This window comes from Capra hircus (genome assembly GCF_001704415.2).
Source record: "Capra hircus breed San Clemente chromosome X unlocalized genomic scaffold, ASM170441v1, whole genome shotgun sequence".
In the NCBI taxonomy this organism is placed as follows: domain Eukaryota; kingdom Metazoa; phylum Chordata; class Mammalia; order Artiodactyla; family Bovidae; genus Capra; species Capra hircus.
In genome coordinates this window covers 32,650,119-32,704,625 of record NW_017189517.1, presented here as the reverse complement: position 1 = coordinate 32,704,625, position 54,507 = coordinate 32,650,119, and the positions used below count along the sequence as shown (strand labels likewise).

At 41.1% G+C, this 54,507-nt stretch overlaps 1 non-coding gene across 1 annotated transcript; it reads right to left on the bottom strand.

Annotated features, from left to right (window-relative positions):
- Window positions 1-38,990: 38,990 nt before the first annotated feature.
- On the bottom strand, window positions 38,991-39,062 carry TRNAE-UUC. Its single transcript has one exon. It is a non-coding gene; the product is annotated as a tRNA-Glu (tRNA).
- Between the last annotated feature and the right edge of the window lie 15,445 nt (window positions 39,063-54,507).

Sequence of the window (54,507 nt, the reverse complement as noted above, 5' to 3'; positions counted from 1 at the left end):
ACGGCAAACATGAGCATAAAAATGAAATTAGTGATGACCAAGCCAACTGCTTTATCTACGTCTTGAGTTTAAGGGATTAGCAATGGTCTCCCTGGAAATCTCTGGGTTTTATGAAAAAGAGGTATTCCAGTCAGTAGCCAACCATGGAGGTGCTGCGGTAAAAACATTCATGATTTCAGCTTGCTCTTCATTTCTGTATCAGGGTCCTGGGTCATATGGGAAAGGCTAGGGATTCAGTTAGAATCTTCTTTTTTCTGTCAATGGACAGAAACATAAGAAAGGCCTTGCAAGAATTCACAGTAATAGATAAGAGGTCAAGAAAAGGATTGTGGAAAAAGAGCAGGGTTTGAAGAGGTAAAATGGAATGGTTGAGAAGAGGTGGAAAAAGCATCACTACTTCATAAGAATTCTCTAGAATCAAAGTTTGAGTCAAAGTTTGTTCAAAATGCCATCTTTGTTCCATTTCCAGCATCTGCATTACCTTTCACCCTTTTCTCCTTCTAAGTCAATTCTCTTTGAGAGACACTGAGTGATATTTTGGCAGATTTTAGGAACAATTATGATACAAGAAATGTACTGGTATGCCCTTGCTTCAATTTTAATGTAAATATAGTTCCCTGGGGTATTCAGTCCCTACCTTCACTGGCCATCTCAGCTATACAACTTGCAGGCACAATTTTACCCTTAGGCCCCAAGGAGCAAGATAGGCTTGTGCCTGCTAATGAGCATTTGTTGTGGAGAAGACAGTGGCGTTGAGATCACAGGAAAATAGTAAACTATCAAAGGTAGGCTTCATTCAAGATCACTCACAACCTTCCTAGATGAAAGCACTATTGACAAGTTAGGGGATGACTGTGGCAAGTGCGTACGTGCTTAGTCACATCAGTTGTGTCCGATTCTCTGAGACCCCATGGACCACGGCCCTCCAGGCTCCTCTGTCCACGGGATTTTCCAGGCAAGAATACTGGAGTGGATTGCTATTTCCTTCTCCAGTGATAAAGTATGAAGTGAGTGAAGTGAAGTTGCTCGGTCATGTCCAACTCTTTGCAACCTCATGGACTGTAGCCTACTAGGCTCCTCCATCCATGGGATTTTCCAGGCAAGAGTACTGAAGTGGGTTGCCATTTCCTTCTCCAGACTGTGGCAAGGGACAACCTTATACAAAGGCAGACTCACAGGGTGAGATGTCTCCCTGGGATGAGAGTAGAGAGATGGTAAGATGCCCTACCTTTGAAAAATGCCTCTTCCCACGTATGTGTGCATGTTTAGTTCCTCAGTCATGTCTGACTTTTTGTGACTCCATGGATTGTAGCCCACCAGGCTCCTTTGTCCATGGGATTTTCCAGGCAAGAATACTGGACTGGGTAGCTATTCCCTTCTCCAGGGGGTCTTCCTGACTCAGGGATCAAACCCAGGTCTCCCAATTTACAGGCGGATTCTTTACTATCTGGGCCACCAGGGAAGCCCCTGCCTCTTCATATACTCCTGCCTGAATACCTGGCTTTTCTTCATTTTAAAAACATCTGAATCACAACTTTTTGGCTTTTTAAGTCAAAAAATTGTCTTTAGCACCTATGTGGTAGATGCCTGCCAAGTGCCGGGGTACACTGATGAACAAAAACAGACATGGGTTTGGGCACTCATGTTACTTACATGCTGGGAGGGCAAACATATTGATTAAATGGCCACCCAAACAAATGGAAAATTACAACTGTGGTAAGGCTACCAAGGTGAGCTACATGACGCCTATACAAAGGAACATAATTTACACTACTTGTCTACCTATCTACCTTCTTATCTGACTCCCCCATCCCCTGCCACTGACTTAGAAAAGAAGACCATCGCCATAGTAGTTGACGGTAAGGAAGAACTTAACCTGCCTAAACTCAGACAAAGGTGCAGAAGTCCTTCCTCTTCCCCTAATACCTCTTTGGAACTGGTGAGAACATCTGCGTCATCACAGATACAAGCCAACTGGGAGACTGATAAGGCAGAAGATGTCATGTACATGTGAGACAGAAGGATGGCAGCCAAGCAACATGTTGGTAGTGGTGATTTGAAATGGTTTGTATTCACAGTCCCCTGGCAAAGATCAGGACCCCAGTGGACAGAGTAGGAGGGTGTATGGGATAGAGCAACCAAAAGAGCAAAGAGGACCACTCAAGAGCCAGTTTTGGCTGAGACTCTGGAACCCTCATTTGGTGATCTTGAAATTCACTAGGACTAATCATTCATCTTCTTCGCCACAAGGGCCATAGCTTACAAGCACTCTGGTTTCAAATAATATTCAAGAGTTTTGAAGATGCTGTACATCTAATTTTATTCCTTAGTCAGTATATATCAGATGTTATACTTTTCCTGCTTTTCCTTGCCACATTTCTTTCAGATTATGCCTGAGGGTGGGCAGGAAACTCGTTGATACAACTACTTATTGGGAGTGGTCACAATCACCCCACCCCATCTTTGGTTTTCTCATGTGGGCTAGACAACAGATGTTCTTAATGAAGATTAACTGAAATTTAATGGTCCTAATTGCCATTTGCACGGGCAGCAGATAACATTCAGTTCACACGCTGCCTTTCATGCTCCTTTATGCTTCATCACATATCAGATTTGTATTTGACTGGAGCGAATCTGACTGGCAGTACCTGCTGGCTATTCAGTGTCAAGATGCTGGCATAGCAAAGGCTCACAGTCCAGGGAAACACAGAACTGGGGTGAGAATGGGCTTTGCTAATTTGTTTCCTAATATAGCTATGCTCTTGAGTTCTCAGTAATGGCAAAAAGGGGTCATTTTGGTCTGGATCTGTGTTAGGGAGAAAGGATAGACAAGACACTCGGTAGACTGATTTCTGTGTTTTTGTGCAACTTGATCCTGCTCTCTTCTGTTTTTTTAAAAAAAACTATTGGAAAGGTCTTATAAAAGTGAGAAAGGGATGTGAACATCACTGAGGAGAATATATGATAGATTCAACAAATACATGAGGAAGATGCTCCATCTCAGCAGTAACCAAGGAAATGCAAATTAAAACTAAAACAAAAGAATTACACTATTTCTCAACTATCTGATTGGCAAACATGAAAAACAAACTGTCGGGTTGGCCAAAAGTTTCATTCAGGTTTGAACCCAAAAAATATCAAGTGTTAGTGAGGTTTTCAAGAAATTAAATTTGTTGGCTCTCTGAAAGGCAATTGCTTGTAACTGATAAAATTTTAAATGTGTGTTTTTTCCATAACCCAGCAATTTTTATACCCTTTTGGAAACCCTGGCAAGCACGTTCAAGGAAGCATGTACAATGCAGCATTTGTCATAATAACCCCAGACTGGAAGCAAACTAAATGTTATTTAGTAGGGAAATGGATAAACTATAGAATACTATGAATCTGTAAAAACCAATGACACAGTAGATATATTTCCATAGTTACACACAATATATGTATAAAAGTATAGATAAAGCTCTGAAAAGTTGTAGCCACAAAACTGGTGATCTCTGGGAAAGGGTCTGAGGTGGAAGAAACCAGATTGGTCAAAGGCATCTTCACAGTTTTATCTTTAATACTGTAATATTTTACAAGCACAATGTGTCCAGATATTATTTATGTAATTAAAAATCAATTTAAAATTTAAAAGCAACATAGTTATGTTAAAGAATTTACAGACCAGAGAAAAGAAAAAAATATGCATTATTGTGCCACCTAAACACTCCCCTATGATAACTATGATGTGTATCCTTCCAGTATCTTTTTTTTTATTTCCAGGAGATATGGGAGGAGCTTGGACAACAGAGAAAAGATGGGTGTGAGGCATGAGAAATGAGGATGGAGCTTGATGAGACTGACCCTGATAGTTCAGACCTGAGTGTCAGGGCTTCAAAAATCCAGTTCCCTGCGAGTTTAGAACAGCACTTTCATTCAGACTGGCAGTTTTGTCCCCGGAGAGGATGCACCATTCCTGGAAGTACTGAAATGCCAGGCCGATGCTTGGAGTGGATGGAGCAAGCTCCTATTCCAATTCCCTGCTCCAAAAATCCATTTAATATACTGTCCTCAGATAGAGGACATATCAGGTATTAAACTGATAAGAGCAGATACTACTCTTGATCTTATTCAAAAGACTGATAAGCGATCCAGTATCTTTTTAATATTTCATATAGTTGTGATCTATAATCTGTATCCTGTGCCTCTAATACAGTCACCTGAGTTGGATAATTTTCTGCTGTGCAGGGCTGTCTTGTGCATTGTAGGATGTCTAGCAGCATCCTCAACCACTATCTACTAAATGATAGCAGCACTCCCACAGTTGTGACAATCAAAAATATGTCTAGACATTATTAAATGGCCCCTAGCAAAATTGTCCCAGGGTTGAGAACCATTGATTGAATACATCATTAGCATAATGTCATGAAATGAATCTTCATAACCTATCCTACGTTTCCAAACTTAAATCCAGTGAGTTGTCTCTATTCTGTTCTCAGTTCCCTGGCCTGTGGATTTCAACCCTGGCCTTTAGAACTTGACCTTGCTCTCTGACTGCTCCTTTTCTAGGTAAGTTGACTTGGGACTTCTTAAGCCAGAACTGTACTCTAACTTATCACCACTAAAGCAATTAGACAGTAAAAGCCAAGTCTCTTCCCCTGACATCTGTGGACTAATGTTCAGCTCATGGGACAGGGAACAGGGAGAGCAATCAGGAAACCCAATAAGACTGTAGAAAGTAATCAGTCCAGAGACACAGCTGTGGGTCAAAACCACTGGGCTAAGGGCCAAGGCTGAGAAGAGGAAGCCAACTAGATTTTACCCCAGAATCAGCTCTCAGAACAATCAGAAGCATGGTTCCCTGGCTAACAATGCTTGACTCTTCCTGTCTGTTTTATTTAGATATTTTCCAGGCCCCCAGGGCATAATCAATTCAGAGACCATAGAAGGGATGGCATCTGTGCTTATATTCCAAATCGATAAGGAGAGGTTAATGCCAGAAGTCAGGCTTACTCTATAAAGACACATTTACTAAGCACCACGTATCAAACATTGCTAGGCGTTGAGGATGCCAAAATGACTCTGAATTGCTTTTGTCTAAAATCTGTTTGCCACGTGATCCCCAGAAAAAAAAAAAAACATCTCTCAGGAATCAAAATGTAAATCTAGTGAGAGCTCCCTTCAGTTTGAGCCCTTAATTAGACCACGTATCACCAGTATTTCACTTTGCCTCTTACAAGGGCCTGGGGAGTGAAAATTGCATTATGAGGTTCTGTGGCTCCGAGACCCCAATTCAAAGAGAGGACTGAGTTCATTTCCAGAGCATAGGGAGGGTGGTATCAGATTTCATGCTGTTAGCTCACAACATGGAAATTGGAATTTCCTGCTCCCTACACTCCAAAAGTGCTCATGTGGCCCAGGTTTCTGCAGCTCTGAGTGAAGTTGGAGGAACCTCCTCTTGTGTCCCTGTCTGTCTGGCCCCTCTCTCCTGTGCCCCAAGGGAGTGCAGACAGGTTGAGCACTTTATTTCCTCAGGGGCTGGATCACTTCCCTGTCTGCCCATCTGGCCTTTTCCTGACAAGATGTTCCCTGACAATTTGAGATCTGCAGACACAAAGGAAACAGAGCCAAGTGAGACTGACCCTGGTGTGAAATCTGGAGAGATGATAAAATATCCTTGTAGCAGGAAAGGGAACGTGGCAGGATACGCCTTGTAAATAACCCACTGTCTTCTACAGAGTGAGATGAGTTCAATCAGGGGAGTTTCCACAATGCTTTCTTGAAATTTGGGGTTTTATTGTACCCAGGGTCAGTCGCAGGCCAAATGCTGGACTGCCTCCTGTTGGAGTCCAATAGAGATAATTCCTTGCTGTGAAATACATATTTAGTAACTGTACTGGATGCCTATTTCCTTTGTCTTCTTGTAGTCTTTCCTTTGTCCTAGGTTTCTCTTGCACTAATGGGGCCTAAGGGAGTCACAAATAACAATGTGCTGTGTAGTAGATTACTCAGTGGCTGCTGGCAGCAGGTTCACGATACTGGGTCCTAGGAATACCCCCTTCTCAATTTATATTTCCAAGTCCAAGAATTACTGGTCACAGTAATCAGGGGAAGCTTAGACCAAAACTTAGAAAAAGACCAATTTGTTTTGTTAGCCCCCAAACTCCTAGTTGTCATTCCTTTCCTAGGACAGCCATTCTTTTCCTGACTTGAACAAGCCATCCTGTCTTACTCCTAAGACCCTTTATTTATAGCAAGATGTAAACATAATCTTGCTAAATAGCTAAATACATTATTTTTCCTTCCAAGGCATTTCCAAGACATAAGTTGGAGGGTGAGAGAGCTCTTTATTACATTCAAAACCATACTATTGATACTTGCGTGTTCAACTCGCACGAGCTCAGCCGTAGGAATAGGGGATCTAGGTTCCACGCCCTGTCATTTCTGTTTTCTCAAACACATTTATTGAAGTCATTTATTGAAGTGACCCTGCCATTTATGCTTTATCTGTGACATGCCAAACTATTAAAATTACAGTGGGTTCATGGAAAGCCACATGCGGAGAGACAGGGGTTCTCCCTCTGTGGTTTTGGAACCTTTAGCCACAAGGCTATATTAGATAAGTGTGGTTTTAACTTTGCCTCTTCCAAAACCATAGTCTCCATTTCAATGAAAAAAATATCCATTTTTCTTAGGCTTCAGGTCTTGCAGCTCTCTGTGGAAAACAACAATGGTCCAAGTGGCCTGACTGAATTTAAAGACCTTCCAGAACCACAGGGTAGTGCCAAACCCTATGCTTTATTAATTATGCCATGATTATTTTATCTTAGGGGACCTGACTCTTTTTGTTCGCTACATTTGAATATTTCCTGGCTCCTATCAGTCTAATGTTGGAACACGTCGATAACAGTTGGGGTTACTGGCAACTGGATTCAAGAGAGTAGATATGAATTTATGGAGAATTGAAAATTGAAGAATCCCAATTACTACCCTGTATCTCTTGTTTCCATGTTTCCATCCCTGTGGATGGAACCATCTTTTCTCCCTTACATGAGGTTCTCCAAGGTTCCCTTGAAAGTGAAAAGCAAAAGTGAATTTGCTCAGTTGTGTCCGACTCTTTGCGACTCCATGGACTGTAGCCTACCAGGCTCCTTCATTCGTCCATGGGATTTTCCAGGCAAGAGTACTGGAGTGGGTTGCCATTTCCTTCTCCAGGGGGATATTCCCAACCCAGGGATCAAACCCGGGTCTCCCACATTGGAGGCAGACCCTTTTACCGTCTGAACCACCAGGGAAGTCCACTAAGGTTCCCCTGGTTATCTCTTAATCTGTATCTCCTAATGTAATTCATATATTTATATATTTTTATAACAGCTTTATTGAGAGATAATCCACATGCTATTCAATTACCCATCTAAAGTATACAATTCAGTGGGTTTAACATAGTCACAAAGCTGTGCAACCATGACCACAATCAACTTTAGGATACTTCCATCACTCCAAAAAGAAACCTTAGGGATTTCCCTGGTGGTTCAGTGGCTAAGACTCTACACTCCTATTGCAGGGAGCCCAGGTTCAATCCCTAGTCAGGGAACTAGATCCTACATGCTGCAACTAAGACCCAGTGCAGCCAAAAAAATAAATGATAAAAATATTTAAAACCAAACAAAAGAAACCTTGTACCTATTAGCAGTCACTCTCAAAATCCCTCCAACTTCCCCAGCCCTAGGCAACCAATCTATTCTTTCTGTATACTAGTTCCATATATTTTAACAAGAACTTTTAGAAAACCTGTATTATCCAAGGGAATGACTCCCAAAGGGGTACTTTCTGGTGTGTGGCAGGTCCACAAAAGGAAGCATGTGGCACAGTGGTGGCCCTATGGTTGGCACATGTCAAATCGCACCCATTTCCAAGAGTCAAAGGTAGTGGGAAAAGGTACCCTGACAGCTCAAGCCAGCACAGCTGGAGGATCCCCCTCTTTGGCCCAGTTTCTTCTTGTAGGTCCTGGGTCTTCAATCCTTTACCACAAAGCTTCCTTTCTGACAAAGGAACAGGTAAAGTGCCCCCCAAACGCCCACCACATACACACTCACCCTGCTCCAAAGATTTCTAACAAGAAACATTTTAAGTGATCCTACTGCCATCCAAGGGGTAAGAAGTATATTTTGGGAAGATGCATCCAGTTTAATGATACCCATTCACATAAAAAGATGCCAAAGGACATTCCTTTTTGACCTTAAAGAGGTTCATGACAGTGTTCTGCCCCAGTAGATACTTTCCTCTGTTGTTCTAATAGCCAACAGTTTTTCAGAGGTGCAGAATCTCAGACCTCACCTCAGACTTCCTGAATCAAAAGCTGCACTTTCACAAGATTCCTATTTGACTCATAGGCACTTCTGAGAAGCACGGGTCTACAGCAGAGTTTTTCAGCCTTAGCACTACTAACGTTTGAGACCAGATAATTATTTCTTGCAGGGGGTGGGGGAACTGTCCTATGCATTAGAGAGTTTATTAGTATCCCTATACCTACTGGATGCCAGTAGCACCCCTCCCACCACGTTGTGACAAACAAAACTATCTCCAGACATTGCCAAATATCCCATTGTTGGGTGGGGAGGGGGGAATAGATTACCTCAGATTGAAAACCACTGGTCTATAGCATGCTTTATTAATTTTCAGTCATTCAAGTATAACCTTCAGAATTTTTTCCATCTCCACATATACTTTTTTAAAAACTGACTATTTTTTGTCCATAGAAATTAGCCTCATCCTAAATAGTAATAGTGATGAAATAATAGGACAGATGTGCCATTTTTTCTAGTACATCTAAAGCCAAATATAGCTGTTAGAATTTGAAATGCTTATCTAGGAAACCCATAAATAAATCATGCATCATGGGTGGAGTGTCTACCAACTTTTAGAAACCCTGGCCCTGAGTATAGTTGTGGAGTAGGGCAGGTCCAAGGCATTGGACAAATTTGGGTTGCCAGGAATGTTAACAGGGTACATAGTGCTTGGAAGTAGAGAGAAGCCATTAAAAGCAAATTTATTTCTCTACTCAACTTTGTTTCTGGCCAGGCCAAAGTAGTAGGTTTAGCTATTAGAACATTACACCTACCTAGATTATTTTAGAGACTCCAGGAGTAGCCGTTTTCACTTGATCTAGCATATGGCTAATTTCATTTCCCTCCAAACTACTGGTGACTACACTGGTTCCCCAAATGACTCCACTATAGTCTGACACAAATTTCACACAATGCTTCTTTGGCCATATGTCAGTCTAATTAAAGAGTCTTTGCTTCTCCTGGCAGAACTGCCTTTCATATTCAGGGGAGATAATAATCCCATCTTTGAGTTACATCAATGATAAAATGACCTGGTTCACTGCTTCTCAGCTGAATCAGCAGCCTGTGACCCCTGGCACATTGATTGCAGAAGGAAATATTTTTATGTGACTTTAACGTATGGGTCATTTACAACATGAGTTTCTTCCCACATAAAAGCCATTATAGATCCATGGAACTTGAACAGGGGGAAGGGAGAGAGGGGCGAGGTGACAGAAAGGGAAAGAAAGGGGAGGTGAGACACAGAGAGAAAGAGAGAGAGAGAGAAATTCTATGTAGGGTTGGCAGCAAATATATGCTCAGTGCACTTAGGAAAGCCCACAGGCTGAAACTCTGGGATCCTGGGGTTTCTGCTCCTGCTCCTCTAGAAGAGACCTAAATGATGCTTGTTGATAACACAATCTCCCACCAGCTCCTTAAAAATAAGAGGCGGCAAGACAAGAGCTAAAATCCAAGCAACTTTGGGCTCACTTTTCTATGATCCCACAACCTGTGTTCAGCTCTAAGTGTCTGGTCTACCACTTAGCCAGAAGTTGAGTGTCTGCCTCTCCAGCAGCTGCAAAGTAGAGGCCTTGTTGTTGCTGTTCAGTTGCTCAGTTATGTCTGACTCTTTGCGACTCCATGGACTGTAGCTTGCCAGGCTCCTCTGTCCATCCCCAACTCCCAGAGCTTCTCAAACTCATGTCCATCAAGTCGATGATGCCATCCAACCATATAATCCTCTGTCGTCCTCTTCTCCTTCTGCCCTCAGTCTTTCCCAGCATCGAGATCTTTTACAATGAGTCAGCTCTCTGCATCAGGGCAGAACCTGGGGCTATGATCTAGTGGATGGGAGTGCATGGGAGAGGAAGGTGGCTTCTACCTATAATTTACCTGATGCTCTTCATTATAGTTCTTCCCAGTGCTGCTTTCAGTTAGAGGAAATGTTTGCAGTTAGGGATAGAGGGTACAGAGTGGAGATATACAAGAGAGAAGGAGGGATGGACTATCACTGACTGACGTTATCAGGACGCTTTCAGTTTTGAACCCAGGGACACTTATTGTGAGTTGGCTTTGAGAGTCCAGAGTACACTGTTTGTTTTAAAGGCCCTTGAGATTCACCTTGAGAGTTTTTTTTAAAAACCTACACTTGGGCTCCCTACTCCAGACTAACTTACTTCTGAAACTGAGGGGATCCTATTCATCAGCATTTTAAAAAAGCTGATTCTAATTTATTTTTCCAACATTTTATAATGAACATATTCAAACACATAATAGTCTGTGTCTCCTAGATCCTATAATCAGCATTTGCTATATTATTTTAACATATACCTGTCCCTCTATCAACCCATCTTATTTCTGGATATGTTTCAAAATAGGCTGTAGACACTTCACCCTTAAATACTTCTGTAAGCATATAATTAATTAGAGTTCAATATTTGTTTCATTCAGTGAAATGTACAGATTGTAAATGTACCATTTGATGAGTTTTGACAAATGCATGTACCTTTTATCAAGATAAAAAAAAAAAAAAAACATGAATCTTCCCAGTGAACACTCACCCCCACACCTGAGGGGCCATCAGTGTTCTGTTCTGATTTTTTCCAGATGATTTCAATTTGTAGCTGAGGTGGAGAACCCCTTAAGGAGAGACACAAATTCCAGCTCCCCAGCCCTTTGTAATTGCATCAGTAGAGCTTATTAGCTAATAGCGCTGGAGTCAGCTAGCTTGAGGGCAAGTCTGGCTCAACCAATTGCTATTTGTGAGATTTCAGGCAAGTTAACCTGTATGAACCCCTGTTTGCTCACCTATAAAATAGGGATCATAATAGTGGCTATCACACCAGGTTGATTGGAAGACCTAAGTGAGATAACATAAATAAATTAGCAATAAAGTTAATGTTAATTAAGTTAACATGCTTACAATTGGCTAGGCACTGAGCTAATTGCATGGATTATCTCATCTAATCCTCCCTACTGTTAGGATCCCCATGATAGATAGGAAAAGAGGCTTATAATGGGGAAGTACCCTGCCCAGAATCACACAGCTAATACTTGGAAGAGCCGGAATATAATCCCAAAGTGCTTTGATCTCAAGGATCAGACTCCCACACCGTTAACTAGTACACTTCTGCCTCTATGCCTCACACACATAGTAAGAGCTCAAAAGTGCTGTATATTGTATTGCACATCATATCATATAGATTTACCATTTATATTGTGTTCAGTTACAGAGTCCAAATGAAGGAATGGAAGCTTTGACCCAAGCACAGAAAAAGCTTAAATATCTCATCAGCCCAACGTTGCTGGTCCACACCTTGGCATGATCATCTGTATCTATTGTGGTCCTAATAATGTCCTTTCCATGGTGACACCGAGAATCATCAGCAATAAGACCAGCCCCTGTACTGAACAACACACAAAGGTCCTTGTGAAAACATCCCTCTGGAAGAAAGAACTAGGGGAAGCGCTTTTTTCCCATTAACACATTCAGCTCCCTGGCGCTCTGTTCTGCAGCTGTCTGAGTGCTGCAGTCGCTCAGACAAAGAGCTTGCTGGAATATCAGTGACATCATCCACTTCAGCTCTGACAGACTTGCCAGGAGCTGCGTGATTAACATCTCCACGGTACCAGAGAATAGGCAGGGCTCACTCAAGCTACACTATGCTACTCTTCCTCCTAATGAGAACCCCATTAAATTGGACAATTATCCACACCCTATTCAAGGTGGCTTTTTATGTGCAAACAGAGCCCATTTTCTTCCAAAGTAAGGCAGCATCACACAGAGCCATCTTACTCCTCAGTCTTCCTTATTGGGCCACTCCTTTCTAACAGGCTGGATGATACTGGTTGGTTGGCAAAGGGAAGAGAGTGGCATGCTCTGGGCAGGGAGCAGATGGGTGTCTAGTAGTCAGCTCTGTAGCCTAGCCTTAAGAGGAAGCACAGTGACAGCTGAAAACAGAACAGTACTTCTTTTATCACCATCAGAAACCCTATGAATGGCTATTAAATCTATTTCAAAGCTTTGGAAGCTCTGTTCAGCAGGCAGGCAGCAAAGGGAGGGGGAACAAGATGAGAAAGGGTGCTAAAACTTCAGGTTTGGTGCTCCTTTGGAATCTCAGATTGCCAGGCTTCTTTTAATTATGTGATGGCTATGAGGGACCCTTCCACCACGGAAGGGAAATAGCTGGCAATTTAGTTAAACAAGTGCCTGGGGTTATGATGAAGTCAGCAATTAAGAGGTTCTTTCCAATAGAGGAAAGCTGATAACAATGCAACGAAGTAAGATTCTCTGTTAGGAAGGTCAGTGTTCCATTATCACAACACCCACGGAGTTAATGTCCCCAGAGAATCATTACTGTGTATTTGATACAAGTTATTAAACTTGTGGAGAAAACACACCAAGGCTGGCCTTTCTAGCCAGTATCCTATTATCCTTCTAGTCCCAAAGCGGCTGAGCATTCCATTTAATTATAGAGCTGTAGGAATACAGGAAACAAGTTCAAGACACCAGAAATACCTCCCCTGGTTCCTAGTTGCATGTGCTGCCTGCTCAATCACTCTGTTGTGTCTGACTCTTTGTGACCCTAAAGACTGCAGCCTGCCAGGCTCCTCTGTCCATGGGATTTCCCAGGCAAGAACACTGGAGTGGGTTGCCATTTCCTTCTCTAGGGGATCTCCCCGACCTAGGGATCGAACCCATGTCTCCTGCATTGGTAGGCAGATTCTCTACCACTGAACCATCTGGAAAGCCCTCCTGATTCCACAGAAGGGGAAAAAAAAATATTTGTGTGAATTTTGACGAACAAAACTGACTCAGTCCTTTAGGAAATTTTGCCTTTGTGGATACTCTGACCTTCAATCCAAGGAGTCACATATCTTAGGGAGTGCTCTAGTCCTCTCTCAAGGTTATTAGTACACAACAATGGTGTGTGCTGAGCCAAGAAATAGGAAAAACTAGTTGTATTTACTCTTGTTTCTAGGAAAAATTGTGGTTTCTGGGACAAATATCTCAGACTTGCTAAGAGCTAACATTAGGCAGCATCAACTCCTGGCTGAAAAGAGAGTCCAAACTACCATGCATGGCCTAATTGGATCCAGGACCCTCAGAAGTAAAACAAATTTTAAAAATCAATAATAATATTAATAGATGCCAATTTTGAGTGCCTACTATACACCATGGACTCTATGACAGCTATGTTTAATTATCACAAGAGACTTCTGAAGTAGGAATAGTGTCTGGGATATTGTAATTACTCAATAAATACTACCTAGTATTATTGTACCCATTTTACAGATGATAAGACTAAGGCTCAAAGAGGCTTAGTAACTTTCTTAGGGTGACAATCTATAATTGACTGTGACACTTTAAAGAGATTTGGAATTGGATACATCCTGTCTTATTCTCTCCTAAACAAACCCAGGCTCATTAGAGTAACAGCCATGGGCTCCTTGCATCTGCCCTTTTCCTACTTTGATCTCTGATTTTAGAGTCCATAAAATTACACTGAAATTTGAGAGTAGATGCCTATGTGGGATATATCACTACTATGGACACAAAGGAGTTCTCTCTCAAAGTTATTAAAGTAGAGCCTATGCCATAATGAGAATCCCAAAGGAGGCAAAGAAACCAAGGCCCATTGGGCAGGCTGGGAAAGAGTGTTAGGGTTAGGCTAATCCCCTCTACAGTCATTATGTGATTCCTACTATCCACCCACTCAAGCATAGCCCAGAGTAGATTTAAGAAGCTTTCTGTGAATAGCCTACGCAACACTAAGGCAGCATTCTTGAGTTTCCTTACTCTTCAAGTTGATTGATGGTTAAAATGATTTGTGAGTCCTACTCTTGATTGCTAATTTCATATCTTAGGGTCCCTCCACTCATTTATATTTACAGTGCAGCACCTGGAAAATGATCTGTTGCTCTTAAGTAAACACACACTTTACACAGAGTCCTCTCATAAAATATAGCTACCCAAGCTAGGAACACCTTTTTCTGCTCCTCCTGGAAAAACACCAGGGAAAGGCACTGGCCTATAAAACAATATAATTGCCTTGGTCATCTTGACTAAGTGGCATGATGTGATTATCAAATTCATTAGGTTGTCTCCAGTGGGAAATGAAACAAATGACAGACTACTACAACAATCCAATTTCCCCTACTTTGCCATACCCTTGCCACAAAGATTTCCAAAGTTAGAATTGACAACAATATTCAGCACCATGGACAACACCACTAGATGTTAACTGTGAGAAACAGGGTATGGGACACATTTTAGCTCCCTGAGTTTCTCTTTATTCTGCTTGTTTCCCTTAGCAATCAGGTATTTAGAAAGATAGTGGAGTGGGTTTGATACTGTTCTATAGGAAGAACCAGGAATGAAACAGGGGAGGGCTTTAGAAAACAGAGTTTTAAGGAAAACATCAGAATTGAAGGCAGCCAAGGCTCAAAGGACCAAGTGGATTGAAATGTGTTCTTAGCTAGTTATTCCTGCATTATCAACAGTCCCACAGACATAGCCTTTAATCTAGTGATGAGATGGAGCGTGCAAACAGCAACTGGTAGCCTTGCTGATCCTTCCAGAAACCTTCACCTTGACACTGGTCTTTTGGCAAAATGGTCCTTAGAAGTCCCTGCCTAAGAAGGAAAGGGAATGTAAGAAAATAAGAGAGGCTATATAGATTTCTGTACTATGAAATACAGCCCAGACAAACTAATTTGGAATAAACCTCTATGGATGGTGGGAATGAGGAGAACACGCCATTTCAAATAATCAGCTGACCACTGGGTCTTGCCAAACAGTGAACTGAACTAATGAAAGTGAGAGCTGAAAGGACCTTTATACATTCTCCAGCTCAGTGGTTCTCAAATGTGAGCTTGCATCAGAATCACCCACAGGGCTTTTTAATCCAGATTGAGGGCCCCACCCCTAGAGTTTCTGATTCAGAAGGTATCATGTGATCTGGTAATCTGCACTTCTACAAATTCCCAAGTGGTGCTGATGCTGCTGATGGAGGAGGAGCACACTATGAAAACCATGTTCTAGTCCAACCTCTTTCAGAGCATAGGAAAGTCAACAGAAGCCCTAAAGTAGCAGTGACTTGTCCAAGGTCACACAGCTGGTTACAGTCCATCTACTGAGTCCTACATCCTGGGCCTCCTGATTATCAATCATGTGTTTTTATTTCAGAGCATGACAATCATATTTAGTCACTATAGTAGCATCTAAGGGAAAACTATAAAGGAAGGTGATCACAAGAGAAATGGATTCAGCCTTTTCTTTGCTTCAGTTTCTAGCATACTTGTCAAAGCAGTGCCAAGCCAGGTGTGGGGCTTGACCCTCCATAACAGCATCAGAATGGCTCTCTCTACTTCGATTACTCTTTTGGTATCAACCCCATGCAAAATTCACACCAAATTGATTGCATACTAGGTAGGATTCCAGATTTAGCAAATAAAAAGACAGTTACATTTGAGTTTTTCAATGTTTATCTTTAACTCAGATTGTAACTGGGTGTTCTGTATTTAATCTGGCAACCTGAATCCTGAAATATGAAACTTCCAGGCAGTTTGAAAAAGGGAATTACCTTCTCAGCTCATGGTTCAACTATGTCCTCCCCCACCCAGACGCTAAGAGGGTAAGAAACACCTGACCCCTCCACCTCCTGCCTCCACCTGCTGCCTGCCAAGCTTGTTGGGGCTCTATTGAGACACAGTAGAAAGGCTGTGATTTGATGAACAGCAAAAAAAGAAAAAAGCAGCAGCAGCTGAACTGGTATCCTCCAGCATTTTTCATTTCTATGAAAAGTTTGATTCTGGTTTCATGCCCTGTGATTAACCAAAACAAGAGGAAGACAAATAAAAATTCTGTACAGCTGTTTCACACTGACAGACCTGACCTTCCCAGCTGAGGGTTCTTTGTGCTGGGAAATTGTTACCTAGCAACCATGCCTTGCAGCTGCCAGACTCCAAACACTGAAAGCATGACTTACAGAAAAGAAGCAAGGAGAAAAAGGGTGGGGTGGGGACTGCTTCAATCTGAGCTTTGTCTTAGGGTCTAATACTATATTCCAGTAAGAGAAGACAAGCAGGAAACGAAACCCCCTCCTGCTGTGATTCAGTTGCCAACCAGGCTGCTTGAGCTCAGCTTCCTGTCACCTCCACCTGCTCTAGCAGTTAACTCTGGTAGGTTTGAGGGAGGAATGGGAATGAAGATGCTTCCCAGAGATGTCAAATATTCTGTGTGGTACACATGGTTCTTACTCTTTGGCAATGGAGCACATCTTCAATGCACATTTTTAATAATTAGCCATTTCGTTCTCCTTCCTCATCCTCCTTCCTTCTCCTCCTTCTGTCTCTCTCTCTCCCCCTCACCCTCCCTCCTTCTCTTTCTTTTAAAATTACAAATAGAGGGGACCTCCATCTTTAATTTTTCTAACTGCAGAAGGTGAAGGATTACTAGTTCAATGGATTTCAAATATTAGCATTTATGTGAGTCACCTAGTCAGCATCTTAAAATGCAGAGTTCTGAATCCCATCCTCTAGCAAATCTGATTTAGTAGATTTGGGTGGGGTTCAGGAAATCTGCATTTTTAACAAGTTCCCCACATGGATCGAGACTATGAACAACAAAATATTGGTTAGTGGTGTCTTTGACATACAGGTTTTTCAAAAAAATTCTTGCATTCAAACAGTATTCTTCACAACACCCAACAATCTCCTATAAGAGATAACCATCTTCCAACTTCACATGTCCAATGAGGTAGTGGCTTAGTTTCTGTCTTTAGGCATGGAGGCCTCTTTAGGAGGCTTCACTAGTTTGCCCCTAATACATGCCCAGTTGTCTGTCTCTAAACATCCATTTTGTCTCTGTTGACTGCACTGCCCATTTGAAGACTTCCCGCTGATTACATTGTTCTTCGGTTATTCAGCTCACAGTCCTTTAGCAACAGCAAAAGCAGAAATTCAGATGCAAACATAGACCCCACATGCTAACTCCATCTCAGCTGTTCCATCTCACTCCCATAGATGTTCATGTAGTAGATTTCTATTGCTGTATAAGAAATTTAGCAGCTTTAAACAACACCTACTCATTATCTCACATTTTCCCAGGGATCTGGAGTCCCTGCACAGCTTAATTGGGACCTCTGCTCAAGAGTTGCACAAGGCTGCAATCAAGGTATCTTCTGTATTGCAGCTCTCAGCTGGGTTCTGGGTTCTCTTCCAAGCTCACTCAGGTTGTCATTAGAACAGTTGCTTCTAATTATAAGACTGATGTCCTGATTTTCTTGCTGACTGTCAGCCAGGGAGCACTCTCAGCTTCTAAAAGCCACGTGCTCAATGGGCACTGTCACATGAAATTGGTTTACTTCTTCACAAGCAAAAGAAAAGCTTTCTGACTTCTCCCATCTGTGACCTCCAGGCCCTCTAATATTTCTACTTCAACTCTGTCATTCTGTGTGACCACTAGGAGCTACTGTGTTTCAAATTTAAAAGAGTGAAGCATTGTATATTGTAATATATAATATTTTAGTTTATAAGAGTACATTGTAATTCATACATGAACTATATTACTGAATTTGAATATTGTAAAAATAGAAACTTATTTTTAAAACTGACAGCTTTAAAGAGAGAAAATTTACATACCATATAACTCACCCATTTAAAGGGTACAATTCACTGGTTTTTAGCATATTCACAGAGTTGTGCAAATACCATCACATCAATTTTAGAATATTCTCATTACCCCCCAAAAGAAACCCCATACCTATTAGCAGGCACTCCTCATTTCTCCCCAAACATCCAACCCTAGGCAACCACTTACCTACATTCTGTTACTATGGATTTGCCCATTATGGACATTTTACAAAAATGGAACCATGTAGTTTTGTGCCTAGCTTCCTGAACTTGCCATAATATTTTCACAGTTCATTCATGTTATGGTATGTATAAGTACTTCATTTCTTTTTATGACTGAATAGTATTCCAGTTCATAGATAGAGCATATTTTGTTTATCTTTTCATTCATTGATGGGCATCTGAGTTGTTTCCACCTTTTGGCTATTATGAATAATGCTGCTATGAACATTTGTGTCCAAGTTTTTCTGTAAACATGTATTTTCATTTCTCTGGGGGTATTCCCCCTAAGAGTAGAATTACTGGGTCATATGATAACTCTATGTTTCCAGATCATTTCCAAAGTGGATGTGTCATTTTACATTCCCACAAGCAGCTTTTGAGGGCTCTAATTTCTCCATATTCTTGCCAACACTTTTTATTATCTGTCGTTTTGATTATTGCCATCCTAATGGGTATGAAGTGGTATCTCATTATGGTTTTAATTTTCATTTCCCTGATGGTTAACGATGTTGAGCATCTTTTCATAGGCTTATTGGTCATTTGTATATCTTCTTGGGAGAAATGACTAGTCAAACCCTTAGCACATTTTAATCAGAGTATTTGTCTTCTTTTTTTTGTTTGTTTTTACCATTGATTTGTAAGAGTTCTCTCTATATATTCTAGGTGCAAGTCCCTAATCAAATATATTATTTCCAAATATTTTTCCCATTTTATGAATTATCTTTCCATTTTCTTGATAGTATCATTTATAGCACAGGTTCTTAATTGTGATAAAGCCAAACTTTTCTTTGGTTGCTTATATTCATGGTGTCATAGCTAAGAAACCATTGCCTAATCTAAATTCAAGATTTATATATGTTTTTTACAAAAAGTTTTATATTTTTTACTCTTATATTTAGGCCTTTGATTCATTTTGGTGAATTTTTTGTATATGGTATTAGATGGGGTCTAACTTTTAATATGTTTATGTTTTGCATGGATGCATATCCATCTAGTTCTCCAAGCATCATTTGTTGGAAAGAGTATTCTTTGCTCATTGAATTGTCTTGGTGCTCTTTTTGAAAGCAACTGACTGTTAAGTGTGAGGGTTAATTTCTAGACTCTCCATTCTATTCCATTGATCTACATGTCAATCTTTATGCCAGTACCACACTGTTTTGATTAATGTAACCTTGTGGTAAGCTTTGAAATTAGGAAATGTAAGTCCTTTCATTTTGTTGTTCTTTTTCAAGATTTTTGGCTACTCTGAATCCATTGAATTTCCAAATAAATTCTAGTATTGGATTATTAATTTCTGCAAAGAAGCCGGCTAGGGCTTCCCTGGTGACTCAGATGGTAAAGAATCCATCTGCAATGCAGGAGACCTGGGTTTGATCCCTGGGTTGGGAAAATCCCCTGGAGAAGGAAGTGGCAATCTACTCCAGTATTCTTGCCGGGGAAATCCCATGGACAGAGGAGTCCATGGGATCACAAAGAGTTGGACACGACTGAGTGACTAAGCAGCACAGGATTTTGATAGGGATTTTATTGAATCTGTAGATCAGTTTAAGAATGTCATCTTAAAATTATGCTGTCTTTCTCTTTTGAACTGGTTTATAATATCTGGCTCATTCACTGATTATACATTAAATAAATAAAATAGTTAACACGTGTTCATTTCTTTATCTGTGCAAGAGTCCTGACTTTACCCCTTTTTGAAAAATATCTTTGAACACCTGTAGTTTAGAGTAAGTGTATTTCTTCCATTTCATAGATGTGGGAACTGATATCCTGATAGGTTAAGCATCTGACTTACAGCTGGAACCACAGCCTAAAGATAGAACTGCTTCTGAAACCCAGGTTTTCTGACTCCCAGTCAAAGATGATTTCACCAGACCACACTCTCTTCCTTTGTTTCTTAATTTAAAAAAATTAAAATGGCATAAATTATGTTGTTGAAATAATTCTGTTAAGTTTCTGCTTGGAACATAAGTTCTCTTCCCCTGTTTCCCCTTCTCCAAACTCTTTATTAACAATAAGATTTTACTATGCCAATTTTGTGTCCTTATGCTTTATCTGTATATTTATTATAGACAAATTTATCAGGTTTGAAATATTTGTGTAGCATTTGTTTCCTAAATCAAAGGTATCTGGAGATTACAACATTTGGTGCTAAGTATTAGACAGAAGACAGTGTTAAATGAAAGTACCAGTGAAGCATAGTCCATGGCACAGGAAACCCCAAAGGAACATACCTCATAGGAGAACTTTAAACATAATTTGGGTGGTGGAGAATTATCTGTGTATAGTGATATGGTGAAAGGTTCTTGTGGTGGTGGGTAGGGAAGCTGTCATGGAAGACTGTAGAATTGTTCTCAAGACTCAAGCAGGAGGCCATTTGTTCTGTTACATGAAGAAAACAACTCTGTCCAGAACATTTCAAAACCATCCTCTTTAGAAAACAAGCTTATCTTATCCTTCAGTTTTGTCTGTTCAAGCAAAATATTTCATTGTCTAGCATTTACTTGCAATAAAAAATGTCTGTGTTGAGATGTAAGTCCCAGTAACTGCTTGTCCAAAGCTGTAAGTCCTCAGTATCCACTTACTCTGAAAATCAGGCTCTGTGTCAAGAAAAACAAAATTCAACAAAGAAGAGGCCTCCAGTTTCAGCTTGTATGAGAAAAGATATAAAGTTCTTATTTATAATCCATTCCAAAGGGTTTTTGATGATGAAAGAATATTATTATGTTTTCCTCATGTAGCCTTTGATTCTTGAAATGTGCATGTAATCCAACTGCCTGCCAGCAGTTGATAAGGCTTCTGATATATATATATATAAATTCAAAACAGAGGAGTTTAGCTATGTCTCTCTGACAGTCACTGTATGCTTTAATTCAAGCAGATGAATAAAACCTGGACAGGTTTAAGATTTTTAAAGAAGGCTTCAGCTTGTTTCACATCTGTGCTTACAGTACCCTAACTAGCATGTAGTGAATATCTGAGATGACTTTTGCTTGATCAGTCAACATGATATGGGGAAAGAGTACTGACCTAGGTGTCAAGAGATCTGGATTCTAGTTATGGCCCTGCCATTAATCAGTTCTGTGACCTTGGGTGAGTCACTTCACCTCACTGAATATTGGAGCCTGTGTCTATCAGAGATAATCCATCTGATAATCCTTGTACACTATCTCACAGAGTTGTTGTGATGATTAAAACAAATAACAGAAGTGAAAGAACCTCTAAAGTATGACGCACCGGACACATTTAAAATGTTTTTATTACTATTAAACTCACATCTTTCATCTTTGGATTTTTCATTATCTGCAAGTCAATCAGTGTGATACACCACATCAATAAACTGAAGAACATCTTTCATCTTTTATCAGTGGAATATCTACTAAAGCTTAAAGACTTAGGTGAACTACTTCAGAATGCAAGATCTAAGAAAAAGGGGCAGGATTTGCTCAGAACCATAAATTTTCAACATACGTGATAGTTTGCAGAGCACTTTCACATACACTATCTCATTTAAGACACACAAAGCCTTATTCATTAGGCAAGGCAACGGAACTCTTCAAGGGCAGAGGATTTATCTTACTCATCCTAATATATTCCCAACATCCAATGGAATGCCTGGAAAAATCAGTGTTGAATTCATGTTATTATTTCTATCCCCATTTTATAGTTCCAGGAAGAGTTGGGGACACAGCTGACATGTGAACTCAAGTTTTCCAAACCCATTGTGTCACTCCCTTGTACCTTGGATGCATGCATGCTAAGTCGCTTCAGTTATGTACTAATCTGTGTGATGCTATGGACTGTAGCCTGCCAGGCTCCTCTGTCCATGGGATTCTCCAGGCAGGAATACTGAAGTGGGTAGCTGTGCCCTCCTCCAGGGGATCTTCCCAACCCAGGGATCGAACCCTCATCTCTTATGTCTCCTGCATTGGTAGGTGAGTTCTTTACCACTAGCGCCACCTGGGAAGCCCCCCGCCCCCTGTACCTTACTACTAGTATTATTTATAGTAGCAGTTGTCAGACTTTGGGGAAGATCAGAATCACCCACAAAAATTGTTGGAACTCAGATTGCTGGGCCTCACCCCAGAGTTTTGGATTCAGTAGATCCAGAGTGGGAACTGAGAATGTGTTTTCAAACAAGTTCCCAGATGATTCTGACGTTGCTGGTCCAGGAACCACATGCTGAGAACCACTACCCGACAGCCTTGTTTGTTCTTCTGATCAGCAGCATCAGCACCACCTGGGAACTTGTCAGAAGTGCACAATCTTGCCTATAAGTTCAAGTTGGACAAGCACTAGAGAACAATGAGGTCAGTGCCGGCTGCACATCAGAATCATTTGAGGAAACAGAATCATTTGAGAATACAGATTCTCAAGCTCCTCCCTGGAGGGGAGGTGTCTGGGTGACTCTGATGCACAGCCACTTGGGGAAACATTGCTCTGGACTAGTGATATCCCAATATATTTTTATCACAACTCCCTCACTTTCCCCACCCCCCCTCCCCACATCTTATCCTCCCAGAAGCTTCCCTGGGTGATAAAAGAGCCTGGCAGAGAAACATTTTACTGAGGTACTGGAGCGGCTTTAGCAACTGGTACTTGCCCAGATAAATGGCCTAAGCACTGATTTTTGTAAAAACAATAATCTAAACACTGAGGTACACTAAGGGGTAAAGTAAGTGCAAGGTGGGATCTGCAGTGGAGATAGACTTATCACACCTTTAAAAAATTACAAAACAATGAATGATTAACTCCCTGACATTCTCAGTATGATTTATATTGAAATAGGATATGTGAATTGAAATAGTCAAGAAAGTTTCACAAAAGAGGTAGGCAGTGAGACTGCTTAAAATTTATCTTACATTTGAATCGTTTTTTCCCCTACGAAATCATTCAACCAATAGTGTCTCAGACAAATAATATAACTCAACAACAAAATATAACTCAATATAACTCAACAACAGGAGCTAAACAGGGGAAGTAGAAAATGCACTTAATACCCGGCCTCACACTCTGGTATAGAAGGATGAATTACAAAGAGTGGATATGATGGAATAAAGAAAGGGTGGGAATGGGAAAATGTATCTTGAAAGGAAATTACCCTGACTTTTCATCCTCTGCAAAGTGAAGCATCTTCAAGCTCAGTGCAACCCGAAGTCTCCCAAACCAGGAGCAAGCGAAGGCCCTTCTAAGAAAAAAAAGGGCCTGATATCATGCTAAAACCTCATTCCAAATCTCTTCCTCTGCCTCTAGGGATGACTGTGCCCCAAACAGATGATATAAGATGGAAATAAGCTATAACTAGGCTAAACAGCTCTTCCTGCTATGGATCTATGAACTCCTACATTTACACTATGCTTATGCTTCTTCTTGAAAAACTGTGACTTTTTAGGGCAATGTTTGCCATCATTGGAAGGACTGATGTTGAAGCTGAAACTCCAATCCTTTGGCCACCTGATGCAAAGAGCTGACTCATTTGAAAAGACCCTGATGCTGGGAAAGATTGAAAGCAGGATGAGAAGGGGACGACAGAGAATGAGATGGTTGGATGGCATCACCAACTTGATGGACATGAGTTTGAGCAAGCTCTGGGGGTTAGTAATGGACAAGGAGGCCTGGCGTGCTGCAGTCCATGAGGTCTCAAAGAGTCAGACATGATTGAGCAACTGAACTGACGGATGCCATCTTTGGGCTTTTGTGGTGGCTCAGCTATAAAGAAACTGCCTATAGTGCTGGAGATGCAGGAGACATGTGTTCGATCCCTGGGTTAGAAAGATGCCCCGGAGAAGGGCATGGCATCCCATTCCAGTATTCTTGCCTGGAGAATCCCATGGACAGAGGAGCCTGGTGGGCTACAGTCCATGGTGTCGCAGAGTCAAACACGACTGAACACAGACACAAGCATGTGTGCCATCTTTATTTACCAATGATTTAATTTAATAACTGGAATGGAACGTTTACTCATTTGCTAATTTAGGGAGACCTGGAAAATAAAAGAGAATGTCCTTCTAATGTAATTTAATGACAGAGGGGATGTTTGGCCTGCTTGGCAATGAACATTTTCTGATTCTGTTGATAAAATAAACACATGAATAATGTGTTATGTTATTAGGAGCACTTTCACAGTTATATTGATATCCAAGGTCCCTTTTACCTCTAAAGTTTTATGATCTAATATTATCCTTCTAATGACCATATGAGGTAGGTTGAACAAGTTCCCTAACCTGCCCTGGGCCTCAGTTTATTCATCTATAAAATGAGAGGGTTGGACTAGAACAATGGTTTGCAATCTTGGCTGAACATCGTCTTACCTGGGGAGATTTAAAAGATACTGATACTGTTACCTGGGCCCACTTCCAAGGATTCTGATATGATTGATGTGCAGCCAGGCCTGAGCACTTGAACTTCCAAAAGTTCTCCAAGTGTTTCTAAGGGGCAGCCAGGACTGAAACCCCCTGAACCAGATGCGGTCTAGGCCTTCTTCCATTTGACATTCTGAGTCTGAATGTTATTTGCATTTTTTTTTTTTGGATGAGGATACCGAGGCACAGAGAGGTTAAATGACTGCCAATAGTTAAAAAATTAAGTCAGTTCTAAGATGGGAGGTAGAACTTACATCTTTCTACTTCAAAGCTTAGACCTCTATTTCAGGCTGGCTTCAGTTTACCTAATGTCCAAACATGTATGGTCCTTAAATTAACCCTTCTACCTTTATGTATAAAAATCCAGCATTTCAGAAATATTACCCTTGGGCCATTTGGCTTTCTCTGTTGAGTTCACTATGAAAGTGAAAGTTGTGTCTGACTCTTTGCAGCCCCATGCAATAGTCCATGGAATTATCCAGGCCAGAATACTGGAGTGGGTAGCCTTTCCCTCCTCCAGGGGATCATCCCAACCCAGGGATCAAACCGAGGTCTCCCGCATTGCAGGCAGATTTTTTACCAGCTGAGCCATCAGGGAAGCCCAAGAATACTGGAGTGGGTAGTCTATGCTTTCTCCAGCAGAGCTTCCGGACCCAGGAATCTAACCGGAGTCTCCTGCAGTGCAGGTAGATTCTTTACCGGTTGAACTACCAGGGAAGTCAGCTGAGTTCACTATACCCTCTTCTCTATTAGACCGCCTGCCCAAATTTTCTTCCACCTGTCCCTCATCTAAGTGTGCATTCATTCCTTTAGTATGTCTCAGTTGATAAAGAGTCTGCCTGCAATGCAGGAAACCCAGGTTCAAATCCTGGGTCGGGAAGAGCCCCTGGAGAAGGAAATGGCAACCCACTCCAGTATTCTTGCCAGGGAAATCCCATGGACAGAGGAGCCTGGCGTACTACAGTCCACAGGGTTGCAAGAGTCAGACATGACTGTGTGACCAAACCTACCTACCTACTCACTAAGTCATTCTCTACTCTCTCATTCATTCAACAAACATATTAAGCGAGTACCATGGTCAAGATACTGTTCTAGGCCCTGAGGATATATCTATGAACAAGACAAGGCCGTGCCCTCAACAAGTGTTTGTATTTTATTCTACAGGATTTAAGGCTTTATTCTAGGTATGGAGTATGTCTGCCTAACTAGATTGTATCTTATTGGTTCTGTTTCTCTGAAGACTCCTGGCTAACACAGACCGTACAATAAATATATTGGGCTTTATGATCCCAACCAGTCTCCACCATGTATTTTTCTTCTTTTTAATTTTTAAACCTATAGTTTGCAGACCCTTGACCTATTGTATTGTAAGTAATGGAAAATCACATTCTCCTTTGTTTTCCAAAGGGAAGTTTCCTAGAGACTGCAAGTGCTGTCTCTAGGAAATCCTATGGATGGAGGAGCCTGGTGGGCTATAGCCCACAGTTCACAAAAGAGTCGGATATGACTTAGCAAATAAAGTGAAGTCGCTCAGTCGTGTCCGACTCTTTGTGACCCCGTGGACTGTAGCCCATCAGGCTCCTCCGTCCATGGGATTCTCCACGCAAGAATACTGGAGTGGGTTGCCATTTCCTTCTCCAGGGGATCTTCCCAACCCAGGGATCAAATCCAGGTCTCCTGCATTGTAGGTAGAAGCTTTAACCTCTGAGCCACCAGGGAACTTCACTTCTTTCTGATTCTATTTCACTCTGATTACTTTTGTTTTGTATCCCCACCAGTTCTGCCTTTTGTGTGAAGATTCCCAGGGTCTGTATCTTTGCATTTATGCTGTATGTGCTAACATATACAAACCCAGCTACCCCACACCATTCTGTTCTATTTCAGGTCAGGACTTGACAAGGGCAAGGGCAGTATGGAGTTGATGCTGTCATCCTCGAAAGCCACATTCAGCTCGGGGGATGGAAACATATTGATTTAAACAGAATTTTTGCTTTACAAGAAGGGAGGGAGAGAGATTGCTCAATCTGAACTCAAGGTCTCAGCAAGGTCCCTGTGGAGTAGCCAAACTCCATACCACTCAGTGAACTGAACCAGAGCCAGGACTATTAAGCCAAGTGGGGCTAGGAGTTTTTAGCCTGCTCAGTAACAACTATTTATTTCCTCTACAGTGTGAGTCCCAGCCTAGTCCCAGTTGGAGGAAAATCCAAAAGCAAGAGTGGCTATGTAAAGTACACCCCATGGGTGGGGGACCCCTCCAAGTTCTCATCTTCTATATCAGTTCTACCCAGTTCCAGCCACCATCAGTTTTCAGGTGGAGCTCATTAATAAACTCTTCAGCAGCCCATGTGACAGCAGTGGTAGCATTCTGAACCCCATTCCAGGCTGTTGCTATGGAAGATTACGATTGGGGTTGAAAAAGAGGTGTCTATATCGATTACCACTAAAAACAGACATGGGTTAAAGCCAGCCCCAAGCCTGTTTTCTCCAGTTGAGCTGCAGTAATCTATCTCATTGTTAATCAACTTCCACAGCCCCTTTCACTCAGCTGCCTTCTGCGGTGCTGCAGGCTAAATGACAGAAGCAGTTCCAGCCTGGAAATGAATGATGCCATTCATCAATCCCAGAAGTCTCTCTGTAAAGATGCTGAAGAAGCAGATTCCTATTCCCAACACTTATCCACCAGGCCAGAGAAAATGCTGACTAAGGATGAAATTTTATCATGCTTTGTAACAGTGGGTAAAATATGTTAGAACTGAACTAGGAGAAGAGCTCTGCTTGGTACTTAGTTATTCACTGGGAGGTCTAAGAAGCTACCGCTCTTTAGTCACTGCTTAGCTCATGTGAGCTCACAGTGGCCAGCCTAGAAAACAGCCCATTGTATCTAGAGCTGATTAGGTGGGCTTCCCTGGTGGCTCAGTGATAAAGAATCACCTGCCAATGCAGGAGACGTGGGTTCGATCCCTGGGTCGGGAAGATCCCCTCGAGAAGGAAATGGCAACCCACTTCAGTAATCTCGCCTGGGAAATCCTATGGACAGAGGAGCCTGGTGGGCTATAGTCCATGGCTCACAAAAGAGTCGGATATGACTTAGCAAATAAAGTGAAGTCGCTCAGTCGTGTCCAACTCTTTGTGACCCCGTGGACTGTAGCTCACCAGGCTCCTCTGTCCATGGGATCTCCAGGCAAGAATACTGGAGTGGGTTGCCATTTCCTTCTCTAGGGGATCTTCCCGACCCAGGGATCGAACCCAGGTCTCCTGCATTGCAGGCAGACACTTTAACCTCTGAGTCACCAGGAAAAGCCCTAGCAAATAAACAACAACAATTCATTAGGTACACTAGGCACAGTGCCTAGGACTCACCATATGTTTATGAACCCCTGTTTCCCTGGTGGCTCTGTGATAAAGGAATCTGCCTGCAACGCAGAAGCCGCAGGAGTTGTGGGTTTGATCCCTGGGTCAGAAAGATCTCCTGGAGGAAAAAATGGCTACCCACTCCAGTATTCTTGCTTAGAGAATCCCATGGACAGAGAAGTCTGGCAGGCTATAGTCCATAGGCTCACAAAGAGCCAGACACAACTGAAGTGACTTAGCACACATGCACGAGCATTATTTAATTTCTTTTAAAATCAGAAAAATATTAGATTATACAAAATATTGAAATATATAATATTAATATATTCATACCAGTGTAGTGGCAATTATTTTTTAAGTGGAGAAAGGGGTCTAGTAAGACAAAAGTTGCCTGGGGCCCACCAGTCATCATGCATCTGTAAGTTTACCAACTAGTACTGGAGATCTGAAACCTAAAAGGTAGGATGGCCCACTGGAGAACCCACACTTCTCTTAATCAGAGGAGTCCCTGGGAAAGCACAAACATCAATTCCCAGCAGGCCACAAGCCAAACACTTGAAACTTCAAGCAAGGCAAGGCCCCATCCTCTTTGCAAACAGCAAGAGGAAGTTCACCTATCAACTGCCATATTAAATAAACTGTGGAGGCAAAGACTGCCAGAGGGAAGCTTTTTATCAAGGCTGTAATGTCTCTGGTGAGTAAGACCAGAAATGTCCTGACATATAAATATTTATATACGACTTCATCAGATGAGACAGCCCGTACTTAAAAGAAACAGGGCACAGCCATGCATAGGCAGACATAAAGAGACTTCAGGAGGTACTGGTCTCTGCCCCCAAACCTCTTTTAAGGGTTATTATCATGCTGAGCGAGCTGTTCAGACCCCTAGGGTCTGCCAAATTGTTGCCAGTTGGAGAAGCCCAGACTTGGTGCAATAGGAAGTATGCAGCCTACATAAATGGCAAGCACCACTTATGGCAGTTAAGTCTCATCAGTGAACCTGTCTCTGATTCCTTACTCTGCAGCATGGGCTAGTGGAAGGAGTACTGCTTTATTCAGGACTAAATCTACTGTGAAGGTTCTAAACCTGGCAATGGAATTGACGTTGCTGACTCTTTATCACTCTTGTTAGCGAAGCTGAACCTGAATTCCTATGACCAAAAGGATACTCCTAATCACTTACAACTCTGGGGGACTCTTGAAACATCTAGACAAATCTCCCTTTTGGTCAAGTCTATATCAGAGAGAAGTGTGCTCAAGCCCTACACTGAACACGGGTAAAAAGGTGTTGCCTTCGTGGTGATTGTTGATACTCTATCTACAAAGGCTCCCATGCTCCAGTTTACCACCCCTGTCAAAATGTAATGGTGCCTGTTTTCTCTCCATTTAATTACTCCTTTGGGCCTTGGAGGTTTTTTTTTTTTCTTTTTAAGCTTCTCTAATTAAAATGCAAATAAATACCCAAGGCAGAGGCCATTGATTCCCAAAGTGCATTCTACCATATGGTCATAGTTTTTTATTTTTTTTTTTAATAATACGTTTGGTGTTCAAACAAGTTTGGGGAACACTGGTCTAAACAAAATCAAGCAGGTTTCTCTATAGAGGGCTTATTGGAGCCTTTTTTCAAGAGGGGAATATACTGTACAATGTTACTAAACTTATTTGATCAAAGAACTTCTGATCAGACTCAGTCCAGTTCAGTCGCTCAGTCGTGTCCGACTCTTTGCGAGCCCATGAATCACAGCACACCAGGCCTCCTTGTCTTAGTATTACATATAACACAATTTTGGAAATGTTCTCTAAACTGATAGGAGATAACATTATAGTAAGGAATGATTTCCTTACCAACTGAATCTGTTAGCTGAGATGGAGGCTCTGAAAAAAGTCTAACTTTTCTGCTGCTGCTACTGCTAAGTCGCTTCAGTCGTGTCCGACTCTTTGCGACCCCATAGACGGCAGCCCATCAGGCTCCGCCATCCCTGGGATTCTCCAGGCAAGAACACTGGAGTGGGTTGCCATTTCCTTCTCCAATGCATGAAAGTGAAAAGTGAAAGTGATGTCGCTCAGTCATGCCCGACTCTTAGTGACCCCATGGACTGCAGCCTACCAGGCTCCTTCGTCCATGGGATTTTCCAGGTAAAAGTACTGGAGTGGGTTGCCATATACAGCTTAAAGTTATAAGGCAGGACAGGGCACAATAGATAAATGGCTAGCTCTGCATATTAAAATGCACGCATGACATAAGTTATACCAGAAGGGCATTTTGGTAATGACATATAACACAGGAGCTGACAGAGAGGAAAGCCCTGGGAAAATGAAACGTTGGACAAGCAAGTTATGATAGATCTGGAGCATGGGAACTGCCAAAAAGCATCAAATCCCATAGCCTGACCCACTCATGACTCCATCTGCCTACATGCCTCTGAGGACCTTCCTGAGCCAGACTCTGCCCTCTGATCGATTGGAAAATTTTGCCTCCTATAATCAGCCATAATGACTGTTCGAATGACCTGAATTTGACTGGTTTAATAACCTAAATTGCCATTTGAAATAGACATTTTCTGTCATATTTGACACACTTGCACAGTCCTATCTCAAAACTATTCTCTTAGCCTCTCTGGACACATCATCTAGTTACCCACAGACCTCTTTATCAATTCCTGGGCTCCTCCTCCTACTCATCCCCTTAATGCAAATATCCCCCCATAGTCTTTTCCTGGAACAACTTCTCTACTTGCATTATTTTAACCACCGTTGTTTGCAGATTATTCCCAAATCTACACATCTCCAGCCCAGGCCTCTCTCCAGATGCCAGACCCATATATATCACTATATTCTGGAGATTCCACTCAGATGTAGCAAGGCATCCCAAATTCAGTACATCTAAACTCTGTTTCTTGCCCTGGATTTCCCTAGTCTAGTGAATGGCTCTACAATCTACCCATAAACCTCAGAGTCACCTGAATCCTCCTCCTTCCTCACCTATGACTGGCAAAATTATAAGAATGATCCTTGCCCTTGTATAATCTCCTCCCCTTGAATATGGCAAGAACATGGGAACATGATCTGTTATTTTTATGATTATGTTATGTTGTATGGCACAAAGGGACTTTTCAGATATAATTAGGGTTAATAATCAGTTGACTTTGGGTTCATCAAGGGGGAGATTACACAGGTAGCAACAATCTAATCACGTGAGCCTTTCAAAAGCAAGAGTTTACTCTGACTGCTGGCAGAAGGGGAAATTAGAGAGATTCTAAGCCTGAAAAGGATTTTATGTAACTGTGTTGGCTTGAAGATGGAGAGAGCCATGTGAGAAGGATGTTGGTAGCCTCCAGAAGCTGAAAATGGCTCCCAGCTGACAATCAGCAAGGAAGTGAGGACCTCAGACCTACAGTTTCAAGGAACTGAATTCTGCAAAAAATCTGGATGAGCTTAGACCTAGGTTCATCCTCGTGCGTGCTGAATCACTTCAGTCATGTCCGACTCTTTGTGACTCCATGGACTGTAGTCCACCAGGCTCCTCTGTCCGTGGGCTTCTCCAGGCAAGAATACTGGAGCGGGTTGTCATTTCCTTCTCCAGGGGATCTTCCTGACCCAGGGATTGAACCTGTGTCTCCTGTGGTTCCTGCAGTGCAGGCAGATTATTTATAGCTGAACCACCAAGGAAGCACAGATTCATACTCAGAGCCTCCCAGTAAGAGCCTTGCCCATATGACACTGTGACTTTAGTTTTGCATGATCCTAAACAGGGAACTCAGTCAAGGCTGCTTTAGCTCTGATCTATAGAACTGTGAAATAATAAGTGGCTGGTGCTCTAAACTGCTACATTTGTAGTAATTTAGGTGACTCAGTAGAGAATGTGCCTGACAGTGCAGGAGACGTAGGAGATGTGGGTTTGATTCCTGGGTTGGGAAGATCCCCTTGAGGAGGAAATGGCAATCCACTTCAGTATTCCTGCTTGGGAAATCCTACTGACAGAGGAGCCTGTGGGCTACAGTCCATAGGGTCGCGAAAGTCAGACACAACTTAGCGACTAAATAACAACAATGTCCAATACCACTGCCTGGGCTTAGATCCTTCTATTTTCTTTCCTATTCTACCACACAATCTTCTACTTGGTCTCCCTACTGGTTTTGTCTTCCTCAAATCCAGAACAACAGTGTGACTAACCCAAACTGCAAATCTGATCACACTGTTCCTTTGCTTAAAATCCTTTAGTGGTTTCTTTCTCTACAGGATAATATCCAAGCTCTGTAAGGTAGTTTCTACAAGGTTATTCCTGAATCTTTCCCTTGACTTCTTCTCAGATTCATCTTCTGCCATGTTTGCCTTGCACTATTTCCTGTAACACAGTTTATCAGTCATAGCCCTCCTGCCATTTTGGGTCAGATAATTCTCTGCTGCAGGGAGTTGTTCTGTGCATGGTAGGATGTTAAGCAGCATCCCTGGCCTCTTCCAACTAGATTTCAGTAGCATCTCACCCTCATTTGTGACAACCAACAATGTCTCTGAAAGTGAAAATGAAAGTGTTAGTTGCTCAGTTATGTCTGACTCTTTGTGACCCATGGACTGTAGCCCACCAGGCTCCTCTGTCCATGGGATTCTCCAGGCAAGAATACTGGAGTAGGTTGCCATTTCCTCCTCCAGGGGATCTTCCCAACCCAGGGATCAAACTCACATCTCCTGCATCTCCTGCATTGCAGGCAGATTCTTTACCATTTGAGCCACAAAGGAAGCCCTCAGTTCAGTTCAGTTCAGTTCAGTTCAGTCGCTCAGTCGTGTCCGACTCTTTGCGACCCCATGAATCGCAGCACGCCAGGCCTCCCTGTCCATCACCATCTCGCAGAGTTCACTCAAACTCACATCCATCGAGTCAGTGATGCCATCCAGCCATCTCATCCTGTGTCGTCCCCTTCTCCTCTTGCCCCCAATCCCTCCCAGCATCAAAGTATTTTCCAATGAGTCAACTCTTCACATGAGGTGGCCAAAGTACTGGAGTTTCCGCTTTAGCATCATTCCTTCCAAAGAAATCCCAGGACTTATCTCCTTTAGGATGGACTGTTTGGATCTCCTTGCAGGCCAAGGGACTCTCAAGAGTCTTCTCCAACACCACAGTTCAAAAGGAAACTCTAGATAACGTCAAATGCTCCCTTAGGGGCAAAACTGCTTCAGATAAAGACCACTGAGCTAATAATGTATACAGGATTGCGGTGGCTCTCTACACCCAAACTTCTTTTTTTCCCCCTTAAGAGCTAATATCACAAGACCTGGAGAGGGTAGAATCTGTGATATCAAAAATAAACGAATTTTAAATCTAGGAAAAATAGATGGATTGGGGTTCAGGAGATCCCTTTTGGTATACTTTTTAAAAGAAGCTATGGTGGTTAGGGAAGAATCTGTAATTCTTTGTAGTAGAAGTTCCTTCTGTTTAGAAAGATTCTTTGATGCTTGAGAGTTAGAAAGGGCAGGGTGGGACTAAGATAAAAAGAAGAGGGAAATGACTTCTTTGTATTTGCTCTAGCTTTAAGGAAATTTGTTAAAGGGACCCTCATATTTCCTTCTAGTGTTCCCTTAGGCAAGAAATCTGGGCCAAATCTCTATATAGAAAAAAAAAAAAGACTGTCAATTTGTTTGCTTGGAGTAGTCTTCTGGGTACATGCTTTAGGAACATGAATTTGGTGGTTAGGCAAGAGGAAAAACCCCAGCACCCAAGAATTCTATTACTAGGTATATCTTCAAGAGAAATAAAAATATATGGCCACTCAAAAACTTGCACACATAAGCTCATAGCAACATTAGTAATAATATTCAAAAGATGGAAACAAAACAACTCAAATGTCCATCAACCAATGAATGGGTACATAAAATGTGGTATAATCATATAATGGAATATGATTCATCCATACAAAGAAATGAAATCCAAACATATACTAGAACATAGATGAGCCTAAAACATTATGTTAAGTGAACAGAACCAGTCACAAAAGACTACATGATTCATCTGCATAAAATGTCCAAAGAATGCAAATCTATAGACACAGAAAGCAGATTAATGATTGCTTAGGGCTAGGAGAAATAGAAGGTAGAGGAGAGGTAGCTAAAAGTTAACACAATTTCTTTTTGAGGTTATGAAATATTTAAAAATTGACTATGGTAATGCCTGCAACATGTCTATGAATACACTAAAAAATCATTGAACTGTATATTTTGAATGGGTGAAATATATGGTATGTGAATTATATCTTAATTAAGCTTTTCCCCAAAAAAGTAATCCAAGAAATTCTTGGCATCTCCCTACTCCCCAGGCCCAATCCTGTGTAACACCACCCTGAAGGGATACGACGGGGGATAAGCAAGTTTGGATGGGTGTGGGTTGAGACCAAGAGTCTAGAGCATGGGGGGCACTGCCAAGGAACAATAGGTCCTTTTAAGTTCTCTTGAGCCCTCTTATGTTTTTCCTACTTAATGAGGCTTAGCCAACCTCACTGTTATAGCTTTGGATTGAGTTACTGTTCCAGAACATCTATACAAGAGAAACTTCTGTGCTGTTAGTTCACATCCAAAGTTCTTGGAAGAGAAAACTTCACAGAATTTGGCTGCTAACTTTTGAAGTCAAGGTACTTGCCAGATATATGGGTCACTGCTATTTCTAACTCTTGGATTAAACTCACATTAAAAAAAAAATCTGTCTTATCTTTTCAACAAATGGTGCTGGAAATGTTGGATATACATTTGCAAAAAAAAGAAAGACCAGAAAGAAAGAGGGAGAGGGAGGGAGGAATGAAGAAAAGAAGGAGGGAAAAAAATTTTGACCCTTAACTCACATGATACACAAAAATTAATAAACTGGATTTCAACAAAATAAAACAATTCATTCTTGAAAAATCAAGACAGCCATTAAAAAGGTGGAAACACATACTACAGACTGGGAGAAAAATATTTGGCAATTATACATGTGATATAAGACATATCCAGAATATATAAAAAATTCTTATAACTCAATAATAAGGAAATAATTTAATTGTTAAATGGCAAAGATCTAAATAGACATTTTAACAAAGAAGATACACAAATGTCCAATAAGCATGAGAAAATATATTTGATACCATTAGTTATTAGGGATAAGAAAATTTAAAAAACCCACAATGAGATACCATTTTATATCCACTAGAATGACTCATTAAAAGATAGACAATAACAAGTGTTGGCAAGATGTGAAGAATCCTCATACATTGCTAGTAGGGATGTAAAATGGTACAGCCATTTTAGAAAATAGTCTGGCAGTTTCTTAAAATTTTAAACATATACATACTATGCAACCCATCAATATAATTTCTAGGTGTTTATCCAAGATAAATAAAGACATAAGTCCACATAAAAATCTGAGCATGAATGTTCATAGCAGCTTTATTCATAATAACAAAAGGTTGAAACAACTCAAATTTCTATTCAATAATAAATAAATAAAATGTAGTATATCCTCTTATAATAATATAATATTATTCAGCCATAAAGATGAATGAAATAGTGCGATGCTACAACATAATGAACTTTGGAAACATGCTAAGTAAAGAAGCCAGCCACAACAGATCACATGTGGGATGATTTCATTCATATTAAAAGTCCAGAATGAGCAAATCTGTAGAGACAGAAAGTAGATAAGTGATTGCCTGGAGAAAGGGGTGGTTGGGGGATTGGACCATGATGTTTAAAGGGTGTAGAGTTTGTTTTCACGATGATAAAAATTGTCTAAAATTGATCCTCGTGACAGATGCACAACTGTCTGAATAAACTAAAAGCTACTGGACTGTGCACTTGAATTGGGTGAGTTGTATGGTATGAGGTTTATATGCAGGAGACCTGGGTTCGATTTCTGGGTTGGGAAGATCCCCTAGAGGAGGTCATGGCAACCCGCTCCAGTATTCTTGACTGGAGAATCCCATAGACAGAGGAGCCTGGCGGGCTATAGGCCATGGGGTTGCAAAGAGTCAGACACAGCTGAGCGACTAAGCACACACAAGGGTTTATATCTCAATAAAGCTATTTTTAAAACTGCATTTGGAGAAAATGAATTGTCCTTCACTTTGAGGGAATGGCAATAATGGAAAAGATGAAAATAAAGAACTAAAAACAAGAAGCCAGTTACTTCGAAGGTTGTTCATGGAATCAACTCCCTAATAAACTCCCACTTAATGATTCTTCTGATTACTTAAGAAACAGCTCTGATGCTAGCCTCTCCCATTGGCAATATTCCTTTTCTGCACTGAAAATAGCACCACTATGTTGAAGACACCTTAATAATGGCACTGTCAAATGCTTGGAACAATTGGCAAGCTGGCTTTTATCTCATTTTGTTTCGTGATTCCTCCACCCTCTGCTTCTCATGTCATCCACAATGTTAAGAAAAGGAAGTCAAATCAAAATTACATTTGAAAGTATTCTCTGGTTATGTCATCACAGACATTGAAAGATCTGAATATAAGAACTGTGTAAATCCCTTTAGGAACCATCCTAGAAAATAACATATCCACCAAGGTGATTACTACATCAGGTTGGAGAGACTAGGAGCATAGAGAGGTGGAGGGCTTTGAGAAGAATAGCAGCTTGGTGAAAAATACCTAAACAGAAGCAACACTGTAAGAAGACTACTCTGTTAACATAGAGCTAGAAATACTCTTGTAGGTCATGTACTTATCTCAAAAACTGAGGTCCAGAAAAGAGATTTGATTGACTCCCAAAACATATAACTAGTGGAAAATAGAGTGAAGACTAGAATTCAGGTCTTTGAATCCCACTTTCAGGCTCTTTCCATCTGCTGAATGTTGGATATTGATAGACTAGTCAGTGTGAGAGACTGGAATACTGTGTCAAAGTTTTGATTGAAATGACCAAGCCCCAGCTCCATCACTGCTCAGAGCCTTCAGCATTTCATCAACAATAAAACTCTAAGATAATAAATTAGATCTGATAGAGTGCCTGATGAACTATGGACGGAGGTGCGTGACACTGTACAGGAGACAGGGAGCAACATCATGCCCAAGAAAAAGAAATGCAAAAAGGCAAAATGGCTGTCTGAGGAGGCCTTACAAATAGCTGTGAAAAGAAGAGAAGCAAAAAGCAAAGGAGAAAAGGAAAGATATACCCATTTGAATGCAGAGTTCCGAAAAATAGAAAGGAGAGATAAGAAAGCCTTCCTCAGTGATCAGTGCAAAGAAATAAAGGAAAACAACAGAATGGGAAAGACTAGATATCTCTTCAAGAAAATTAGAGATACCAAGGAAATATTTCATGCAAAGATGGGCTCAATAAAGGACAGAAATGGTATGGACTTAACAGAAGCTGAAGATATTAAGAAGAGGTGGCAAGAATACACTGAAGAACTATACAAAAAAAGATCTTCATGACCCAGATAATCACAATGGTGTGCTCACTCACCTAGAGCCAATCATCCTGGAATGTGAAGTCAAGTGGGCCTTAGGAAGCATCACTACGAACAAAGCTAGTGGAGGTGATGGAATTCCAGTTGAGCTACTTCAAATCCTAAAAGATGATGCTGTGAAAGTGCTGCACTCAATATGCCAGCAAATTTGGAAAACTCACCAGTGGCCACAGGACTAGAGAAAGTCAGTTTTCATTGCAATCCCAAAGAAAGGCAATGCCGAAGAATGCTCAAACTACACACAATTGCACTCATCTCACATGCTAGTAAAGTAATGCTCAAAATTCTCCAAGCCAGGCTTCAACAATACATGAACCATGAACTTCCAGATGATCAAGCTGGTTTTAGAAAAGGCAGAGGAACCAGAGATCAAATTGCCAACATCCGCTGGATCATGGAAAAGGCAAGAGAGTTCCAGAAAAACATCTATTTCTGCTTTATTGACTATGCCAAAGCCTTTGACTGTGTGGATCACAATAAACTGTGGAAAATTCTGAAAGAGATGGGAATACCAGACCACCTGACCTGCCTCTTGAGAAATCTGTGTGCAGGTCAGGAAGCAACAGTTAGAACTGGACATGGAACAACAGACTGGTTCCAAATAGGAAAAGGAGTATGTCAAGGCTGTATATCGTCACCCTGCTTATATAACTTATATGCAGAGTACATCATGAGAAACGCTGGGCTGGAAGAAGCACAAGCTGGAATCAAGATTGCCGGGAGAAATATCAATAACCTCAGATATGCAGATGACACCACCCTTATGGCAGAAAGTGAAGAACTAACGAGCCTCTTGATAAAAGTGAAAGAGGAGAGTGAAAATGTTGTCTTAAAGCTCAACATTCAGAAAACTAAGGTCATGGCATCCTGTCCCATCATTTCATGGCAAATAGATGGAGAAACAGTGAAAAAAGTGGCAGATTTTATTTTTTTGGGCTCCAAAATCACTGCAGATGGTGACTGCAGCCATGTAATTAAAAGACACTTACTCCTTGGAAGGAAAGTTATGACCAACCTAGATAGCATATTATAAACCAGAGACATTACTTTGCCAACAAAGGTCTGTCTAGTCAAGGCTATGGTTTTTCCAGTGGTCATGTATGGATGTGAGAGTTGGACCACAAAGATAGCTGAGCACCGAAGAATTAATGCTTTTTAAGTGTGGTGTTGGAGAAGACTCTTGAGAGTCCCTTGGATTGCAAGGAGATCCAACCAGTCCATCCTAAAGGAAATCAGTCCTGAATGTTCATTGGTAGGACTGATGCTGAAGCGGAAACTCCAATACTTTGGCCACCTGATGTGAAGAGCTGACTCATTTGAAAAGACCCTGATGCTGGGAAAGATTGAAGGCGAAAGGAGAAGGGGATGGCAGAGGATGAGATAGTTGGATGGCATCACCGACTCAATGGACATGAGTTTGAGTAATCTCCAGGAGTTGGTGATGGACAGGGAGTCCTGGCATGCTGCAGTCCATGGGGTCGCAAGGAGTCAGACACGACTGAGCGACTGAACTGAACTGAAGATGATAAACTGCTGAAGAAATAACCAATCACCAGACTATACTTGGTCCTTTCTTTCCAGAAGATCAGTATATTTGATGTTGGGCCACTTCCATCATAAGACCTATTTTTTGAGAGGAAAGGGGGCTATACCACGTGGTTTGGGGGATCTTAGTCCCTTGGCCAGGGATTGAACCCGGGCCCTGGCAGTGAAAGTGCCAAGTCCTAACCACTGGACCGCCAAGGAATCCCCTTAAGCCTGCTTTAAAAGTACAAAATCTATCTTTGTATGAGACAGCTTGAAGTCTATACTACATATGGCAAAGTCGTTTGCAAACTATCTCTTTTCAAAGGGCCCAGCCTGGCTCCACTTCTCTGCTCTTTTCTATTTCATGCTCAAGCCAATCCTCTCAAAACCTGTCTCCAGGAATCCAATTTGTAGAAGGTTGAGGAGAGGGAACTTTTGGTAATACAAACATCACCTTTCCAGCCTGGTTTTGTTCAGTGAAGGTCAATGATAAATGACCTCCCTTTGAGGGCATAATTTATGTTCATGTGGCCTTTTCTATTGAGCCCAACGTTGACTGACAGGACATAGCGCTAGGAGGGGAGAGAGGTTGGCTATGTGAGACCTGAAGGCCAAGGAGTATAACTAAGACCAGATGTGGCTGGAGGGGGCTGAGATGTGGGGGAGAGGCGGGGGAGATGGAGAAGAAACGCCTACACAAGCAAAATAAAGATATATCCACCTTGGGAAATGCACTCAACATTTCCAAGGTTAAGTCCAACTAGTCTTCCTGTGTTGCCTGCAATTACCTTTGTGCTTCCAGCACCCAGTTATTTAGCATAGCAAGATGGAAGGAGAAAGTCTTTCCTGGAATACTTAACAGCAGTTCAAATACCCTTTGTGCTCTCATTTTCCTATTCTACCATCTCATTATTCAAAACATTTCTTAAAATTCCTGTTCTAACTTCCAAAGCTCTGGGTAATCTGGGAATCATTTAAAACTATTTTCTGTTATTCTGAGACCTAAAATTCCTGGTTCAAGTAGTTGGTACTAGAAAGATATAGACAGAAACAGAAAATAAATTCATCTAATTTTAAAAATTGGCCTAACAAAGCTAACACAAATACTAAAGGCCGTACTTATCCCTTAGGCAGGCATGTTGAGGCCATAGGGAATCTGTGACTGTATAGAACCTGGACGTGGACTAAACTGAGACTAGAGATCCCAGTAAGTATAACATGAAAATGGATGGTGTAAGAAACAGCTGCAGCTAAAAGTCTATTATTAAAGCTCTGAATCTCTAACAGAATCACCATGCCTTGTGCTTAATGGAAATGACTTCAAGGGTAGACCATGTATCTACTGAGCCACTACTACCAAATGAACCAGAAATTTGGGTTCTAGTTTTTGTGTGTCAATGACATTTAACCATAAAGGGTCAGCATGTGGCTTGATTATAGAGATTAATAGCTGGATAATTTAATATGTGAACCGTGAACTTCCAGATGTTCAAGCTGGTTTTAGAAAAGGCAGAGGAACCAGAGATCAAATTGCCAACATCTGCTGGATCATTGAAAAAGCAAGCGAGTTCCAGAAAAACATCTATTTCTGCTTTATTGACTATGCCAAAGCCTTTGACTGTGTGAATCACAATAAACTGTGGAAAATTCTGAAAGAGATGGGAATACCAGACCACCTGACCTGCCTCTTGAGAAATCTGTATGCAGGTCAGGAAGCAACAGTTAGAACTGGACATGGAACAACAGACTGGTTCCAAATAGGAAAAGGAGTACGTCAAGGTTGTATATTGTCACCCTGCTTATTTAACTTATATGCAGAGTACATCATGAGAAACGCTGGGCTGGAAGAAGCACAAGCTGGAATTATGATTGCTGGGAGATATATCAATAACCTCAGATATGCAGATGGTACCACCTCTATGGCAGAAAGTGAAGAAGATCTAAAAAGCCTCTTGATGAAAGTGAAAGAGAAGAGTCAAAAAATTGGCTTAAAGCTCAACATTCAGAAAACAAAGATGATGGCATCTGGTCCCATCACTTCACGGGAATTAGATGGGGAAACAGTGGAAACAATGTCAGACTTTAATTTTGGGGGCTCCAAAATCACTGCAGATGGTGACTGCAGCCATGAAATTAAAAGACACTTACTCCTTGAAAGGAAAGTTATGACCAACCTAGACAGCATATTAAAAATCAGAGACATTACTTTGCCAACAAAGGTCTGTCTAGTCAAGGCTATGGTTTTTCCTGTGGTCATGTATGGATGTGAGAGTTGGACTATAAATAAAGCTGAATGCAGAAGAATTGATGCTTTTGAACTGTGGTGTTGGAGAAGACTCTTGAGAGTCCCTTGGACTGCAAGGAGATCCAACCAGTCCATCCTAAAGGAGATCAGTCCTGGGTGTTCATTGGAAGGACTGATGTTGAAGCGGAAACTCCAATACTTTGGCCACCTGATGCGAAGAGCTGACTCATTTGAAAAGACCCTGATGCTGGGAAAGACTGAGGGCAGGAGGAGAAGGGGACGACAGAGGATGAGATGGTTGGATGCCATCACCAACTCGATGGACATGGGTTTGGGTGGACTCCGGGAGTTGGTGACGGACAGGGAGGCCTGGTGTGCTGTGGTTCATGGGGTCGCAAAGAGTCGGACACAACTGAGTGACTAAACTGAACTGAACTGAATTTTGTCAACACACTGCAACCACTCCAGGAATCAAAAGAACAAGCTCACCTGAGAGTGAACTAATATGTATCACCATCTATCCCTTCATCGTGTTTTCCCTGAAGTGAAGTGAAGTGAAAATTGCTCAGTCGTGTCCAACTCTTTGTGACCCCATGAACTGTAACCTGCCAGGTCCTCTGTCCATGGAATTCTCTAGGCCAGAATACTGGAGTGGGTAGACATTCCCTTCTCCATGGGATCTTCCCAACAGAGGGACCAAACCCAGGTCTGCTGCATTTCAGGTGGATCCTTTACTGTCTGAGCCACCAGGGAAGCCCTGGCTGCCTAGAAATCCATTATAGCCACTGGGAGTAGCCAGGGCCTTACGAACTACTCCTTATTCCATTGTCAATTTCTTATTGAAGTGAGGAATAAATTGGGACCTCATTCTATTAGTGATGGTTAGCTTCCCCATCTGAGCTTCCCTGGTGGTTCAAGTGGTAAAGAAACTGCCTGCAATGCTGGAGGCCTGGGTTCAATCCCTGAGTCAAGAAGATCCCCTGGAGAAGGAAATGGTTATCCACTCCAATATTCTTGGCTGGAGAATTCCATGAACAGAGAAGCCTAGCAGGCTGCAGTCCATGGTTCACAAAGAATCAGACACAACTAAGCGACTAACACCTGGACTTTTTTCACTTCAGCTTCGCTGTCTACACAGACCACAAATATCTCAAAGGAAACTGGTCTTCTACATCAGCAAAACATAAGCCCTAAAAAGATCAAAGGCTCCAAAAGCACATCCAAACAAAATAAAAGCAGAGAGAAAGAGATGAGAGCCATATCCAGATTGCTTGTCAATCATTAGAGCCAGTCAGTCAAATGGTACACATGAGAACAGAAGCAACAATAAATCAGGTATAATCAACTGGGCTGTTTTAACTGGTGATTATTTAAACAAAGGGGCAGAAAACTACTTGATTTGGTCCATTTGGGATCCAGTTAAAGCAAGACTGAAACCAAGTGATGGTCCTTACTTCATGATAAAAACGTTCCATAACAAATAGCCTGGACCATACTTCATCATTTCTGCCTGGTGCCACTTTTAGCCAAAGACAGGCATGGAATCTCAGCCAAGCAAGTCCAAGTCATTGCAATGCGTGTGCCTTGAGCATGCACAGAGGAAGGTCCTATTCTCAAGTAGTAACAATACCTAGTAGTAATCAAAGTGACTGACAGGTGTTAACATGAGGGCTGTCATCACTAGAACTGGGAAATGGGCTGGGCTCCAAAATTTTGAATTTGGCTCCCACTTTCAGTATACTCAGTCCCTATTTTGTAATTAGTAGGTTTTGTCCTCATACCCCTAAATTCTCCTATTTAATGTCCTTACTGTAACCATATAACAATGTTTGATATATGGGTTACCCTATGTATGACAATCTTACCAGTGAGGTAAGAGCAGTTAGTTCCTAATCATTCAGCATATTCTATAAACAGTATTTCATAGTGCTCTCTCTCTGTCTTGTGTGTGTGTGTGTGTGTGTGTGTGTGTGTGTGTGCATGTGTGTGTGTATCTGTGTATTCCATGAACTATGTTTGTGGTTAAATAAGATTGAGAAATATGGTGGTTCGATCGCTAAGTTATGTCCAACTCTTGCCGCTCCATGGACTGTAGGCTGCCGGGCTCCTCTGTCCATGGAGTCCTCCAGGCAAGAACACCGGAGTGGGTTGCCATTTCCTTCTTCAGGGGATCTTCCCAACCCACGTCTCCTGCATTGCAGGTGGATTCCTTCCTGACTGAGCTATGAGGGAAGCTTCAGATTGGGAAATACTGAGTCTAAATTAAATGGATTTCCTTTTTGCAGGACTTCTCAGAACATTTAGAGTGCCAGTGGGCAATGTGAGTCTCTAAGAAAGGTACATAAGGTGCAGCATTTCACAATCTTATTTGACCACAAAACCCTTTCATGAAGAGCTTCTGGGAGTGGGGAAATGGGTTCAGTCCTTAGAATATACTGTGGGAAAAAACTTCTTTAAAAGTCTGCCCTCAGTGACTTCTAAGTAAGTAATAGGAGCTTCCCAGGTGGAATATGAACCCCTTTGGAAGCCGGCTATGTCTTCTGATAGACCTAAGTGTAGTCTGGTGCTAGTGGTAAAGAACCCACCTGCCAATGCAGGAGACCCAAGAGATGTGGGTTTGATCCCTGGGCTGGGAAGATCCCCTGGAAAAGGAAATGGCAACCCACTCTAGTATTCTTGCCTGGGAAATTCCATGGACAGAGGGGCTTAGTGGGCTACAGTCTATGGGGTTGCAGAGTCAGACACAACTGAAAGACTGTGTACAAACAACCCACTCAATCAACAAACATTTATAGAGCATCCACTGTGTATCAGGAGGCGAGCATTTAAAATAAAGATAAAAATTCTTTAATTTTGCATGATGGAGAGAAGTTTACAGAAATATCATTAGATTGGGACCAGACCTTAAAAGATGACCCCCAGGGGTCAGAGTAGGGAGAGGGAGACAATTTAAAGAGAATGAACAGTAAGTGCAGAGTCACTGATGTCTGCCAAGGCATTGTTCTGCTCCCTTGCACACTCCTCCCTGACGTGTCTGTACACACACCATATCATACTTTGACATTTTGTAAAGTGTTCCCCAAATAAATGGGAACCCATGCTTGAAAGGAGTTGGAAAGCTTCCTATTGGATGAAAATCCACCATCACTGGACTGGAGCTTGCTTACCTAGGAGGTGGAGGTGTCCTTTATTATTATTATTATTATTATTATTATTATTAGGAACAATCCCAGAATGGCAAGGAATGCAATAGCAACANNGGTTTAACAACCACCAGAGTATTCCAGTCAGGTTTGGGATTGGGGGGGGCAATATATTCCTCAAAACTTAGTAGATTTCTACCATATTTATTTCTAACCAATTTATATGTGAATCACCTCAGCCAAGGATCTTTCCTAGACTAGTTATACTCAAAGTTCCAGACTGTGACAAGGTAACATGTTTATACCAGAATGTAAATTAACACACTGCCCCATTTACTGAGGAAATCTTGTCATTAAAAAGTCAGCTGACCACTGCTGGGCATACACACCAAGGAAACCAGAATTGAAAGAGACACATGTACCCCAATGTTCATCGCAGCACTGTTTATAATAGCCAGGACATGGAAACAACCTAGATGTCCATCAGCAGATGAATGGATAAGAAAGCTGTGGTACATATACACAATGGAGTATTACTCAGCCGTTAAAAAGAATTCATTTGAATCAGTTCTGATGAGATGGATGAAACTGGAGCCGATTATACAGAGTGAAGTAAGCCAGAAAGAAAAACACCAATACAGTATACTAACACATATATATGGAATTTAGGAAGATAGCAATGACGACCCTGTATGCAAGACAGGAAAAAAGACACAGATGTGTATAATGGACTTTTGGACTCAGAGGGAGAGGGAGAGGGTGGGATGATTTGGGAGAATGGCATTCTAACATGTATACTATCATGTAAGAATTGAATTGCCAGTCTATGTCTGATGCAGGGTGCAGCATGCTTGGGGCTGGTGCATGGGGATGACCCAGAGAGATGTGGGGAGGGAGGTGGGAGGGGGGTTCATGTTTGGGAACGCATGTAAGAATTAAAGATTTAAAAATAAAATAAAATAAAATAAAAATACTAAAAAAATAAAAAAATAAAAAAAAGTCAGCTGAGCCTATTATACAGAATGAAGCAAGTCAGAAAGAGAAAAAAAATTACCATATATTAATGCATATATATAGAATCCATAAAAATGATACTGATGAACCTATTTTCAGAGCAGCAATAGAGACACAGACATAGAGAACAAACTTGTGGACACAGCAGGGGCAGGAGAGGGTGGGACGAATGGAGAGAGTAGCATTGAAACATATACATTACTCTTTATAAAATAGATAGCTGCTGGGAATTTGCTGCTTGACACACAGAGCTCAAACCTGGTGCTCTGTGATAACCTAGAGGGGTGGAAGGTGGGAGGGAGGTTCAAGAGAGAGAGGACATGTGTATACTTATAGCTGATTCATGTTGATATATGACAGAAATCAATACAATATTGTATCCTCCAATTAAAAAATATTTTTTAAAAGCTGATCTTAGTGTCAAAGCTGATTTACATTCTGTTCAAGGTTCTTATTTCCTCTTAGACCAGTGCCAAAAATTCATTAACCGACAGCCAGTCAGTGGACCACACTTGGGAGGAGAGCACTGGTCTAGACAAACTTTTTAAACCTGAGAATCTGGGGCTTTTAGCTGCTTATCTTTGCACTCTATCCATTTTCCTCTTCTCCTTTAATTTAACAGCCTCTACCTTCAGGACATATGAAACAATAAGTTTTGTTGAGAATAAAACACTATTAATTTGATCAGAGAATTTGTCCAGCAGAGCATCAACCTTATTTATCCCTAATGCTGCAGCTTTGTGCTCATCACTGTCGATGGCTTCCTTTGGCGTACAGAAACCTTCAGTTTTTTCAACCTTGCAGGGCTCCAAATTACAGGAAGCTCAGTAAACTTCAATTGCAGGCCAGAGACTAAAAGCACCTCTCTTAGTACATTTACTTTTCTTTCCATTTTTGCAGGTTGAATTCATCACTTTTTTATGGGAAAACCATAAGAAAGTGGTTTAAAACCACAAGAAGGAGCCAGTACATGGCAACTTCCAAGACTTCCTACCATTTTTCTTAATCCTAGAGCCTTGATTGATATTTGGTTTATACTAAAAGGTAGAGCAGGCAGAAGCTTAACTACAGCCACAAGCTTTCCATATTGAAATGAGTGCATTTATTTTCCCACTGACTCAATTCAGCCAATAACACATTTTAGATACTGCAGCACCATTCTGATACCATTTACTGTATAGGTAAGTATTCTTATAAATAGATAAATGATTTCACTCTAGTTAATTTAATAACTAAACTCAGCTGAGTTTATTAAGGGCTATTAGATGATCCTCAGAATCACTGTGAGACCTGAAGGAGCAAACTGTAGACTAGATTTCTAGAAACAACTCCCTACACCTAACTATTGTTGTTGCTGTTTAGTTGTGTCCAACTCTTGCAACCCCATAGACTGTAGCCCGCCAGGCTCCTCTGTCCATGGGATTCTCCAGGCAAAAATACTGGAGTGGGTTGCCATTTCCTTCTCCAGGGGATCTTCCCAACCTAGGGATTGAATCCATCTCTCCTGCATTGGCAGGTGGCTTCTTTACCATTGAGCGACCAGGTAACTGGCTTAGTAAGGGAGCTGCTATTAACCCAAGCCCCAGAACTATGCTGTTCTTCCATAATTTCTAGACAGCTGCCTCCATGGCTAATCCCAGAAGACTGAAATGCCTTTGCCAGTGTATTTGCCCGAAATCCAATCTCCCTGCATGTGGCGATTGCCATGTATTGATCACTTCCTTCTTCCAGTTCTTATTACATGCAGAATCCTAGTTCCAAGGATGAGAAATAAAGATTTTAGTTGGGAGAGTGTTGAATGAGTCAATCTACAGTATCTGTCAGAGCTGATCTTTCCCTTCTGTTTCAGAGAAAGGGATGCTTCTTCTTCTTTTCAAAGTTAGTATCTTCTTGAATTTTTCAGGACCTAACTCCATCAGCTGTTGCTCAATAAATGTTCAATCTCCTCTCCACTGTCTGCTTTCTTTCTATCCCAAATCTTTCCTCACCTATACTTTCTTATCAAGGTTCTTGCTCTCTCTTTCTCCTTAACTGCAACAACATCAAATTTATAAAAAAAGACAATCTATATAACCTCTTCAGTCCACAACAATCTGAACAGCTCTGCACAGCCAAATACTTCTCAAAATTATGAAGAAAGAGAAAGGTTTGATCTTGCCCGAGTCAGCCAGAATGCAGATAAAAATACCAATTTGCTTCATTTATTAGCACATAAACTTATTTATGTTTAAGAACAAAGTAAGATTTCCCCACAAATTTTAAGCTTAAAGCATATGAAGTGTCACTGGGGAAATATGCAAGGAATCCTTTCCTTCTGTCTTGGCCCAAGTTTTCTGGTCTTTAAGAACAAACATTTCAGTGAATATATTTGGATACAAAAAGTACATCATAATGGTAACTAGACTTACTGTGGTGATCATTTTGAAATGTATAGAAATACTGAATCACTATATTGTATGACAGGAACTAATTTGTTGTAGGTCAATTGCACTTCAAAATCAGACCAAAAAACTCACAGAAAAATAGATGAGATTTGTAGTTACTAGAAGCAGGTGGGTGAAGGTAGGGGGAATTGGATCTTCATTCCAAAGGTCAAAAAATACAAACTTTCAGATAAAAGATAAAGAAGTACTAGGGATGTAATGTACACCATGATAAAATATAATTATTAATAATACTGTTGTATGTTATGCATGCATCCTAAGTCGCTTCAATCCTGTCAGACCTGTGTGACCCTATGGGCTATAGCCTGCCAGGCTGCTCTGTTTATGGGATTCTCCAGGCAAGAATACTGGAGTGGGTTGCCATGTCCTCCTCCAGATAATCTTCCCAAACCCAGGGATTAAACCAGTATCTTTTCGTCTCCTGCATTGGCAGGTGGGTTCTTTACCACTAGTGCCACCTGTAAAGCCCATTATATGTTATATATGAAATTTATTAAGAGAGTAAATTCTAGGAGCTCTAATTACAAGGAATTTTTATTTGTTCCTTTAATTTTATGTCTATATGAGATGATGAATATTCACTAAAATTATTGTGGTAATCATTTCATGATGTATGTAAGTCAAATCATTATGCTGTATACCTTAAACTTCTACAGTGCTCTATGGCAATCATATCTCAATAACACTGAAAGGAAAAATAAGAATCAAAAGATGAAAAATATTGATAAATTCCAAAATATGTATTCACATCAACCATCTCCCAACCTCATATTTTCTGGCTATTAAACATTGTGTAATTCATTCAGATAACTTTTAAATATATGGGAAAACACAAATCTAAATGTGAGACAACTTATCCCCACCTTTCCAAAGTACCATATTTCAGGGCTCCCAGAGACAAACTGCTCATAAATATTCCCTGCCTAAGAAATTAGGAAGCCCTCCATTTGTAAGCTATTGAATACAAGGGCTATGTGATTGGTTGCTTCTGCAAATAACCACCACTACTAGCATAATACGCTCTGTAGCCTAAATAATTAGACAGAAATAGAACCATGACTAAAATGCTAAATTTTATATTCGGTTCAGTTCAGTTCAGTCACTCAGTCATGTCTGACTCTTTGTGACCCCATGCATCGCAGCACGCCAGGCCTCCCTGTCCATCACCATCTCTCGGAGTTCACTCAAACTCATGTCCATCGAGGCGGTGATGCCATCCAGCCATCTCATCCTCTGTTATCCCCTTTTCCTTCTGCCCCCAATCCCTCCCAGCATCAGAGTCTTTTCCAATGAGTCAACTTTTCACATGAGGTGGCCAAAGTACTGGAGTTTCTGCTTTAGCATCATTCCTTCCAAAGGACACCCAGGAATGATCTCCTTTAGAATGGACTGGTTGGATCTCCTTGCAGTCCAAGGGACTCTCAAGAGTCTTCTCCAACACCACAGTTCAAAAGCATCAATTCTTCAGCACTCAGCTTTCTTCACAGTCCAACTCTCACATCCATACATGACCACTGGAAAAACCATAGCCTTGACTAGATGGACCTTCATTCGTAAAGTAATGTCTCTGCTTTTGAATATGCTATCTAGGTTGGTCATAACTTTCCTTCCAAGGAGTAAGCGTCTTTTAATTTCATGGCTGCAGTCACCATCTGCAGTGATTTTGGAGACCAAAAAAGTAAAGTCTGACACTGTTTCCACTGTTTCCCCATCTATTTCCCATGAAGTGATGGGACCGGATGCCATGATCTCCGTTTTCTGAATGTTGAGCTTTAAGCCAACTTTTTCACTCTCCTCTTTCACTTTCATCAAGAGGCTTTTTAGTTCCTCTTCACTTTCTGCCATAAGGGTGGTGTCATCTGCATATCTGAGGTTATTGATATTTCTCTCGGCAATCTTGATTCCAGCTTGTGCTTCTTCCAGCCCAGCGTTTGTCATGATGTACTCTGCATAGAAGTTAAATAAGCAGGGTGACAATATATAGCCTTGACGTACTCCTTTTTCTATTTGGAACCAGTCTGTTGTTCCAAGTCCAGTTCTAACTGTTGCTTCCTGACCGGCATGTAGGTTTCTCAAGAGGCAGGTTAAGAATATTAGAATCAAAAAGGAGAAAGATCAAAGATAAACATGCATGCTAAGTTCTACAAATCTGCTATTCATTAATTGAATACAGCATATTTTCTTGAATTATGCATTTGCTCTCACAACTCATTTCTTTGCTAGTAGGAAACCTTGTCATGGAATAGCTTCCCTTCACTTCTGAGAAAAAGCTATAACCCTCCCACACCATGAGGACCTGCTTAAAATGACTGAATGGAAAAAGAGATTGGTATATGTCAAAATAACTTCATAAATGAGTGAGGGATTTGCATTGACATCATGTATGTGTATTCTGATAAGAACTCTAATTTTAAGCTTTCAGGATTAGGAATGTTTTGCTTGATCTAACTGCATTAACTCTCAGCAGCACATGGAATATTCCAGCTTAAAACTCTTTAAGGCCTGTGGTTCTCTATTTTTGTTGTTGTTCAGTCGCTCAGTCATGTTCGACTCTTTGCGCCCCCATGGAATGCAGCACGCCAGGCTTCCCTGTCCTTCACCACCTCCTGGAGCTTGCTCAAACTCATGTCCATCAAGTCGGTGATGCCATCCAACCATCTCGTCCTTTGTTGTCCCCTTCTCCTCCCTTCAATCTTTCCCAGCATCAAGGTCTTTTCTAATGAGCAGCTTTTCACATCAGGTGGCCAAAGTATTGGAGCTTCAGCTTCAGCATCAGTCCTTCTAAGTAATATTCGGGATTGATTTCTTTTAGGATTGACTGGTTTAATCTCCTTGCAGTTCAAGCGACTCTCAAGGTTCTTTGTTTAAAGTTTCCTAATTTACTGATTCTTCTGTATGTTCAACTTATCCAAGGAAGAAGAAAAATATCATTTTATCTTGTGGTCAACAGATGATTTTAAAATAAGATTTTTATTACTGAAGATGCCAATAAGAATGGTGAAGGTAATGAAACTTTTTTTTTTTTCAATGAGGTTTGGGAAACAGCTTTATTGAAGAAAAATGACATAAAATAAACTGCACATCTTTAAAGCATACAATGTGTTAAATGTTGACTTATGTATTATTTATGGTCTGACTCATGAGTTCAATCTGGAGGAGGAAATGGCAACCCACTCCATTATTCTTGCCTGGAAATTTCCATTGACAGAGGAGCTGGGAGGACTATAGTCCCTGGGGTCACAAAGAGTTGGACATGACTAAACTATTGAACACATATGCACAGGCACTCACACATGTATACACATGTGAAACCATCCCCTCAATCAGGATGGTGAACATATCCATCATACCGCCAAATTTTCTCCTGCCCCATAGTAATCCCTCTCTCCTTGCCCTCTCTACTCTCCCCTTCTTTAAGCAGCTACTGATCTGCTTTCTGTCAATATAGATTAGTTTATATTTTATTAAAATTTATATAAATGGAATCATAAGTATGTGCTCTTTTTGGTGCTGCCTTTTTTTTACTCAGCAAAATTATTTTGAGATTCATCTCTGTTGTTGTATCAATAATTTATTTCTTTTTATTAATGAGTCATATTCCATGGTATGGACATATACCACTTTGTTCATCCATTCACCTATTGATGAATATCTGGGTTGTTTCTACTTCTTTGGCTACTACATGTAAAATTTCTATAAACCTATTCATATACAAATCTTTGTATGGACACAGGATTTCTTTCTTGTGCATATACCTAGACATAGGAGAGCTGGATCATATGACATCTGTGAATTTGACTTTTTAGACATGGCCAAACTCATTCCAAAGTGGCTGGTGACATTTTACATTTCTACTCTCAGGGTTATGAGAATTCCAGTTCCTGCACATCCTTGCCAGTGCTGTGCTGAGTCCCTCAGTTGTGTCCACTCTTTTACGACTGTTTGGACCATAGCCCACCAGGCTCCTCTATCCATGGGATTTTTCAGGCAAGGATATTGGAGTGGGTTGCCATATCCTCCTACAGGGATTGTCCCAACCAAGGGATCAAACCTGCATCTCCTGCATTGGCAGGTAGATCTTTATCACTGAGCCACCAGACAGCCCTCTTTTACTTAGCATGCTGTTTTCAACATTCATTCATGTTGTAACATGCATCAATACATTCTTTTTTATTCCCTGATAATATTCTACTGAAAGGACCATATGCATTTTAAGGAAAACACTTTCAACTTATACTAGATATACCAATGCTATAAGAAGAGCTAATTTTTTCAGTGAAAGAAATAATCAGCTTACAACAAAGACGGTGTGTTCATAGGTATACCAGGAGTCTAATCAATTAACAGTGGTGAATAAGACCTATTTTTGATGAAAAATAGAGCAGAAATTATAGTAATGGTTGTGCATCTCTGTGAATATAACAAACACCATTGAATTGCAAATTTACAATGGAGAATTGTATGCTATATGGATTCAGTTCAGTTCGGTCACTCAGTTGTGTCAGACTCTGCGACCCCACCCTCAATCTTTCCCAGCATCAAGGTCTTTTCAAATGAGCCAGCTCTTTGCATCTGGTGGCCAAAGTATTGGAGTTTCAGCTTCAACATCAGTCTTTCCAATGAAAATTCAGGACTGATTTTCTTTAGGATGGACTGGTTGCATTTACCTGCAGTCCAAGGGACTCTCAAGAATCTTCTCCAACACCACAGTTCAAAAGCATCAATTCTTCAGTTCTCAGCTTTCTTTATAGTCCAACTCTCACAGCCATACATGACTACTGGAAAAGCCATAGCCTTGACTAGATGGACCTTTGTTGGCAAAGTAATGTCTCTGCCTTTCAATATGCTGTCTAGGTTGGTCATAACATTTCTTCCAAGGAGTAAGCGTCTTTTAATTTCATGGTGGCAGTCACCATCTGCAGTGATTTTGGAGCCCCCCCAAATAAAGTCTTTTACTGTTTCCACTGTTTCCCCATCTACTTGCTATGAAGTGATGGGTCTGGATGCCATGATCTTAGTTTTCTGAATGTTGAACTTTAAGCCAACTTTTTCACTCTCCTCTTTCACTTTCATCATGAGGCTCTTTAGTTCTTCTTCTCTTTCTGCCATAAGGGTGGTGTCATCTGCATATCTGAGGTTATTGATATTTCTCCCGGCAATCTTGATTCCAGCTTGTGTTTCTTCCAGTCCAGCGTTTCTCATGATGTACTCTACATAGAAGTTAAATAAGCAGGGTGAAAATATACAGCCTTGACATATTCCTTTTCCTATTTGGAACCAGTCTGTTGTTCCATGTCCAGTTCTAACTGTTGCTTCCTGACCTGCATACAGATTTCTCAAGAGGCAGGTCAGGTGGTCTGGTATTCCCATCTCTTTCAGAATTGTCCACAGTTTATTGTGATCCACACAGTCAAAGGCTTTGGCATAGTCAGTAAAGCAGAAATAGATGTTTTTCTGGAACTCTCTTGCTAATGATCCAACGGATGTTGGCAATTTGATCTCTGGTTCCTCTGCCTTTTCTAAACCCAGCTTGAACATCAGGAAGTTCACGGTTCACATATTGTTGAAGCCTGGCTTGGAGAATTTTGAGCATTACTTTGCTAGCCTGTGAGATGAGTGCAATTGTGTGGTAGCTTGAGCATTCTTTGGCGTTGCCTTTCTTTGGGATTGGAATGAAAACTGACCTTTTCCAGTCCTGTGGCCATTGCTGTGTTTTCCACTTTTGCTGGCATATTGAGTGCAGCACTTTCACAGCATCATCTTTTAGGGTTTGAAATAGCTCAATTGTAATTCCATCATCTCCACTAGCTTTGTTTGTAGTGATGCTTCCTAAGGCCCACTTGACTTCATATTCCAGGATGTCTGGCTCTAGATTAGTGATCACATCATTGTGATTATCTGCGTTGTGAAGATCTTTTTTGTACAGTTCTTCCATGTATTCTTGCCACCTCCTTTTATTATATTCTGCTTCTGTTAGGTCCATACCATTTATGTCTTTTATTGAACCCATCTTTGCATGAAATGTTCCCTTGGTATCTCTAATTTTCTTGAAGAGATCTCTAGTCTTTCCCATTCTATTGTTTTCTTCTATTTCTTTGCATTGAGGAAGAAATCATTGAGGAAGTCTTTATCTCTCCTTGCTATTCTTTGGAACTCTGCATTCAAATGGGTATATCTTTCCTTTCCTCCTTTGCCTTTCACTTCCCTTCTTTTCACAGCTATTTGTAAGGCCTCCTCGGACAGCCATTTTGCTGTTTTGAATTTTTTTTTTCTTGGGGATGTTTTTGATCCCTGTCTCCTGTACAATGTCATGCATCTCCATCCATAATTCATCAGGCACTCTATCTATCAGATCTAATCCCTTAAATCTATTCTCACTTCCACTGTATAATTATAAGAGATTTGATTTAGGTCATACCTGAATGGTCTGGTGGTTTTCCTTACTTTCTTAAATATAAATCTGAATTTGGCAATAAGGAGTTCATGATCTGAGCCACAGTCAGCTCCTGGTCTTGTTTTTGCTGACTGTGTAGAGCTTCTCCATCTTTACCTGCAAGGAATATTATCAATCTAATTTCGGTATTGACAATCTGGTGATGTCCATGTGTAGAGTCTTCTCTTGTGTTGTTGGAAGAGGGTGTTTGTTATGACCAGTGCGTTCTCTTGGCAAAACTCTATTAGCTTTTGCCCTACTTCATTCTGTACTCCAAGGCCAAATTTGCCTGTTACTCCAGGTGTTTCTTGACTTCCTACTGTTGCATTCCAGTCCCCTGTAATGAAAAGGACATCTTTTTTGGGTGTTAGTTCTAGAAGATCTT